The sequence below is a fragment of the Neomonachus schauinslandi genome, chromosome 11, assembly GCF_002201575.2.
Source record: "Neomonachus schauinslandi chromosome 11, ASM220157v2, whole genome shotgun sequence".
Taxonomy (NCBI): domain Eukaryota; kingdom Metazoa; phylum Chordata; class Mammalia; order Carnivora; family Phocidae; genus Neomonachus; species Neomonachus schauinslandi.
The window spans coordinates 91,112,218-91,184,306 of NC_058413.1; the positions used below are offsets into that span (position 1 = coordinate 91,112,218).

The window sequence follows — 72,089 nt, forward strand, 5'->3', positions numbered from 1 at the left end:
CAGAGGTACAGATCTGTGATTCAACAGTCTTGCACAATTCACAGCTCTCACCATAGCACATACCCTCCCCAATGTCTATCACCCAGCCACCCCACCCCCCACTCCAGCAACCCTCAGTTTGTTTCCTGAGATTAAGAATTCCTCATATCAGTGAGGTCATATGATACATGTCTTTCTCTGATTGACTTATTTCGCTCAGCATAACACTCTCCAGTTCCAACCACGTCATTGCAAATGGCAAGATCTCATTCCTTTTGATGAGCCCAATGTTTTAATCCATGTTCATCTCACAAAGAAATGGAAGAGATGAAAGGAGAATTGTGAAGGAATAAGAGAACTTCTGGAGAGTTTTTCCAGAACGAGTTTGAAAGTGGGAATTCCATGGGAATAATGTCCTCAGCCAAGATGCCTGTCCAAGAAGCCTGCCATGCCCAACTAGGAAAATGCACCTGTCCCTGGAGAAGTTTGATTTTAAAGTGGGGGTAAACAGGGTGAGTTACAAAGAGATGTTTCCTCACTACCTTTTTTTGTGTGTGTGTGATCATTTCCTGGAATAGTGAGGCTGAGGAGTTTGGGGAATGCCACACTTTTCAGAATTATGTATACTTTAACAAGCCTGTTAGATATTATGCTATCAGTTGGAAAGAAGCAATGAAAAAGAGTTCTTTATAATTAATACAATGGTAAACAGAGCTCTACAAAATTTTCTTATTCTCTGTGTTACACGGAGTATAAACTGTCTATCATCCATCACTACTTCTAATGATTTTATGGGAAGATGTATCTCAGAGGATATACCCTAGTTAGGGGATGTAGTAGATTATCCCTGTCATTTTTATGTTTACAAAGATATCATGAGTTTTGAAAAGTTCTACAATATTAGTTTGTAAGAACAGCCTTATTAAATAATTATGTCATTTAAGAACTTTACTTAAATCTGATTAAAGTTACTGCCACAAGAACAGATAATCAGGTAATTATATTTAGTAAAATGCCTATCTCACTGTCATAATTTTTTGAAGAAACTTTTATTCCTCAAGCAGAATATGAATGCCTCATATCTGCTTCTGTCCTTGTTTTGTCTATATCCATTAAAGTACCTGGTTAAATAGCTAGCTTAAAACTATTTGGTTTGAATTTGATTCCAAAGCACAGTTTTTAGAAGTTTACATGCTTTAATAAAGACATAGAATAAGATATAAAACTCATGTCAGTAAATCCTTGGTACTTAATGAAAAACTAAAATGTGAATCACAGGCATAGTACATAACTTGTGGTCTGAGTACTACTATATGTAAGCAGTAGCACTTCCTGGTGGAGGAGGAGTCAGCAAATAGATTGGCTCAGTTCTGTGAAGTCAACAGTCTTATTTCACAGGTTGAAATTCTTGTTTTGACCTGGCAAATCTAATTGATTTAACTTTTTAATTAAAACCTCCTTTTATAATATTTATTTATTTATTTATTTTCACAATGCAATCTTGTTTTAATCACTACTTCTCACCTACTTATGAGAAAAATTTTTATAACACTCAAATTAAGATATAGAATCAAGCAATGTATTATAGATACTGTCTTATAGTATGCTAGATAAGATTCTTTTTTTTTTTTAAAGATTTTATTTATTTATTTGAGAGAGAGAATGAGACAGAGAGAGAGCATGAGAGGGGGGAGGATCAGAGGGAGAAGCAGACCCCCCGCCGAGCAGGGAATCCGATGGGGGACTCGATCCCGGGACTCCAGGATCATGACCTGAGCCGAAGGCAGTCGCTTAACCAACTGAGCCACCCAGGCGCCCCTAGATAAGATTCTTTTAAAAGGCTAGAGTTTTAGAACAAATATTGTCATTTGAATGTTTTATTTGGTACAATTATAACAGCACTCCATTCAGTCTTAAGGGTTAACTTAAGTGTTAGCAAATTAACACACTCCTTGCTTACTGAATTAAGTCCCTTGATCTGTAACAGAACTAATTTATTTTCTTGAGATTTGCAGACCACTGGTCTTGGGGGATGAAAGACCAGAACTTTCCCAGGCCTCAGAGGCCAGCAAGTCTATTTGAAGCCACATTGGCTTTCTGATTAGCTTAGCAATCTTTTAGCAAAATGTTTTTCTTTTTTAAAGTCACACAAATGACTTTACCAACCTTCCCTTGTGCATCTGTAGACCTTTGCATCCTTTGCAGAAAGAACAGAATACTCTTGCACAACCATGCCTGGGTACCAAGGAGCCAGCCCTTCTTGCACATTATAATATTTGTAAGTAAAATTGTTTAAAGCCTAATATCTTTAAAATTAATATAGTAAGACAATTCAGTGTAAAATAATTTCAGAATATATTTCATTTGGTAACTTTTTAAAAGATATGGATATTATCATATACTTATTTATTATCCTCCTGTTTTATCATAGTTGCTCCATAAACAATTTAAATTGGAAAATTTTTATTTACTTATGTTCAACCCATATGCTAAAGGCATATCAAATCTTTGTTATATATAAAAACTTAGTTATATTAATTATAATCTGCCTTAATTAGATTAACATTAACCTAAAAGGGTCCCATGGTTTAACTAACAAAAAAAACATGAAGTAAGAAATCTTAGAAACTTACTGTTTTGGTGCTCATGTAAAGGTGCCTGTTCATCAACCAGGTTCTTTCCATCACCTAAAGGAATTGAAATGTTTTCAGGTCCATGATTTGCCCTAGCTCTGAGGTGGACTTACTAATGAAAACGTTTTTAAATTTTTTTTTAAACATTTTATCTATTTATTTTGATGGAGAGAGAGAGAGAGAACACAAGCAGGGGAAGTGGGAGAGGGAGAAGCAGGTCTCCCACTGAGCAAGGAGCCTGATGCAGAGCTCGATCCCAGGACCCTGGGAGCATGACCCAAGCCGAAGGCAGATGCTTAATGACTGAGCCACCCAGGCGCCCCAAGTTTTTAAATTTTTTAAAACAAAAGTTCTCATTCTTTCTCCTTCATGATACAAGTTGGGACAGAACTATCTAAACACTGTATAGTAGACAGTATAGCAAATGGTTAAGGTTAAGGTAGTTAGGACAATCATATTTGTCCTTGAACAGTTGGAGTTTCAGTGTGATTGCTCTGGCATGTTGTAGCCTATAAAGGGGTTTCTGGGAGATCAAGAATAAAAGAAGTCTGATGTGATTGCCCTTCTATGGCTTTGGCAAGCAGTAAGAATGAGACAAAATGGTAGTCACTGCTCCATTTTAAAAGCCCAGCCAAAGAGGTGCTCTACCATCTGGTTGCCAGCTAAAGCAGCTACATATAGGGGAAGACAGTACCCACTGTGGGCAAGAGGCCCATGGAGCTGCTGAAGGAATTTTGTTTTAGGTGCCCAGGAGCACCTATAGGTGCTGTTGTTTGTGGTAGTGGAAGGCCAGGCAGGGAATCCTGAATTTGCTCAAGGAACATGCCCAAGGTGTTCCCCCATTTCAGATACTTCTGATGATTTCCAGCTGATGTATCCTGTTAGTACCATTTAAGCTAGTGTGATTGCTCTAGGAATGTACAAGCCTTCTGAAAATTAGGGCTTCTTTGTTATTTTGAAGCATTTGAAATGAAAACATACAATTGGCTCTAAATTGCTTTAACATTAAATTTCTCTATGAAAGAAAAAAGCTCTTTCATTATTTGAATGATTTTAGTTGTAAACTTTTGAATGGTTTAAAAAATGATTTCAAACTGTGTTACCTTCATATTCAGTAATGTTTGGTATGGTGATTGTAAAAAAATTTATGGCTATAATTATTAAAAATTCTTGATCAGTAATTGCTGTTTAATTCACAAAACATAATAGAAAAATATATGTTCCAATCTGCCCTGCCCCTGCAGTCTCTTGTGAAGCCACCCTGTCCAACACACTCTTGGCAGGAGTCCATCCAAATCAGTGCCATAAGCATGGAAGTATGCAAATAGCCCTAACATGGGACAGTACCTCTCCAAATGACTCCTGCCTTGGTGAGAGGAGAAGATAAACACACACACCAGTTCAGTGGTGGCTCCAGCAGTGGGCTGGGGGCAGTTATGTGATCTGATGGCAGCTGTGCCTACCAATGAAAGCTTCTCAGGGAACAACACCAGGAAAGTGCCTGCAGTTCCATATAACTGCACCACTGGCAAAGGCTGGATCTGACCCAACTCAAGCCCAAGGTGGCCCCCAGACTGGCCCATGAACAACAGGACTAAACCCTGCTCACAACTGGCAAGGAGAGCCATTGCAGACAACTGGACTGAAGGCAAACATGCCTGAGCCACAACAGTAGAGTAAAACACAGAGGAGGTAACACACAGCAGGTTAACACACAACAGGTAAAAACGCAGAGGAGATACTCCTGAAGTGCCAAGTTCTAGTGAACAGGGGACATTGCACTGCAGAGCATTACAGGGCCTCTTCTTCATAAGGTCACTACTTTCCAGAGCAGGAGACATAGCTGAATTTCCCAAAACATAGAAACAGATACAGAGAGTTAGACAAAATGAGTAGACAGAGGAATTTGTCCCAAATGAAAGAACAGGACAAAATTTCAGCAAAAGAGCTAAATGAAGTGGAGATAAGTAATAAGCCTGATAAAGAATTTAAAATAATGATAATGAAAATACTCATTAGACTTGAGAAAAGAATGGAGGATCTCAGTGAGTCCCTCAATAAAACAATAGCAAATCATAAAAAAGAACCAGAGATGAAGAACTCAACTGAAATTAAAAATAGACTAGAGAAAGCAGAAGAATGGATCAGTGATCTGGAAGACAGAATAATGGAAAGCAGTCTAGCTGAACAGGGGAAAGAAAAAAGGATAATAAAAAAATGAGAATAGATTAAGGGAAATCAGCAACATCATCAACCATAATAACATTTGTATTTTAGGGATTCCAGAAGGAGAAAAGAGAGAAAAGGGGGCAAAAATTTATTTGAATAATAACAGCTGAAAAATTCCTGAATCTGGGGAAGGAAACAAATCTAGATCCAAGTGGCACACAGAACCCCTCAAAAAATCAACCCAAGGTGGTCCACACCAAGATACATAGTAATTAAAATGGTAAAAAGGTAATGATAAAGAGAGAATTTTAAAGGCAGGAAAAACAAAACAAAACAAAAGCAAAAACAAGAAAAACCCGCCAAAACCAGTTACATACAAGGAAAACCCTATAAGGATATTAGCTGATTTTTCAGCAGAAACATTGAAGGCTAGAAGGGCATTTCATGACGTATTAAAATACTGAAAGAAAACAACCTGCAGTCAAGAATACTCTATCCAGCAAGACTATCTTTCAGAATAGAAAGAGAGATGAAGAGTTTCTCAGACAACAAAAGTTAAAGGAATTCATGAGCACTAAACCAGCCCTCCAAGAAATATTAAAGGGGACTCATGGATTATAAAGGAAAGACCATAAACAGGAGTAAGAAAAGTGGGAAGCACAAAAGTAGTAAAGTAAATATATCTATAAAAATCAGTGAAGGAATTAATAAGATAAAAGTAGGTCAAGCATGACACCATCTACCTAAAACAGATGGTGGGGGAGAGGAGTAAAAATTTAGTGCTTTGGGGGTGGGGGGATGCGTTAGCCTGGTGATGGGTATTAAAGAGGGCACATACTGAATGGAGCACTGGGTGTTATACGCAAACAATGAATCATGGAACACTACATCAAAAACTAATGATGTAATGTATGGTGATTAACATAACATAATAAAAAAAAACTTAGTGCTTTTAGAATGGGTTCAAACTTAAGCATCCATTAACTTAATACAGACTACTATATGCATAAGATGTTATATACAAACCTGATGGTAACCACAAATCAAAAATCAATAATAGATATGCAAAAAATAAAGAGAAAGGAATCCAACTATATCACTAAAAAAAGCCAGCAAACCATGAGAAAAGAGAGCAAGGGAACAGAAAAGAACTACAAAACAACCATAAAACAAGTAATAAAATAAAACAAATGAAACAAGTAATAAAATGGCAATAAGTACATACCTGTCAATAATTACTTTTAATATAAATGGATTAAATGCTTCAATCAAAAGACATAGGGTCCATTCATCTGATGCAACCATCAAAAGGAATGAAATCTTGCCATTTGCAATGACATGGATGGAACTGGAGGGTATTATGCAGAGCGAAATAAGTCAATCAGAGAAAGACATGTATCATATGATCTCACTGATATGAGAAATTCTTAATCTCAGGAAACAAAATGAGGGTTGCTAGAGTGGTGGGGGGTGGGAGGGATGGGGTGGCTGGGTGATAGACACTGGGGAGGGTATGTGCTATGGTGAGCACTGTGAATTGTGTAAGACTGTTGAATCACAGACCTGTACCTCTGAAACAAATAATACATTATATATTAAAAAAAAAAAAAAAGAAGATAACAGGAAGGGAAAAATGAAGGGGAATCAGAGGGGGAGATGAACCATGAGAGACTATAGACTCTGAGAAACAAACTGAGGGTTCTAGAGGGGAGGGGGTAGGGGGATGGGTTGGCCTGGTGATGGGTATTAAGGAGGGCATGTACTGGATGGAGCACTGTGTGTTATACACAAACAATGAATCATGGAACCCTACATCAAAAACTAATGATGTAATGTATGGTGATTAAGATAACATAATAAAAAAAAACTCTAAAAAAAAAAAAGACATAGGGTGACTGAATGGAAAAAAAGTAAGACCCGTCTATATGCTGCCTACAAGGGACTCACTTCAGACCTAAAGATGCATACAGATTGAAAGTGAAGGGATAGAGAAGCATTTATTATGCAAATGGAAGTGAAAAGAAAGCAAGGGTAGCAATACTTGTATCAGACAAAATAGACTTTAAAACCAAGACTGTAATAAGAGACAAAGAGGGACACTACGTAATAATAAATGGAACAATTCAACAAGAAGGTATAACAATTGTAAATATTTGTGCAACCAACATGGGAGCACCCAAATACGTAAAGCAGCTATTAAGAAATAAAGGGGGGCACCTGGGTGGCTCAGTCGTTAAGCGTCTGCCTTCGGCTCAGGTCATGATCCCGGGGTCCTGGGATCGAGTCCCACATCGGGCTCCCTGCTCCGCGGGAAGCCTGCTTCTCCCTCTCCCACTCCCTCTGCTTGTGTTCCCTCTCTTGCTGTCTCTCTCTCTGTCAAATAAATAAAATCTTTTAAAAAAAAAGAAATAAAGGAAATAATTAATAGTGATACGATAATAGTAAGGGACTTTAACACCCCCACTTATGTCAATGGATAGATCATCCAAACAGAAAATCAATAAGGAAACAGTGGCTTTGAATGACATATTGGACCATATGGATCTAACAGATATATTCAGAACATTCTGTCTGAAAAGAGTGGAATACATATTCTTTTCAAGTGCACATGGAACATTCTCCAGAATAGATCATACATTAGGCCACAGAACAAGTCTCAACAAATTAAAAAAGACTGAAGTCATGCCATGCATCTTTTCTGACCAAAACACTATGAAACTGATCATCAACCAGAAGAAAAAAATCTGGAAAGACCACAAATATATGGAGGTTAAATAACATGCTGCTAAAAAAATGAATGAGTCAACCAAGACCTCAAAGAGGAAATAAAATAAATGGAAACAAATGAAAACAAAAACACGATGGTCCAAAACCTTTGGGCTGCAGCAAAAGCTGTTCTAAGAGTGAAGTTTATAGCAATACAGGCCTACCTCAAGAAGCAAGAAAAATCTCAAATAAACAACCAAATGTCATACCTAAAGGAGCTAGAAAAAGAAGAACAAACAAAACCCCAAACCAGTAAAGAAGTAATAAAGATTACAGCAGAAATAAATGAAATAGAAACTAAAAAACAATAGAACAGATAAATGAAACCATGAGCTGATTCTTTGAAAAGATCAGCAAAATTGATAAACCTTTAGCCAGACTCATTTAAGAGAGAGAGAGAGAGGAAGAGAGAGAGAGAGAGAGGAGTCGGACAAAATCAGAAATAAAAGAGGAGAAAGAACAACCAACACCACAGAAATACAAAGGAATATAAGAGAATATTATGAAAAATTATATGCTAAAAAATTGGAAAAACTAGAAGAAATGGAAAAAATTCCTAGAAGCATATAACCTCCTAAAACTGAAGCAGGAAGAAATCGAAAATTTGAACAGACTGATTACCAGCAATGAAATAGAATCGATGATCAAAAAACTCCCAACAAACAAAAGTCCAGGACCAGATGGCTTCACAGGCAGATTCTACCAGACATTTAAAGAAGAGTTAATACCTATTCTTCCTCAAACTCTTCCAAAAGATAGAAGAAGAAACACTTCCAAATCCATTCTACAAGGCCAGCATTACACTGATATCTAAGCCAGGTAAAGACACTACAAAAAAAAAAAAAGAGAACTACAGGTCAGTATCTGATGAACATAGATGCAGAAATCCTCAACAAAATATTAGCAAAATGAATCCAACAGTACGTTAAAAAAAATCACCACAATCAAGTGGGATTTATTCCTAGGATGCAAGGTGGTTAAATATTCACAAAACAACCAACATGATGCATCACATCAACAAGAGATAGGATAAAAACTGTATCCTCGCTCTAGCTGCCATCTTGCGTCCCCGCGTGTGTGCTCCTAATCTCAGCTGGTCCGCCCGAGACCCCCTGAGCGCCAACCCTATTCCCCCGCGCGGTCCCATTTCCGCTCCAACAAGATGAAAGAAACTATCATGAACCAGGAGAAACTCGCCAAACTGCAAGCACAAGTGCGCATTGGTGGGAAAGGAACTGCTCGCCGAAAGAAGAAGGTGGTTCATAGAACGGCTACAGCAGATGATAAAAAACTTCAGTTCTCCTTAAAGAAGTTAGGGGTAAACAATATCTCTGGTATTGAAGAAGTGAATATGTTCACAAACCAAGGAACAGTGATCCACTTTAACAACCCCAAAGTTCAGGCATCACTGGCAGCGAACACTTTCACCATTACAGGCCATGCTGAGACAAAGCAGCTGACAGAAATGCTACCCAGTATCTTAAACCAACTTGGTGCAGACAGTCTGACTAGTTTAAGAAGACTGGCTGAAGCTCTGTCCAAACAATCTGTGGATGGAAAAGCACCACTTGCTACCGGAGAGGATGATGATGATGAAGTTCCAGATCTTGTGGAGAATTTTGATGAAGCTTCCAAGAATGAAGCAAACTGAATTGAGTCAACTTCTGAAGAACATAAAACTTGAAGAAGTTACTGGGAGCTGCTATTTTATATTATGACTGCTTTTTAAAACTTTGTTCGTGGATCTGATAAAATCTAGATCTCTAATATTTTTAAGCCCAAGCCCCTTGGACACTGCAGCTCTTTTCAGTTTTGGCTTATACACAATTCATTCTTTGCAGCTAGTTAAGCTGAAGAAGCCTGGGAATAAAGTTTGAAACAAGGTTAATAAAAAAAAAAAAAAACTGTATCCTCATTTCAATATGCAGAAAAAGCATTTGACAAAGTACAGCATCCATTCATGATAAACACTCTGAATAAAGTAACAGCTAACATCAGCTAACATTATACATGATGGTGAAAAACTGAGAGCTTTTCCTCTAAAATCAGGAACAAGACAAAGATGTCTACTCTCATCACTTTTATTCTACATAGTACTGGAAGTCCTAGCAATGGCAATCCAACAAGAAAAAGGAATACAGAGCATCCAGATTGGTAAGGAAGAAGTAAAACTTTCACTATTTGTAGATGACATGATATTACATATAGAAAACCCTAAAGATTCCACCAAAAAACTATTAGAACTGATAAATGAATTCAGTATGGTTGCAGGATACAAAATCAACATGCAAAATCCATTTAATTTCTATACACTAATAATAAAGTAGCAGAAAGAGAAGTTAAACAAACCAATCCCATTTATGATTACACCAAAAATAATAAAATACTTAAGAATAAACAACAAAGGAGGTGAAAGACCTGTTCTTTCACTATAAAACATTAATGGAAGAGATTGAAGATGACAAAAACAGTTACAAGACATTCCGTGCTCATGGATTGGGAGAACAAATATTGTTAAAATGTCCATACTACTGAAAGCAATCTGCAGATTTAATGTAATCCCTATCAAAATATCAACAGCATTTTCCACAGAACTAGAACAAATAATCCTAAAATTTGTATGGAACCACAAAGACCTCAAGTATCCAAAACAGTCTTGAAAAAGAAAAACAAAGCTGGAGGTATCACAATTCTAGATTTCAGGTTATACTATAAATCTATAGTAATCAAAACAATATGGTACTAGCATAAAAATAGAAACATAGATCAATAGAACAGAATAGAGACCCCAGAAATAGATTTACAATTATATGATCAATTAATCTATGACAAAGGATGCAAGAATATGCAATGGAAAAACACAGTCTCTTTAACAAATGGGGTTGAGAAAACTGGACAGCTACAGAAAAAAAAGAAAAGAAAAGAAAAAAAGAGAAAGAAACCTTCTTATACCGTACACAAAAATGCACTCAAAATGGATTAGAGACCTAAATATGAGGCCTGAAACCATAAAAATCCTAAAAGAGAGCACAAGGAATAATTTCTCTGACATTGGCCATAAAAACATCTTTCTAGGTATGTTTCTTGAGGCAAGGGAAACAAAAGGAAAAATAAACTATTGGGACTACATCAAAATAAAAAGCTTCTGCACAGCAAAGGAAACAGTCAACAAACAAAAAGACAACCCACTGAATGGAAGAAGATATTTATAAATGATATATCCAAAAAGGGGTAAGTATCCAAAAAAAAGAGTAAGTATCCAAAACATATAAAGAACTTATATAATTCAACACACACAAAAAAATCCAATTTAAAAATGGGCAGAAGACATGAGCAGACATTTCTCCAAATGAAGACAATATAGATGGCCAACAGACACATAAGTTCCTCAACATCACTTATCATTCACTCATGTGAAGTGAGGAATATCACCTCACACCTGTCAGAATGGCTAAAATCAACAACACAGGAAACACCAGGTGTTGGTGAGTTTGTGGAGAAAGGGGAACTCTCATGCACTGTTGGTGGGAATGCAAACTAGTGCAGTCACTGTTGAAAACAGTATGGAGGTCCCTCAAAAAGTTAAAAATAGAATTACCTTATAATCCAGTAATTCCACTACTGGATATTTACCCAAAGAATACAAAAACACTAATTTGAAAAGTTATATGAACCCCTGTTATTTATAATAGCTAAAATATGAAAGCAACCCAAGTGTCCATTGATAGATGAAAGAAATGGTATGTATATACAATGGAATATTAGTCATAAAAAAGGATGAAATCTTGCCATATACAACAACACGGTTGTATCTACAGGGTATAATGCTAAGTGGAATAAATCAGTCAGACAGACAAATACCATATGATTCACTCATATGTGGAATTTAAGAAACAAAATAAAACAAATTGAGAAAAAAAGAGGTGAAATAAAAAAATCAGACTCTTAGCTAGAGAACAAACTGATGGTTACCAGAGGGGAGGTGGATGGGAGGATTGGTGAAATAAATGAAGGTGATTAAGAGTACACTTATTGTGATGAACACTGAGTAATGTATAGAATTGTTGAATCACTATACCTGAAACTAATAAAACTGTACCTCAATTATACTGGAATTAAAAAAATAAAAAATAAAAAATAACTTTAAAAGCGAGAAAGGCATTATCCTTTTGGAGTTAACCCAGGAGAAACAACAATTGAATTGAATTACTGCAATATTTGAAATATTTCAGGTAAAGAAATAAAGAAGCCTGTAGGCAGAATCTATGGAAAATTTTCATTTAAGATATGGGAAGAAAGAGAGAAAGAACCTATGCAATAGATTTTCCGTAAGAGATGAAGATGATAGGAAGATAGGAGTTTATTTTTGCTTCTACCTTGGAGGATGTACAATCCTTAGAGTGAAGTGTAAACTTGATTAGATTTTGAGTCCCTAAGGAACTAAATAGAGATTGTGGTTCTGAGTGTAAACACAATCAATCCCCTATTTCTCTTTTACGCATAGAATCTATTCCTTGGGGAAGAGCCTGAGCAAACTTCTACCCTGTTTTTATAATCAAGTGCACTTTATCATTCAACTCACATTCAGTCTTCTGTGTCTTTTATCAAGTAGCAAATGTGATAATAATAAAGACTATTTTTCTCTGCCACTTGAGACTCAGTTATAATCAGAAGTTATGATTTATAGTCCAGAAATATTTGAAGAGCATATTTGAAATTAAGTCTGGGCTAAATCCTTTTAGAATTAAAGGAACCAAAGTTTAGAGCCTGAAATTGCCTTTCCAAGACCACAGGGGTAAATACCAAGGATAAGGAAGCACCGACGTTTTTTGGCCTAAGGAGGGTGAGTGTCTGAATTCTGTTTATATCAGTGTCCTTGTTTTGAGATGGAGGTCCAAAAATCTAAGATAAGCCCCTTTCTTTCCCATTTATGTAGTCCTGAGACTCAAATGAAACTGGCAGGAGAATATGCTTCAGGGGGATAAGAGAATGTTTGGAGATCAGGGGGTACAGTGGATGCAGTATCTCAGTAGTTCCCTCTCCATGGGTGGAACTCTCAATCTTCTAGATTTATGGCTTTTTCTCTACGACATGTGGCAGTAACTCAACCTTCCCTAGACTCTGGTTCCTTAGTGTTGGATTAGGAATAACATTCATGGTTCCCAACCCACCAAGTCTAATCTGGTTCATTAGAGGCTAGCTTTAGGTTATTAGGATCTCTGCCTCCAATTTTGCTGGTGAGAAGGTTCAAGTGAATGAAGAAATTGTGCAATCAGAGAAGGATGATTCTGTCCTGGGCCATGCTTCTTCTTACTTACCCTTGGTTTTCCAGCAGTCACATTTGCATGTGGCAGCACTGGCCTTTCCTCCACAGGCTAAGTTCGTGATGCCCTTTGCTATATTTACTTCATTAAGACTCTAGTAAGGGAAAGTCCTGTCACGTAGTCTCATGCCAATGGAAAAGGCAGATTCTATGTGTCCAGGTTGGCTAGTCTCAGACATTCCTAGTGTACACGCTCCCTTATAAGATGGGATATTACAGGAAGAGCTGAGTTTTTCTGTAATGCAACCCATTTCTCCTGTGTCCACAGATCCCACTGGAGAAGAATGACTCCTGGAAATGCTTCTTTTGTGACTGAATTCATTCTGATGGGGCTAACAGACCTATCAGACCTCCAGCTCCCCCTGTTCTGCCTGTTTCTAGTCATGTATGTGTTCACTGTGTTGGGAAATTTGGGCCTGATAACTCTAATTGGGCTGAATTCACGCCTCCACACCCCCATGTACTTTTTCCTCTTCAATTTGTCCTTCATAGACCTCTGTTATTCTTCTGTGTTTACACCCAAAATGCTGATTAACTTCACATCAAAGAAGAATATTATCTCCTACAGGGGGTGCATGATCCAGCTTTACTTTTTTTGTTTTTTTGGCATTTCTGAAGCTTATGTGCTGACATCAATGGCCTATGATCGCTATGTGGCCATCTGTAACCCACTTTTGTATAATGTTGTCATGTCCCCTAAAGTGTGTTCCAGCCTTATGCTTGGTTCATATTTGATGGCATTTTCAGGTGCGATGGCCCACACAGGATGCATGCTGAGACTGACCTTCTGTGATGCAAACACCATCAACCATTATTTTTGTGATATTCTCCCTCTGCTCCAGCTCTCCTGCACCAGCACTTATGTCAATGAGCTGGTGGTTTTCATTGTGGCGGGCATCAGTGTGATTGTACCCAGTGTCACCATCTTTGTCTCTTATGGTTTCATCCTCTCCAGCATCCTGAGCATCAGCTCCACCGAGGGCAGGTCCAAAGCCTTCAGCACCTGCAGTTCCCACATAGTTGCTGTTTCTTTCTTCTTTGGATCAGGTGCATTTGTGTATCTTAAACCATCTTCTGTTGGGGGTATGGATGAGGAAAAAATCTCTTCTGTCTTTTATACCAATGTGGTTCCCGTGATGAACCCTTTCATTTATAGCTTGAGGAACAAAGATGTTAAAATTGCTCTGAGTAAAACCCTCATTAGGAGAAAGTTTTGATCACAGTCAGTGTTTCTGTGCAGATAGTCATGGGGCAGGGCGATTCCATGTGTTTATTTACAATATTTTTAGTGGTAGTCTCCTTATCCTATTACTTTCTCACTGTGGTAAAGGAAATTTGAGTCTTCTCTCTATTTGGTTCTAATTTTTTTTAGGGTTGGTCTGCTTCCTTTCAACATCATTTTTGCAACTTTAATTCCTTTCTCTCATTTTTCCTATTTAAGAATAACATCAAGGAATAAATTCATCTTTTTTATTGTAATTAATGGACTTTTTTTCTCCTGGATAAAGGTGAATGATTCTGCAAATGATCAATAAAATAACACCAGTGTGACCTTGTGCATTGTGGGGTTTCTTAACTGCCATCTCTAAGGTTCTATTGGAAGCATGATTCACATAATGTCTGTTTACTCTTTTCTTTCAGTTCTACTGTGGGCAGGAATATGACTCCTTCAAATGCCAGTGTTTCACAATTACAGCAGATTCCATAACAACTATCAATTTTACTCCACTTTGCAGATGTAAACCCTATACATTAAGTTTATTTTAACAGACATTTCATATTTACTTCTCTACATTCAAAGTCACACATAATAGATTGTCAATATATATTGAGGTTACTGAATACTTAAAGTCACGCAGCTTTTCATGAAGAATTCTAGAATAAGCTATTAGCTGCCTAATTTCAAGTCAACTACTCTTTTTTAGTATATTTTCTTTAAAAAAAAAAAAAAGATTTATTTTAGAGAGAGAGCACATGTGTGCATGAGTGGGAGGAGGGGCAGAGTGCAGAGCCCAACATTGGGCTTGATCTCACATTAGATTATGACCTGAGCTGAAACCAAGAGTCTGATTGCTTAACTGACTTTTACCCTGGTGCCCCATTTCTAGTATACTTTCTAATTCATTTTATTTTTATTTTAGTAAACATGAAATATGAGAAAACATTTCCATTTTGAATGCTGACTTTTTTTGTAAGAAAAAAATGTGAAATATCTTTAGGGTCTTGTAATTTAAAAAACAAGACACAGGAGAAAAATTTTCCAGGAACATGCCATTAGTGTATGACCCAAAGAGATACATGGCCAATAAATGAGAGCTCCTTCAGTAGGGAATAGACAATGAGATTTTAAAACTGTATTTCATTCTGAATTTGTAACCTATTCCATAGAGCTGTCATTATCCTTCACTATCCATAAAGTTTTCATTAAAACTTATTATACACAATGACCATATATTAATAGTGGTCTTGGGAATGAAGACCAACGGCTATGGCCTCATTTGTGGGGAACCAGGTAGAGCGAGGACAGCATCTTAAGGAGATAAAATAATGAATGCTAGTCAAAACTCAAGTTGGCAGGCTCAGTCGGTTAAGTGTCTGCCTTTGGCTCAGGTCATGATCCCAGGTCCTGGGATCAAGCTCCACATCGGGCTCCCTGCTCAATGGGGAGCCTGCTTCTCCCTCTGCCTGCTGCTCCCCCTGCTTGTGCTCTCTCTCTCTCTCTGTCAAATAAATAAATAAAATATTAAATAAATAAATAAATAAAACCCCCTCAATTTGGGATGAGGAATAGAAAGTAAAATGAGAAAAGAAATCTTTGGATAACTTTTCTTTCAGGAAGGCTCCAGAATATTATGTGGATGACAGGATTTCTATGGATAGAATAAAAGCTTAAGTTATTTGATATTTAAAAAGTTAAACTCACAGGACTGCTGGGTCCTAGGGACAGTAACATCACTCCTGTTTTTGGTGGCTTCCATATGCTACTCCCATATGGATTTTGAAGTACAAAAACCTCAAATTACAGCTGGGAGAACAATGACAATTTGAAAGAACTATGTAATGAGTAAATTAAATTGTGATGGTGTCCTTTCTGTAATGGGATTTTGGCTTGTTTTTCTTTTGAGAGAATGGGCAAAACAATGATCACTCAAAAATCCTTAATATGACATGTGAAGTGACAATTTAAACGTGTTCTAAGATAACTTTAATAACATTTACTATGTTACTGTTTTCTAATCTCCACTCAATATTTAGGTATTTTGAAAGTTAGCATAGTTAGATTGTTGACTTGTTTGTTTTTGAGGTGTTTGGCATTGCTAAATGGCATTGACTTGTGGTTTTTAAATGGCCACTCATTCCCCCATCTTCTGACTTCAATATTAATAAGCTTGATTTTTACTTAACTATTTATATGAAGTAGCTGATCTTGGGTGGAATTTTCATTTTGCTTTTCTTTTACTAACTGTTTTAATAAAATTGTTTTCCCTATTGGAAAAAAATATTTATAGCTGTGGAATTTAGAATAGTTTGTAGACATTGCAAAGGTGCATTCAGTCTTTATGTATTTTATCACTATTTTGAGGTGGCCCAAAGAGTGGATTTAAAAGTCATTAATCTTTCATTTGACGACACTCAAATACAAATGAAATCTGTTTCAATTTCAGAAAAAAATATTCTTCAAAATTAGGTTCCATTCTTTCAGATTATTTTGGAAACCATCAAAAAAACAGATATAAAGACAGATTGTAAAATTTAAGGGTGGTAAAGTTTTAATAGAGGCAATTTAGTTTTTCTAATTTTTTTTCAGTTAATGCATTTAAGTACTATAAAGCGGTTTGTACTTCTTCCAGGGGGAAGAATATATCAGAGAAAACAAGGCAGGTGTTTTACATACACAGCATAGGGTTATCCTTTGTAGTTTTATATTCTATTTGTTATATGAAATGTGATAAAAGGGGTTTTGAGAAAAAGTATAATTCTATTGAAATTGTCACAGCTGAGAGTCAAATAGGTAAGTTATAGGGTTCACCTGTGCCTGTGTATTAGGAAAGGGATTTTTCTAATTTAGTGTGAAAGCTTGGACTTTCTGAGTTGTAACAAAAAATGGTCCTCTTAGATAAACCATAGAGAAAATTTCCTGATTACATGCTAAATTTGTTTAATGGGAACTTTCTGTAAATGACCTACTATTGTAGGGTTAGGTTTGGAATGGGCATGACCAGTGTGTGCTGTGGTTAAGGATTGATGAAAGCCAGAAATAAAAGGGGTTTTAGTCTATTACCTCTTTAATTCCTGAACCCAAGCTTTGTAGAACTCCACTCTTCTTTATACTGTCTCCCTACACACACACACACACACACACACACACACACACACACGCAGTGTATTCAAGTCTTACAGTTTATGAGATTTCTACCTAACATCTATTGCATGGCATGCAACCCACTTTTAATCTATGCAAGAACATTCAGGTACATGGTTCCTGTTTTCAGCTCCAGTGAGGCAGGGCTGAGTAGGAAATGCTGCTGAATCCTGCAAGAGGAAATGGTTATTGCTTCAATCATTCATTTAATTATGTAAAAACAACAACCACAACAGCAAACATGTTTATACCTGCTAAGTGTTTAGTGATGTGTGCAATGTATGGTATGTCACAAACATAAATAAAGTAGAAGGATAGAACACAGAGAGTTACGTGCTACACACAGATAGAATCTAAAATCAGTCTTATATAGTCAAAACTATTATTAAAAATTAATTATGGTGAATCAGTGTCCATGTTGGGGACTGTCATGGTATTTTTCCATTAGTCTGGTGCAGTTGGTTTTTATCCCTAGCATTGGGACATTTCACTGTACATTCAGCTGAGTTCCAGATGAAGTAGTGGTTTATATGCAGGGCTCTGTGGTAAAAAATATGTATATTTGAACATTAAAATCACTCTGTGTGCAGTGTTACTGTTTTCTCTGTGCTGTTACATCTGTCAGTCCATGTCCTCCTCACGGAAGAACTGGGAGGTCAATAGGGAAGGGGATCCAGTTTCCAGCTCATAGATGATGAAACTGATTCTCACAGATTTTGTGGCTTATTCCCAATCACAATTTATAAATGGTAGAAGTTGAGTTGAGGATCTGGGTGTTTTGATTCTAAACCTATCAGAATTTTACAAATTATACAAAATTTACCATTCTTTTAAAACCAGTAAAACATGAACAGTGGTTTTAGTGAATTAAAATGTCTCAGAACACAAATAACAGCAAAGTATTCAAAGAAGAAAATGTCCAGAAAGTGTCTTTCACATTTCATTGACAGTATGGATTGGTTCACACAGAAGAAATCAGAGGAGGTCAAATAACACTTCCAAAGTAATCCATAACAGTCCAGGGCAGAGACAATCCCTTTACCACACTTGAAGAATTTCCACTGGTATCTGAGGGAAGAGGAAGGTCAATGTACGATCCCATTGTATAGATTTGTAGAAAGTGATATGTCACTATGTTTAGGGTAATGGTAATGAGGATATAGTTCTTATTCCATATAATATGATTTCATTTTCTTCACCATTTCTACTTTTTTCATACAGTCTTTTTATTTTTAAAGACCTTCTTCAGTCATTATTTTTAATAGCTCTGTGATGAAAAGAATTTGGGAATATAGAAATATGAAATATTTAGGCATAGAGAAAATGAAGGAAAGACATTAACAGGCAAGTCATAGAAAAGCAAATTGCAAAGCTTTACAAATTTATGAATGAATGCTCAAGCTCATTAATATTTAGTGGAATACAATTTAGAAATGCTAGGAGAAGAAATATAGTTTCATATATTATCTGTGGGAATATGAATTATAATAGTCTTTGGGAAACCCAATATATAAACTTATATATTAAAATGAAAGACAATAGTCTGGGAACTTATCTCACTGAAATAAAGTTACTGTCATATAAAGATATATGTATAATAGTGATGGCATTGATTTTATGATGAAAAATTGGAAGATAGTGAATTTCCATCACTAGGCAGCAGGTGGATAAGTTTTGATATATCCACAGCATATAACATTGAAATAATTTCAGTGAAATATTTTTAAATGACAAAGCAATAGGTTAACAAAAATGTTTCTTTGTAAATATAGGACATGGCTCCTATGAATGCATTGGAATGTATGAGCAAGTAGGGAACCGTGAGAGGGTGTGTGCTAGGTTTAAACATGAACAAATGTCATTGATGAGGAGAGCTGTACACGGAAAGGGAGTGCTGAGAAAAAGAAAAGAGGAATCTGGGAGAATGGCAAAGTACAATGCACCAGGAATCTGTCTCTCCTCCTGAACAAAAATTGCAGTGCAGACTCTGCCTGATATAACTATTTTGGAACTCTGGAGTCTACTGAAGGCTTGCAATTTCCAGGAAAGTCTTGGGTGGTAAATTGCAGTTAATTTTGGGCAATTTCAGCTCTTAGTATAGTAGAAGCTGCCATCCTTCACTCTTCAGCTTTGTGGCAGGCAGCCATTCATGTCTCCAGAATCAGCTTGCATTCAACTCACAGGAGCTAGAGTGGGTAAATAAGACCCTGTACTCCAAATACTGGGGAACCATGCTCTGATTGATGATTGCTACTTCCCGATTTCTCAGGTGCAGATAAAAATGTGGGCAGTGTTTGTTGTTGCACTCCTCAACTGTGGCAAGCTCCTTCTCTTCTTGTTGAATTGACTTTGAGTAGATTTAAAGAGCGGTGCCCTTTTTCACCTTTTGTTTGTTTGTTTGTTTTCACCCTTTGAGAGCCAGTTATTAAAAATCTAGGACTTTCAAAAGCAGTTGTATACACAGCGAAATTAGAAACTCACTGCACATGTACAGGGAGAGGGGCAGGGTCTGAAAAACCTGAAAAGACCTTAAGTTAACACCTCAGACTGACCCTTGGCACAGATACACTCTACAATAGTTAAAAAACAACAACAACAACAAAAAATAAAACAAACAACAACAAAACAGTAAACCCTGGTGAAGGGAAAGAATCTGATTTCTAGAGTTACCATATTATTAGATTCATATGTTCAGTTTTCAACAAGAAATCACAAAATGTACAAAGAAACAGGTTTGGGCCCTTCAAAGAAATAGCAAATCAACAGAAACTGTCCCTGAAAAAGGCTTCATGGCAGATCTATTAAACAAAGACTTTAAAATAACTGTTTCAGGAGGCTGAAATATGTAAAGGAAGATGGGGAGAGAGTCAATAAAACAATAAAAAACAAAATGGAAATACCAATAAAGACACAGAAAACCTAAAAAGAAGCCAAAAAAGAAATTCTGGACCTGAAAATTGCAATAACTGTAATGAAAAATTCACTAGAGCAATTCAAAGGCATATTTGAACAGGCAAGGAAAGGATCAGTGAACTTAAAAGTAGAACAATGGAGATTATCAAATCTGAGGGACAAAAAGGAAAAAGATTGAAGAAAAGTGTATAGAATCTAAAAGATCTGTGTGATAACATCAAGCTCATCAACATACTCATTGTGAGAGTCCAGGAGAAGAGAAAGTGTCAGAATATCTGAAGAGAAAATGACTTAAAACTTCCCAAGTATGATGAACATCATGAATGTAAACATCTAAGAAACCCATTGAATTTTAAGAAAGATGACCTCAAAGGAACTCACACCTAGACACATGGTAATTAAACTTTTGCAAGACAAAACAAAGGGAGAATCTTGATAGTAGCAAGAGAGAAATGACACATCACATAAAAGAGACCATTAGCAAACTTAGCAGATTTCTCATCAGAAACTTTGGAGGCAAGAAGGCAGTGGATTAATATGTTCAAAGTACTAAGTAAATCTCTCAAAAAACTGTCAACCCAGAATCCTGTACCCAACAAAACTTTTCTTCAAAAATGAGGAAGAAATTAAGACATTTCCAGATACACAAAAGCTTAAAGAGTTCATTGTCTTGTAATAAATGCTTAAGGGAGTCCTGTAGTGTGAAATGAATACTACATAGTAACTTTAAGCCACATAAAGAAATGAAGTTTTCAATTAATGTAAGTACATGGGCAATTTTAAAAAAGGTAGTGTCATTATAAAAATAGTATGTAACTCCACTTTTTTTTCTACATGATTTAAGAGACAAGTACATTAAAAAATAAGTAAAAGTCTAAAAGCTAGTATTATTGTAACTTTGGTTTGTAACTCCACATATTATTTCCTACATAATTTAAGATAGTAATGCATGTAAATTAATTATTAATTTACGTTTTGGGTGTCATATAACAAAGATGTAGTTTTGTGATCTCAATCACTGAAAGGAGGTTGTACGGATATAAAAGCACATAATTCTTACATGTTATTGAAGTTAAATTGGTATAAATTCAAATAAGAGTATTATAATGGTAGGATATTCAATATAATTAATCTCCATGGTAACCACAAAGAAATATTTATAGAGTATTCCCAAAAGAAATGAAAAATATTTAAACCTTTTAGTACAAAAGGTAACTAAACAACAACAAAAGAGTACTGTAGGAAATATGGTACAAAAAGCTATAAGACAAATGGAAAACAAATAGTAAAATGATAGAAGTAAATCCCTCCTTATCAGTAATTATTTCAAATATAAATAGATTAAGACCTCCAAACAAAAAATAGAGATAGGAAGAATGGATTAAAAAAAAAAAGGAATTCAACTATATGCTGTATACAAGAGACTCTCCTTAGGCCCAAAGACCCTAATAGGTTGAAAGTGAAAGGAAGCCAAAGATTTTCTGTGAAAATACTAACCAAAGTAGAGCAGGAGTGGCTATACTGATATAAAACAAATAGACTTTTAATAAAAGAACTTTGCAAGATAACAAACAACACTACAGAAATACAAAGGATTATAAGAGAATACCATGAAAATTTATATGCCAACAAATTGAACAACCTAGAAGAAATAGATAAATTACTAGAAACATAATCTCCCAGAATTGAATCAGGAAGAAATAGAAAATTTGGACAGAGCAATTACCAGTAATGAAATTGAATCAGTAATCAAGTAACTCCCAACAAACAAAAGTCTAGGACCAGACAGCTTCACAGGTTCTACCAAACATTTAAAGAAGAGTTAATACCTATTCTCAAACTATCCCAAAAAAGAGAAGAGAAAGGAAAACTTCCAAATTCAGTCTACAAGGCCTGCATTATCCTGGTACCAAAACAAGATAAAGACACTACAAGAAAAACAAAACAAAACAAAACATAGATGCAAAAGTCCTCAACAAAGTATTAGCAAACTGAATCCAATAATACATTAAAAAAATCATTCACCATGATAAAGTGGGATTTATTCCCAAGAAGCAAGGGTGGTTCAATATTTGTAAATCAATCAGTGTGATACATCACATCAGTAAGAGAAAGGATAAAAACCATATCATTTCCATACATGCAGAAAAAGCATTTGACAAAGTACAACCATTCATGATAAAAACTCCCAAAACAGTAGGTTTGGAAGGAATATTCTTCAATATAATCAATGCCCTATGAGAAACTGCAGCTGACATCAGATTTAATGGCAAAAAACTGAGAACTTTACCCCTAAGATTGGGAAAAAGATAAGGATATCTCACGACTTTTATTTCACATAGTACTGGAAGTCCTAGGGCAACAATTGGACAAGAAAAAGGACTAAAAGGCATCCGCATTGATAAGGAAGAAGTAAAACTTGCACTATTTGTAAATGACATGATACTATATATAGAAAATCCTAAAGACTCCACCAAAAATCTACTAGAACTGATAAATGAATTCAGTCAATTTGCAAGATACAATATCAATGTACAGGAACCTGTTGCATTTCTATACACTAATGATTAAAAATCAGAATAGGAAATTAAGAAGCAATCTTATTTACAATTGCATCAAAAATAATAAAATACCTAGGAATAAACTTAACCAAGAAAGTGAAACACCTGTACTCTGAGAACTATAAAACATTGATGTAAGAAATTGAAGATGACACAAACTAATGGAAAGATATTCTATGCTCCTAGATTGGAAGAAAAATATTGTTAAAATGTCCATACTACTCAAAGCAATCTATAGATTTAATGCAATCCCTATAAAAATACCAACAGCATTTTTCACAGACCTAGAATAAATAATCCTAAAATTTGTATGGAAACACAAAAGACCCTGAATAGCCAAAACAATCTTGAAAAAGAAAAACAAAGCTGGAGGTATCACAATTCTAGATTTCAAGTTATGTTACAACACTGTACTAATCAAAACAGTATGATACTGGCACAAAGATAGACACATAGATCAATGGAACAGAATAGAAAGCCCAGAAACAAACCAATGATTATATTGTCAATCTTTGGCAAAGGAGTCAAGAACATGAGATGGGAAAAAGATAGTCTTCAACAAAGGGTGTTGGGAAAACTGGACAGCTACATGCAAAAGAATGAAACTGGACCACTTTCTTGTAACATACACAAAAATAAACTCAAAATGGGTTAAAGACTTAAATATGAGACCTGAAACCATAAAAATCCTGGAAGGGAACACAGGTAGTAATTTTTGACTTCCACCATAGGAACATTATTCTAAATATGTCTCCTGAGTCAAGAGAAGCAAAACAAAAAATAAGTTGTTGGGACTACATTAAAATAAAAATCTGCACAGTGAAGGAAACAGTCAACAAAACTAAAAGGCACTACTGCATGGAGCACTGGGTGTTATACGCAAACAATGAATCATGGAACACTACATCAAAAACTAATGATGTAATGTATGGTGATTAACATAACATAATTAAAAAAAAACTAAAAGACAACCTATGGAATGGGAGAAGATATTTGCAAATGACATATCTGATAAAGGGCTAATATCCAAAATATATAAAGAACTTATACAACTCAACACCTAAAAAAACAATCTGATTAAAAAATAGGTGAATAGACATTTTCCCAAGGAAGACATACAGATAGCCAGCAAACACATGAAAAGATGCTTAACATCACTGATAATCAGGGAAATGCAAATCAAAACCACAATGAGATATCATTTCACACCTGTCAGAATGGCTAAAATCAACAACACAAGAAACAGCAAGTGTTGGCAAGGATGTGGAGAATAAGGAACCCTCATGCATTATTGGTTAGGAATGCAAACTGGTACAGCCACTGTGAATGATAGTATGGAGTTCCCTCAAAAAGTTAAAAATAGAATTACCCCATGATCCAGTAATTGCATTACTGGATATTTATCAAAAAAATACAAAAACACTAATTTGAAAGAATATATGCACCTCTGTATTTATTGCAGCATTATCTACAATAGCCAAATTATGGAAGCAGCCCAAGCGTCTATCAAAAGATGAATGCATAGGGGTGACTTGGTGGCTCAGTCATTAAGTGTCTGCCTTTGGCTCAGGTCATGATCTCAGGGTCCTGGGATCAAGCCCCACATCAGGCTCCCCACTCTGCTGGAAGCCTGCTTCTCCCTCTCCCACTCCCTCTGGTTGAGTTCCCTCTCTCGCTGTGTCTCTCTCTGTCAAATAAATAAATAAATTTTTTTTTAAAAGATGAATGGATAAAGAAGATGTGGTGTGAATTGATTCAGAAAAAGCATTGGACCAAACTCAACATCCTTTCATGATAAAAATTTTCAACTGACTAAGACTAGAAGGAAAATACCTCAACAGAATAAAAGCTGTGTTTGAAATCTGGGAGCTTTTTCCTCAAAGGTCAGGGTCAAGGGAAGGACGCTCACTCTCACAGCCTCTATTCAACACAGCATTAGAATTTCTAGCCAGGACATTAGGCAAGAAATAGAAATAAATAGTATCCAAATTGGAAAAGAAGAAGGAAAAATATCTCTCTTCTCAAATGTTAAAATCTTATATGTAGAATATTCTAGTTGACAAAAAATTAAAACCACAAAGGAATTTAGGAAAGTAGCAGGATACAAAGTCAACACACAAAGTTCAGATGCCTTTATATACACTAATAACAAACAATCCTTAAGGGAAATTAAGAAAAAAACAGTTTCATTTATAGCAGCATCAAATAGGATCAAATACTTAACCAAGGAGATAAAAGACTTGTAAAATGAAAATGAAAAAACATTGCTGAAAGTAAATACGGAAGACATAAATAAATAGAAACATACTCTATGTTCAGAGGTTGGAAGACTTACTATTGTTAAGATGTTAATGCTGCCCAAAGTGATCTACAGATTCAACATGATTCAAATCAAAATTCCAATGACTTTTTTTTTTTTTTGCAGAAATAGAAAAACCCATCCTAAAATTCATACGGAAACTCAGGGACCCTGAACAGCCAAAACAATCTTGAAAAGGAGTAAAGCAGGAAGACTCATACTTCCTGGTTACAAAACTTACTACAAAGCTACAGTAATCAAAAGAGCGTGGTACTGGCATAAAGTTGAACAGAAAGACCAATGGAATACATGAGAAAACCCTGATTAATTCTTGCATAACATGGAAGATTTTTTTGTATATGACACCATAACAAAGGCAACAGAAGCAAAGGTAGATAAGTGGGATTATATCAAATAAAAAGCTTCTTCAGAGCAAAGGAAACAATCAGCAAAATGAAAGGCCAACCTACAGAATGGGAGGAAATACTTGTAAACCATCTATCTGTTAAAAAGTTATATCCAAAATATGCAACGAACACCTTAAACTCAATAGTAATAATAACACAAAAGAAATAACTCTATTAAAAAGTGGGCAAAGGACCCGAATACACATTTCTCCAAAGAAAGCATGTACATGGCCAACAAGTATATGAAAAGATGCTCAATATCACACTAATCACCGGGGAAATGCAAATGCAAACCCCAATGAGATATCACCTCATGTCTGTTAGAATGGCTATTATCAAAAGGACAATAGATAACAGGCATTGGTGAGTTTATAGGGCAAAAAAGGAAACCTTGTACAGTGTTGGTCAAACTGTACAAAGTTTCCTTTATGTAAGAAGAGTAAGTCCTGGAGATCTAATGTACACTAGTGTCACTATAGTTAACAATACTTTAGTGCATACTTTAAATTTGCTAAGAGGGTAGATCTGAGATGTTCTCACTATAAAATAAAGGTAACTATGTTAGGTGATAGATACTTTAACTTGATTGTGATGATTATTTGACACTGTTTACAAATATAAAATCAAGTCATTCATCTTAAATATATAAAATTATGGGGTGCCTGCGTGGCTCAGTCAGTTAAGCAGCTGCCTTCAGCTCAGGTCATGATCTCAGGCTCCTGAGATCGAGCCCCGAGTCCAGTTCCCTGTGCAGTGGAGAGTCTGCTTCTCTCTCTCCCTCTACTGCTCCCCCTGCTTGTGCTCTCTTGCTCACCCTCTCTCTTCAAATAAATAAATAAAATCTTAAAAAATATATATATATATATAATTATTATTTTAAATTATACCCTGTAAAGATGGAAAAGAATAACTTGGACTCAAATTCTTCTTTAGTTATACAGAGGCTGAATCATAGTTTCAAGATTTGCTTTCATGACAAAATTGTGGTTGCCCCAGATAATGGAGATCTATTGAAAGTTCTTGACGTAGGGAATAACAGATCTGAGCTTTCAGAGCTCATTCTAGCAGCAATTTAAATGGTAAAATAAGAGGGCATTTGTGGAAATCCTGGAAAATAATTAGGAGCCACTATAGTTTGGTAGTAGAGTTAAAATAAAACCTAAAAACTGCCTGAATTTGTGTGGTGGCTCAGGAAAGGGGTGGAGGTCATTGCGGTTATAGACTCTATTGCTTAGCATGTGGGATATATGGAAATATTCTGAAGGTTTGCAACCAGAGAACCACATCATTTTCAGAAATATTTATTGAGTTCCTAGTATGTACACTATATGTACTTAAATAAATTAGACAAAAATGATGGTTATAGAACTTATGATTTATTGGAGCACACAGGAATTAAAGGGAAAAATATCTGATGAGTGTGATGATGGAGGCTCTCTTGGAATTTATGAGAATCTATATAATGACAGCTGACATTAATTGACCATTTACCATGGGACAGGCACTGTTCCAGCCATTTTACTTACCATCATCATAACAATCAAAAGAAAATGGCATTATTTTTACCATTCCTATTTTACAATGAAAAATCAGAGGAAAAAAGAAATTAAGTAATTTACTTGGGGTTTTATTAGTAATAGTGAAGGTAGGATTCATGCACTCTCAAACTCTGTAGGTCCTATTATTTTGTGTGTGTGTGATGAGAAGAAATAGATGACCTCTTACTGAAATATTACAAAAAACTCAGCAGAATGGTCAGGTACACATTTCCAGTAGATGTTTAGAAGTAAAAACTCTAGAAGGAATATACGACATTGCAAGTTATTTTAGAGATATCTCAAGAAAGAGACAATTGACGTGAGATGCTCCCTTTTGAAAAATATCAGATAAAGGAATGAAGAATGCTGGAGGCAGAACCCTTGGAGAAAATTTTCCATTTAGGATATGGGAAGAAAGAGGGAAATAAACAGTGTAGTAGATTTCCCTTCAGAGATGAAGATGACAGGGAGATAGGAGTTCATTTTTGGCTCTGTCATGGAAGATGGACAATCCCTAGAGTGATGAGAAACCTAGAGTAAATTTGGAGTCCCTAAGGACCTAAAGACAGATGTGTGGTCTAGGGTGTAAATACAATCCTCTTCTTTCTCTTTTACATCTAGAATCTAATCCCAAGGGGAAGAGACTGAGCAAGCTTCTACTCTATTTATAAGCAGGTGCATTGTATCATTAAACTCACATTTAATCATCTGTATCTTATCAAGGGGCAAATGAGACAAAAATAGACTGTTTTCCTCTGCTGCTTGAGAGAACTCAAAGTCATAATCAGAAGTTATGACCTGTAGTTTGGAAAGGTTTCTAGGGCATACCTGGAATTAAGTGTATGCAATATCGTTTTAGAATAAAGGGACAAAAGCCTCAGAACCTGAAATTGCCCTTCCAGGACTGCAGGGGTAAAAAACAATGATAAAGAAGCACTGAAATATTTTGGCCTAAGGAGGGTGAGTTCTTGAATTCCCTTTATATGAATGTCCCTCTTGTTGTGAGATGGAAATCCAGAGATCAAAGATATGCAGCTTTCTTTTTCATTTTGTGCAGTTCTGAGATTCAAGTGAGGAGGAATCTCTTCAAGGGGAAAAGAGGGGATGTTCACAGAGTTAAGGAGTGCAAGGGTACAATATCTCTGTCAGTAAGTTCCCCCTCCATGGATGGAAGTCTCACTCTTCAGGATTTATGGCTTTTATTCTGTGACATGGGGCTTGTTCTAGACTCTTAGTTTTTGATTAGAAACAATGTTCTTAGTCCCTACCCCGCCCCAAGTCTAATGTGCATTAGAGACTAGCACCAGGTTAGAGTATCTCTGCCTCCCTTTTTGCTTGATGGGAGGTTGAAGTGAAGGAAGAGAGATGGTGAGTCCAGAGAAGGAAAATTGTGTCTTGGTCCATCCTGCTTCTCCCTTCTCCCTTGGTTTTTCCAGCAATCGTGTTTGTATATGGTAGGACTGGACTTCCCTCTCTAGGCTAAATTGTGGTACTCTTTGCTCTGTTTAGCTTATAAACCTCTAATAAAGGGGGAGTTAGTGTTTCTCAGTATCATTATAGAGACAAAGGAAGGTTTTCTGGGTCCAGATTTGGTTAGTCTCAGACCTCAGATATTCCCAGTGTATATTCCCTTTTGTAGGTCAAGATATTGTGGGATGAGCTGGCTTTTTCTCTAATGTAATCCCGTTTTCCTGTGCTCACAGATCATGCTTGGAGAAGAATGGCTCCTACAAACTCCTCTTTTGTGACTGAATTCATCCTGCTGGGGCTAACAGACCTACCAGATCTCCAGCTCTCCCTCTTCTGTCTGTTTCTAGTCATGTATGTGGTTGCCGTGTTGGGAAATTTGTGCTTGATAACTCTAATCGGGCTGAATTCACACCTCCACACCCCCATGTACTTTTTCCTCTTCAATTTGTCCTTCATAGACCTCTGTTACTCTTCTGTGTTTACACCCAAAATGCTGATTAACTTCACATCAAAGAAGAATATTATCTCCTATAGGAGGTGCATGACCCAGCTTTACTTTTTTTGGTTTTTTTGCTATTTCTGAATGTTATGTGCTGATACCAATGGCCTATGATCGCTATGTGGCCATCTGTAACCCACTTTTGTATAATGTTGCTGTGTCCCCTAAAATGTGTTCCAGCCTTATGCTTAGTTCATATTTGATGGCATTTTGGGTGCTATGGCTAACACTGGATGCATGCTGAGACTGACCTTTTGTGATGCAGCCATTATCAAGCATTATTTGTGTGATATCTTCCCTCTGCTCCAGCTCTCCTACACGAGCACTTATGTCAATGAGCTGGTGGTTTTCACTGTGGTGGACATCGACATCATTGTGCCCAGTGTCACCATCTTTGTCTCCTCTGGTTTCATCCTCCAGCATCCTGCGCATCAGCTCCACTGAGGGCGGGTCCAAAGACTTCAGCACCTGCAGTTCCCACATAGTTGTTGTTTCTCTTTACTTTGGGTCAGGTGCATTTGTGTATCTTAAACCATCTTCTGTTGGGTCTATGGATGAGGGAAAAATCTCCTCTATCTTTTATACCAATGTGGTTCCCTTGATGAACCACTTCATTTACAGCTTGAGAAACAAAGACATTAAACTTGTTCTGAGACAAACCGAGAGTAGGAGGGTGTTTTGATCAGAATCACTGTCTGTGGGCATAATTATAAGACTGGTATATTCTGTTTCTTTTGTCAGAATAGTTTAGGTGGGAGTGTTCATATCCTATATATTTGTTACCATTGTGAAGGAAATTTGATTTTTCTGTCAGTTTGTTTCCAATTTTTTTTGGCTGGATACAGTATACTTTATTGTTGGTACATGACAAGGTAGGGCTCCCCAATTCCCTCCTATACTTCAGGGGTTCTGGGATGGAGACTATAGAGGTGTGGAAATTCTCAGTGTGTTGGGGGATGAGTTGGGGCATGTACTCCCTACCAGCTGAGAGCCTCTTTCTTCTTGTTCTGTCTAGTGCTATTGGTCCAGTGGGCTCTTATTCCTTGGCAGCCATATAGCCCATAAGTTCACCACCAGTTGCTGTAGCCAAATTCATTACCATACTAGAATATGAACTTGACTAAGTGGTCATTGAGGACAGTGACAGCCCCAGCATTGAAGGTAGAAGATTGGGTGTCATTTTTAAAGTTGCAGGAGACTATCTGGTCCTCAGTGGGGCCCAGGATGCTCTTGAGGGGGTCCTCCAATGCCTGCTTCACCAGCTTCTTGATGTCATAGTACTTGGCAGCTTTCCCCAGGCGGCAGCTCAGATCCACAACTGACACTTTGGGGTGGGGAGACATGGAAGGCCATGCCAGTGAGCTTCTTATTTAACTCAGGGATGACCCTGACTACAGCCTTGGTGGCATAAGTAGAAGCAGGAATGATGTTCTGGGAAGCCTCTCAGCCATCATGACACAGTTTCCCAGCCGGGCCTGGCATGGTCTTCTTGGTGGCAGTGATGGCATGGACTGTGGTCATGAGTTCCTCCACAATGCCATTGTTGTAATGGATGACCTTGGCCAGAGAGGACAAGCAGCTGGTGCTGCAGGAGGCATTGCTGACAATCTTGAGAGAGTTGTCATATTTCTCATGGTTCACACCCATCACAAATATGAGGGCATCAGTAGAATGGGCAGAGATGCTGATCCTCTTGGCCCCACCTTCAAGTAAGGCCTTCTCCAGTGGACTCCACAGCATACTCAGCACCAGCATTGCCCCATTTGATGTTGGTGGGATCTCGCTCCTGGAAGATGGAGATGGGATTTACATTGATGACAGGGTTCCTCTTCTCAGCCTTGACGTCAATGAAGGTGTCCTTGATGGTGACAGCATCCACTTTGTCAGAGTTAAAAGCATCCCTGGTGACCCGGTGCCCAATGTGGCCAAATCTACTTACTCCAACCTTCACCATCTTGTGTCTGGGATGGTGCTGTCACTGCACCAGAAGATGTAGCTGTGTGTCAGACAGGGAGGAGCAGAGAGCCCAATTTGTTTCCAATTTTTTAATAATAGATCTTCCTTCCTTATCATTTTCACAGTGTCTTCTCCTTTTACCACTTCAACCATTTATGAATAACATTAACAAATTTATCTCTGTTTTTTACATTATCATTATGGAATTTTTTTTTTCTCCTGGAAAAGGATAAATAGGTCTGTTAATGATCATGTAAAGTAACACTATGGTGATCTTATACCTGTGGGGGTTTCTTATACTATGCTTTTGGAATCAGGAATCAGATAATCTTTACTCCTGTCTATACCCTTCCCTGGCCTGTAATGTGTCTCCTTGAAATGTCACTGTTTCACAGATACAGCAGGTTCCAGAACATCTATAAAATAGAATCCACTTTCCAGCTAAACACTATGTGTTAAGCTTCTTTTGACAGAGATTTCATATTTACCATAGGACACATACATGATCCTCAATATATATTTATTGCATAGACATGATACAGAAGCTGAGAAAAGTTAATGAGTTAAGTCATACAGCTTATTAAGGAAACACCTAGATAAAGTATAGCCTCCTGATTTCAAGTCTACTGCTCTTTCAAATATACTTTTTTCTACTTCATTTTATTATTTTTATTTTATTTCAGTAATCCTGAAATATAAGAACATTTATTATTTTGAAAGTTGACTGTGCTTTGTTGGCTTACACATGAATATCCCTCAGGGTAATGGTTGTTTTAGGAAAATAGTTTGATAGTTCTTCCTCTTGAAAGAGAAATCTTATTAGGCTGGGGTAGTTGAGAGAGAATTGACTGAAACAGGGAGCTTTTCTGCAAATTAATTAAAAAAATATTTTAGAATGTTTGCAAGTACTAATAATTCAGAGACTAGGGCACAGGAGAGAAAGGAACCCAGCAACAAACATTAGGCCAGGACCCAAAAACTGCATGGGCAATGAACAAGAAATCTCTCTGTAAAAAAGGACTATGATGTTTAAAACCACATTTCATCTGACTTTGTATCCTACTCTTTAGAGTACTGCAATTTCCCTCAGTGTCTATACAGCTTTGATAAAACTTATAATGCACAATGATCCTACAATAATAGTGTTTTGGGGAATGAAGGCCAAAGGGCCAAATTGGTCTCCACATTTATGAGGAACCAGGAACATAGAGAACAGGAGATTAAATAGTGTTTGGTATTCAAAACGCAAGATGAAGGAATTTAGAAAGCAAATGATGGGAAGAAAACAGCTCTTTTGTGATTCTTCCTTTCTAGAAAGCTCTAGAAATATTATGGAGACCACAGGATTTCTCTGGGTAGGATAAAAGCACAAGTCATTTGATATTTAAACCAGGAGATGGGCATTAAGGAGGGCACGTGTTGTGGTGAGCACTTGGTGTTAAAGCAACTATTGGAACATTGAACACTACATCAAAAACTAATGATGTGCTATATGATGGCTAGCTGAACATAATAATAAAAAAAAAAAAGCAGGTAAAGTAGCAGGGCTGGAGGACCTGGGAACAGCTAAATCACTCCTGTTTTTGTCGGCTTCCGTGTGCTGCTTCCATATGGATTTTAAGTTACAAACACCCTGAAATAGCAGCTGGGAGAGCAATGACAACTTGAAACATTTGGTGAATAAACCAGATTGTGACAATTTCTTTTCTGAAATAGGATGTTGGATTATTTTTCTTTTGAGAAAACACAAAAAGATGACTACTTTAAAAGTCCTTAATCCAGGGGGAAAGATGGCAGAGGAGTAGGGGACCCTATTTCAACTGGTCCCTGGAATTGAGCTGGATATGTACAGACCACTCTGAGCACCCACGAAACCAGCCTGAGATGTAAGAAGATCTGGATCTCTACAAACAGAATATTGCAGGTGGTTGGTTTCGAGGTACGAAGCGGAGAGCCGCGATTCTTTGGGCAGATATTGGAGGATAAACGGCAGGAGGAGGGTGCCTGGCCATGGGGATCCGCCACCACCGGTGAGTGACAGCCTCCCGCGCTGCAGACAGGGCACAGACTCACAGACCGGTAGCCTCAGAAAAGGACTTTAGGGCAGCCCCCGGGGTGGAAAACCAGACTGGCGGGGTCGCGCGCATGCGAACTGCAGCCCCCCAGACAGAAACCCAGAGCGACCGTCCCGCCCACGCAAACTGCAGCCTCCGAGATGGAAACTGGTGTGCCGGGGTCCCAACGGTGAACTGCAACCCCCGGGGTGGAAACCACACGCACACAAACTGCAGTCCCTGGGACAGGACCCCAAGCGGCTGAGACGTGCGCACGCGCGAACTGGGAGCGGCTGGCGGTTTTAGAAGCACAAAGGGCAGAGACGTGCCCGACCTGGAGGCAGGACTGGGGGCACTGAGGAGGGACACACAGCCTAGGACACTGCAGTTTATAGCAGCACGGACAGAAACGGAGACGGTTTGGCCTGGAGAGCTCACTGAAGACAGACTGCGATCTCTTTGCTCTGAGGCAGAGGGTTGGAAATGGTCTCCTCTGCTCTGACTTGCGGAAGAGACGTGGAAAGCTGCCAGGGAAAGGCACCAGAGAACAAAAGCCCCAAAGACTGATTCCCACTGAGCCCATCCCCCGCCACAGGGGGGCAGGGCAACTCCGCCCAAACAGGGTTCCCTGAGTAACAGCACGGCAGGCCCCTCCCGCAGAAGGCAGGCTGAGAAAACAAGAGGCCAGCAACCCTAAGGTCCCAAGAAAACAGGTGCATCTTGCTTGGGTTCTGGTCAATAATTTGGACTCTATACATTCCCTCAACCACCCATCAACAGAATGACTAGGAGGAGGAGCCCCCAAAACAGAAAAGACTCAGAGATTATGACTTATGCTGCAGATTTACAAATGGATGCAGATATAACCAAGATGTTGGAGATGGAATTCAGGCTAGCAATTGTGAAGACAATGGCTAGAATGGAGAAATCAATTAATGGCAACATAGAGTCTCTAAGGGCTGAAATAAAAGGTGAATTGGCAGAACTTAAAAATGCTATCAGTGAGATCCAATCCAATCTAGATAATCTAACAGCTAGGGTAACTGAGACAGAAGAGAGAATAAGCGATCTGGAAGACAGTATAATAGATAAAAAGGGAAAAGAGGAGGCCAGGGAAAAACAACTCAGAATCCATGAAAATAGAATCAGAGAAATAAGTGACACCATGAGGTGTTCCAATGTCAGAATAATTGGAATCCCGGAGGGAGTGGAGAGAAAGAGAGGGCTAGAAGATGTATTTGAGCAAATCATAGCTGAGAACTTCCCTAATCTGGGGAATGAAACAAACATTCGAGTCCTAGAGGCAGACAGGACCCCTCCTAAGATCAAGGAAAACAGGCCAACACCCCGGCACGTAATAGTAAAACTTGCAAATCTTAGAACCAAGGAAACCATCTTAAGGGCAGTTAGGGGGGAGAGATTCCTTACGTACAGAGGGAGGAACATCAGAATAACGTCAGACCTATCCACAGAGACCTGGCAAGCCAGAAGGGCCTGGCAAGACATATTCAGGGTACTAAATGAGAAGAACATGCAGCCAAGAATACTTTATCCGGCAAGGCTTTCATTTAGAATGGATGGAGAGATGCAGAGCTTCCAAGACTGGAAGAAACTGAAAGAATATGTGACCACTAAGCCGGCCCTGCAAGAAATATTAAGGAGGGTTCTATAAAAGGAGAAAGACCCCAAGAGTGATCTACAACAGAAATTTACAGGGACAATCTATAAAAACAACATCTTCACAGGCAACATGATGACAATTAATTCATATCTTTCAATAATCACTCTCAACGTGAATGGCCTAAATGCTCCCATAAAATGGCACAGGGTTGCAGATTGGATAAAAAGACAGGACCCATCCATATGCTGTCTATAAGAGACTCATTTTGAACCTAAAGATACATCCAGACTGAAAGTGAAGGGATGGAGATCCATCTTCCATGCCAGCGGACCTCAAAAGAAAGCTGGGGTAGCAATTCTTATTTCAGGCAAATTAGATTTTAAACTAAAGTCTGTAATAGACACAGAAGGACACTATATCATTCTTAAAGGGTCTATCCAACAAGAAGATCTAACAATTGTAAATATCTATGCCCCCAACATGGGAGCAGCCATCTACATAAGCCAACTGTTAACCAAAATAAAGAGTCATATTGATAACAATACGTTAATTGTAGAAGACCTCAATACTCCACTCTCAGCAATGGATAGATCATCTAAGCAGAAAATCAACAAGGAAACAAGAGCTTTGAATGACACACTGGACCAGATGGACCTCATAGATATTTACAGAACATTCCACCCTAAAACAATAGAATACTCATTCTTCTCGAGTGCACATGGAACTTTCTCCAGAATAGACCATATACTGGGTCACAAATCAGGTCTCAACTGATACCAAAAGATTGAGATTATTCCCTGCATATTCTCAGACCACAATGCTCTAAAACTGGAACTCAATCACAAGACAAAAATTTGGCAGAAATTCAAACACTTGGAAGCTAAAGACCACTCTGCTCAAGAATGTTTGGGTCAACCAAGAAATCAAAGAAGAACTTAAACAATTCATGGAAATCAGTGAGAACGAAAACACATCGGTCCAAAACCTATGGGATACTGCAAAGGCGGTTCTAAGGGGGAAATACATAGGCATCCAAGCCTCACTCAAAAAAGTAGAAAAATCCCGAATTCACCAACTAACTCCACACCTTAAAGAACTAGAGAAAAAGCAACAAACGACGCCTAAGCCACGCATTAGAAGAAAAATAATTAAAATTAGAGCAGAGATCAATGAATTAGAAACCAGAAACACAGTAGATCAGATCAATGAAACTAGAAGTTGGTTCTTTGAAAGAATTAATAAGATCGATAAACCACTGGCCAGACTTATCCAAAAGAAGAGAGAAAGGACCCAAATTAATAAAATTATGAATGAAAGGGGAGAGATCACCACTAACACCAAAGAAATAGAGACAATTATTAGAAATTATTATCAACAACTATATGCCAATAAACTGAGCAATCTGGATGAAATGGAGGCCTTCCTGGAAACCTATAAGCTGCCAAGACTGAAACATGAAGAAATTGACAACCTGAAAAGGCCAATAACCAGTAACAAGATTGAAGCAGTGATCAAAAACCTCCCAAAAAACAAGAGTCCAGGGCCTGATGGATTCCCTGGGGAATTCTACCAAACATTCTAAGAAGAAATAATACCTATTCTACTGAAGCTGTTTCAAAAAATAGAAACAGAAGGAAAACTTCCAAACTCATTCTATGAGGCCAGCATTACCTTAATCCCCAAACCAGGCAAAGACACCATCAAAAAGGAAAATTTCAGACCAATATCCCTGATGAATATGGATTCCAAAATGCTCAACAAAATCCTAGCTATTGGATCCAACAATACATTAAAAGGATCATCCACCACGACCAAGTGGGATTTATCCCCGGGATGCAAGTGTGGTTCAACATTTGCAAATCAATCAATGTGATAGAACACATTAATAAGAGGAGAGAGAAGAACCATGTGGTCCTCTCAATTGATGCAGAAAAAGCATTTGACAGAATACAACATCCTTTCCTGATTAAAACTCTTCAGAGTATAGAGATAGAGGGAACATTCCTCAAGCTCATAAAATCCATCTATGAAAAACCCACAGCGAATATCATCCTCAATGGGGAAAAACTGAGAACATTTCCCTTAAGATCAAGAACACGTCAAGGGTGCCCACTCTCACCCCTGTTGTTCAACATAGTACTAGAAGTCCTAGCAACAGCAATCAGACAACAAAAAGAAATAAAAGGTATTCAAATTGGCAAAGAAGAAGTCAAACTCTCTCTTTTCACAGACGACATGATACTTTATGTGGAAAACCCAAAAGACTCCACCCCCAAATTACTAGAACTCATCCAGCAATTCAGTAATGTGGCAGGATACAAAATCAATGCACAGAAATCAGTTGCTTTCTTATACACTAACAACGCAACTGTAGAAAGAGAAATTAAAGATTCCATTTACAATAGCACCAAAAACCATAAGATACCTCGGAATAAACCTAACCAAAGAGGTAAAAGATCTATACTCTAGAAACTACAAAACACTCATGAGAGAAATTGAAGAAGACAAAAAGATGGAAAAATATTCCATGCTCATGGATTGGAAGAATAAACATTGTTAAAATGTCTATGCTACCCAGAGCAATCTATACCTTCAATGCCATCCCGATCAAAATTCCAATGATATTTTTCAAAGTGCTGGAACAAACAATACTAAAATTTGTATGGAATCAGAAAAGACCCCAAATTGCCAAGGAGATGTTGAAAAAGAAAAACAAAACTGGGGGCATCACGTTACCCGATTTCAAGCTATATTACAAAGTAGTGATCACCAAGACAGCATGGTACTGGCACAAAAACAGACATACAGACCAATGGAACAGAATAGAGAACCCAGATATGGACCCTCAACTCTATGGTCAAATAATCTTTGACAAAGCAGGAAAAAACATGCAATGGAAAAAAGACAGTCTCTTCAATAAATGGTGCTGGGAAAATTGGACAGCCACATGCAGAAGAATGAAACTCGACCATTCTCTAACACCATTCACAAAGATAAACTCAAAGTGGATGAAAGACCTCAATGTGAGACAGGAATCCATCAAAATCCTAGAGGAGAGCATAGGCAGTAACCTCTTTGACATCAGCCACAGCAACTTCTTTCAAGATACATCTCCAAAAGCTAGTGAAACAAAAGCAAAAATGAATTTTTGGGACTTCATCAAGATAAAAAGCTTCTGCACAGCAAAGGAAACAGTCAACAAAACAAAGAGGCAACCCACAGAATGGGAGAAGGTATTTGCAAATGACACTACAGATAAAGGGCTGGTATCCAAAATCTATAAAGAACTTCTCAAACTCAACACCCAAAAAACAAATAATCAAGTCAAAAAGTGGGCAGAAGTGATAAACAGACACTTCTCTGAAGAAGACATACAAATGGCTAACAGACACATGAAAAAATGTTCATCATCATCAGCCATCAGGGAAATCCAAATCAAAACCACACTGAGATACCACCTTACACCAGTTAGAATGGCAAAAATGGACAGGGCAAGAAACAACAAATGTTGGAGAGGTTGTGGAGAAAGGGGAACCCTCTTACACTGTTGGTGGGAATGCAAGTTGGTACAGCCACTTTGGAAAACAGTGTGGAGGTGCCTCAAAAATTTAAAAATAGAGCTACCCTATGACCCAGCAATTTCACTCCTGGGTATTTACCCCAAAGACACAGATGTAGTGAAAAGAAGGGCCATATGCACCCCAATGTTCATAGCAGCAATGTCCACAATAGCCAAACTGTGGAAAGAGCCGAGATGCCCTTCAACAGATGAATGGATAAAGAAGATGTGGTCCATATATACAATGGAATATTACTCAGCCATCAGAAAAGATGAATACCCAACTTTTACATCAACATGGATGGGACTGGAGGAGATTATGCTAAGTGAAATAAGTCAAGCAGAGAAAGTCAATTATCATATGGTTTTACTTATTTGTGGAACATAAGGAGTAACATGGAGGACATTAGGAGAAGGAAGGGAAAAATGGGGAGGGGGAATTGGAGGGAGAGATGAACCATGAGAGACTATGGACCTGAGAAACAAACAGGGTTTTAGAGGGGAGGGGGGAGGGGGGATTGGTTAGCCTGGTGATGGGTATTAAGGAGGGTGCGTACTGCATGGAGCACTAGGTGTTATACGAAAACAATGGATCGTGGATCACCACATCAAAAACTAATGATGTATTGTATGGTGACTAACATAACATAATAAAATTTAAAAAAATGTTAATTTTCAGGTTTCAAAAAAAAAGTGAATGCTTTAATAAACATGCTTGCACATAAATTGTAAAAAAAAAAAAAGTCCTTAATCCTAAATTATATTCCTGAAACCAATATTATCCATATATTAACTAACTAGAATTTAAATAAAAACTTGAAAAAACCAAAAACCCTTAATCCTTAATTAAATTATAATTTAAATATTTCTAAGACAATATTAATAATATTTAATATTCTACCAGTTTTCAAATTTTCACTCAAGATTTAGGTATTGTGAAATTTAGTGCAACTGGTTTGTTGGCTTGTTTGTGTTTTAGATGTTTGGCATCACTAAACCTTGACTATGGCTTATTTATTTATTTTTAAAAATTTATTTTTAATTTAAGTATAGTTGATATACAATACTCTATTAATTTCACATGTACAACATAGTGATCTGACATTTATATGCCCTACCAAATGCTCACCATAAGTGTAGTTACGAACTCTCATCATAGAGTTATTGACTTAAACACACCACATCCCCTGACCTCCATATCAACATGCTTGATTTTCATTTAACAAGTTCTATTTATACAAAATAGTTGATTTTTGTTGTATTTTTTTAATTTTGCTTTTCTTTTACTTAGTGTCTGTTTTGATGAAATTGTATTCCTTATTGAAAAAGGTGTGTCAGTATGTAAATAATGTCTGTGCTATTCAGGAACCCTTATAGACATTGCAAATGTGCATCCACTTTGTTAAATATTTTATCAGTATTTGAGGTAGCTAAAAGTATATGTTAACCCTGGTCACTAGTCTTTCATTTGAGAAGCCTCAAAATACAAATGCTATCTGCTTCAATTTCAGAAAAAGACTTTCAGAAATGATAATTTTTTTATTGCAGAAAGAATAAACTTTCAAACTAAATTCCATTTTTCAGGTTATTTGGGGAAAGTCCATTAAAATTGTTACAAAAGTTATAAAGACAGTTTATAAAGGTAAGAATTACAAAGTATTCATAAAAGCAACTCAGCTGACTGCTTTCCGGTTAGTAATTTAAACACTATATATGTTTGGGACTTTTTTCAAAAGGAGGAGAACCAAGTCAGTTGCCTTACATGCACAACATAGTTATCACTTATGGTTTTTGCTTTTTTGTGTTATGTGAATGGCCATAAAAGAAGTTACGAGAGGAAGTATGAGTATTGAAATTGTCGCAGCTAGGAGTCAAGCAGAGAAGTCATGGGATTTGTCTGTACCTGTGTCTTAGGACAGAGCTCTCTGAATCAGTATGAAAGCTTGGACTTTCTGGGCAATGACAGAAGATAATCCTCCTGCTTCTGGTCCTGAATTCTGGACACACATTCTGGATGTGTGTAATATAAACTTTCTGTAAGTGAGCTGCTATTGTTGCTCAGCCCAGGTTTGGAATGAGCATGATCAGGATACACTGTGGTTCAGGTATCATGAAAAGCAGAAGTACAAGCGGTTCTGAGTTCCATGTCCTTTTAATTCCTGAACCCCTAAATTTATTGGACCTCATTCTCCACTCCTCTTTCTACACCTCCTTAAACACACACACACACACACACACACACACAAATGCACCTACACACACGCACACAATCTTCAAGTCTTAGATTTTATGAGATTATTGCCTAACATTGATTGCATGGTATGAAACGCACTTTCAGGTAGATTGGCTCCTGGTTTCAACTCCTGAGAAGAAGCGCTGACCAGGATGTACTTGCTGAATTGAGGAAAAGGAAATGGTTATTGCTTTAATCATTTGCTTGTTCATGTAAACACACATATACATGCACACACATATCTACTAACACACACACATGCACATTCACTTGCATGCACATGCACACACACACACACACACACAGCATTTTGGACCTCTGAGCACCTAGCAGTGTGTGGCATTGGGGTGTATGTCACAAATATAAATAAAAGAATGATATAAATGTAGGTTTTCATAATACAACAGAGTAGATTCAATATCAGTTCTATATGATCAAAATTACTTCTTAAAATTGATTTTGTTGAATTGATGCCCATGTTGGGAGACACACATGGTATTTTTCCCTGAGTCTAGCATAAATTGGTTTTTCTTTTGTGTGTTGGGACATGTCATTGTATTATCAGCTGACCATCAGGTGAAGTAGTTGGTTTATTTGCAGGGATCTGCTGTATAAAATATGCACCTTTAAATATTAAAATATTTAAATGTTTAAATAATACCCAGTGTGAAGTTTTACTTTCTGAGGGAGAGAGTCTCATCTTCCTCAGTGAGTAGAATGGCTGGGGGCATCAAAGGGGCTGCTGAACCTCTGTCTCTGAAATAAAGTTAAATCAACCCACTTCAAATATTAATATAGAGATGTGCAAGGTGTTTCAATTGTTCTTAATGTGTTTTAGTGTTTTCTGCTCTGTCACTTCTGTCAGTTCTTATATTTTCAGGGGAAATAATGTGAGATAAAGAGGAGAGGGAAGCTTAGTTTTCATTTCATAGTTGATGAAACTGATGCTGAGATGTCATCATGGTTTGTCTCAAATTACAACATGTAAGTGGTAGAGCTGAGACTAGGACTTGGTGTTTTGATTCTAAATATATCAGCATATTATTATGATGATGATGATTAATGTACTGTACTTTTAAATATCCGTGAAACATGAAAATGGTTTCTGTGAAAAAAAGTATCATAACACAAATAAAAGCAACGTGCTAATCTAAGCAAAATGTCAAGAAAGTATCTTTCCCACTTTATATTTGAAAGCTCTATTGCCTAATTTAGAATGTGTGAATATATTCTTGTTTTATACTGGCCTACACAATATGTGGAAACACATAAGGGTAGACTACAATAATCATTTCCATGTTCTCGTCATCCTTCTTCTGGCTGGATGTGGAACACCATGAGGGCCCACTTAAGTGATGAAGCTAGAACAAAAGCTGGAGCATGATTGCATCAGTGTTAAGGTGGAGAATGGGAGGACACAGAGGCCCACAGAGGGGCACACAGAGGGCTCTGGGACCTGGAATAGTCTATTTGTAGGTCTGCTGTAAGCTGTTCAGTTTATAGTAATGGTTGAAGTATATATTTTGTAGACTTTGATATATGTACGTATGCTAACTTTGACAATAAATTATGGCTGAAGAACTTGGATTATAACTGTATTTAAATTAAATATTAAAGTAATCAATAAGCCAAGACTCAGAATAAAGGCTCAGTGAAGGGAACAGCCTTCCAAGTACAGAATAGAATGGCTCACACAGAAGAAACCAGAAGTAGAGTAGTGTGGAGTAATGTAAACCAGTCTGGGGCAGAGATGGTGCTTTTACTATACTCCATGAAGAATTTCCACCAGGTTCTGCAGGAGGAGCAAAGTCCATAGAGAACCCCATTGTATAGGTCTGTTATAGGTTATATGTCATTATGTTTACGTTATTGTAAAGAGGAGATGGTTCTTATAACATATTATATAATTTCATTTTCTTAACCCCTTCTACATTCTTGATAAAGTCTTAAAGACCTTCTTTAGGCATTATTTTAACAATTGTGTGAGTATAATTTGGGAATATATAAAAAAATTGGATATATTTAGGAATAGAGAAAGGACTGCTTCAATCACCAGAGTTATTATAAAGCATAATGATTGAAACAGACGCAGATATCACACTCAGAATTCAAGTTTAGAGGTGATTCAGCAGTAAGTAAATTTGTGTTGAGTCCAGAATATTGGGTTAGAGCATTTTATATCTCACTTTCCTAGATAAGCACTGTTCCTGGAAATTGGTATAGACCTAAGTTTGAAGGTGGAAGTCAGGTTGGCTCAGTTAAGTAAACTGGAGAGTGGATAAGTAGGTGACCCTTGGTCCATGTATGTGTGTATACACACACACACACACACACACACTCATTATGCAATTTTTCTGGGTTTTATCTTTGTATAAATTGGTCACAGTATTGGGAAGTTGCCATGATTTGGGAATTTTTCAGCCTTTTTTTCTTTGAATATGTTTTCTGGTTCTTTTTCACTCTCTTCTCCTATTGGAGTTTCAAAGTGCATATATTGATCCACTTGGTAGCATCCAATAAGTCCCTCAGGCTTTCTTCAGTATTTTTTGTTCTTTTTTTCATTTGCCCTTCTGACTGAATAATTTACATTGACCTTTAATCAAATTCATGATCCTCTCTTTTGTTCAATCTCGTTTGTTCTTGAAACTCTCTGCTATTTTTAGTTCAGATATTGTATTCTTCAGCTTCATACTTTTAAGTTTTACTTTTATAATTTTTTACTTCATACTTTTAAGTTTTCTATCTCTGTGTTGAAATTTTCTCTTGGTTTGTGTATTGTTCTCTGACTTCAGTGAGCATCTTTATGACGTTATTTTGAATTCTCTGTCAGGTAAATCACATATTTTCATTTCATTAGTGTCAGTTTGTGGAGATTTCTCTTATTCTTTTTTGGAAAGAATTTCAACTTGCCTTTATTTTCATTGACTCTCCACATTGGTGTCTGCACATTAGACAAAACACCCATCCATCCTAATATTCATGGACTGGCCTTGGACTAGAGAAGGTACCACCAATAAGCCTGGTCAGAGACTTTGGAGGCCTTTCAATCTTGTGCAGTCTAAACCTCTTTGTTCTTAATTGCAGCACCCCCTGCTTCTCCCCATGTTCCCCTCCCCACACCTCATCCATTGTGTGCTGGGTTGTGTCTGTGTTCAAAAACAAAGAAAACTGAAGCCAATTCCTCAGGCAGCTCACAGATAAGTTGTATTGCTGGATGCATATTTTCCCCTCACCAGAGAGAAGCTGTAAGAAAGGGCTTTTCGATCATTTGCTCTATGCTGAGCCAGGGGAAGGAGCTCTGGTGACTTCCAGCCCACACTACCAACTTTTTTGTCTCTCTCCCTGGGCAGCTAAAGTATGCTGTGTCCTGTATCCCCTCTGCTTTCTGACACAGACTATCTAGAAGACAGTCTTCTAGGCACACATAATAAAGGTTGGGGCATTGGACAGATGGTGCAGTTCTTTCCCTCCCCAGGGAGAATCTAGAAACTGGGCTTTTGTCCCAATTTGATGGTGCTGCGCAAGGAAAAGTGACTTTCTGAATTCCATTTATATTCATGTCTTCCTTTTGTGATGGAAGTCCAGAGATCTAAGATATGCCAATTTCTTTCTAGTTTTTGCAGTCCTCAGACTCACATGAAATTGGTAGAAGGACCTGTTTAGGGGAGAGTGATGAAGCAAGGAAGGTTCAGAGACATTATTAGTTTCAAAGGATGCAATTTACTGGTCAGTTCCATTGATGGAACTCTCACTCTTCTACATTCATTGTTTTTACTCTGTACATGGAGCAGGAACTCATACTCTCCTAGACTCTGGTCCTTTATTTTTGGATTAGAAGAACAACGTTCTTCATTCCCACCACACGAAGTCCAATCCCCCTGAAATCCAGGTTGGTGGGGTTGCTGCCTCTATTTTACTGGTTAGGGGAGGGTTCATGTGGTCAAAGAAATGAAATGAGAGAAGGGGATTCTCTCCTGGTGCAGTCTTCTCCCTAACTTTTGGTTTTCACAGCAGTCCTGTTGGCATATGGAAGCACTGGCCTTCATTATTTTTATTATAATTTTTTTTATTATATTAGTCACCATACAGTACATCATTAGTTTTTGATGTAGTGTTCCATGATTCATTGTTTGCATATAACACCCAGTGCTCCATGCATATGTGTCCTCCTTAATACCCATCACCGGGCTCACCCATCCCCCGTACCCCTCTAAAACCCTCAGTTTGATTCCCAGAGTCCATAGTCTCTCATGGTTCATCTCCCCCTCTGGTTTCCCCCCCCCTTCATTTTCCCCTTCCTTCTCCTAATGTCCTCCATGCTATTCCTTATGTTCCTCAAATAAGTTAAACGATACGATAATTGTCTTTCTCTGTTTGACTTATTTCACTTAGCATAATCTACTCCAGTCCCATCCAAGTTGATGCAAATGTTGGGTATTTCTGATGGCTAAGTAATATTCCATTGTATATATGGACCACATCTTCTTTATCCATTCATCTGTTGAAGGGCATCTGTGTTCCTTCCACAGTTCGGCTATTATGGACAGCTTATGTGCTGACATCAATGGCCTATGATGGCTATGTGGCCATCTGTAACCCACTTTTATATATATTATATATATTATATATAATATATATAATATATATTATATTATATAATATATATAATATATATTATATATAATATATATAATGTTGTCATGTCCCCTAAAGTGTGTTCCATCCTTATGCTTGGCTCATAGTTGGTGTCATTTTTGGATGCCACAGCTCACACCAGATGCATGCTGAGACTGACCTTCTGTGATGCAAACACCATCAGCCATTATGTTTGTGATATCCTCCCTCTGCTCCAGCTCTCCTGCATGAGCACTTATGTCAATGAGCTGGTGGTTTTCATTGTGGTGGGCATCAATGTGATTGTGCCCAGTGTCACCATCTTTGTCTCCTTTGATTTCATCCTCTCCAGCATCCTGCACATTAGCTCCACTGAGGGCAGGTCCAAAGCCTTTAGCACCTGCAGTTCCAGCAACAACACATAATTGCTGTTTCTTTCTTCTTTGGATCATGTGCACTTATGTATCTTAAACCATCTTCTGCTGGGTCTATGGATGAGGTAAAAATCTCCTCTGTCTTTTATACCAACGTAGTTCCCATGATGAACCCCTTCATTTACAGCTTGAGAAACAAGGACATTAAACTTGCTGTGAGAAAAACTATGGGTAGGAGAATGAATAGATCAGAAACAGTTTCTATCTGTGTAGTTAGTTACACCCAGTGGGATTCTGTATGTTTAAATAAAATACCTTTAGTGGCAATATTCCTAACATTTTTTCCTAATACGGTAAAGGAAGTTCGAGTGGCACAATCTATTTTTAGTCTTTATAAAGTAGGTCTTCCTCTTTTCCTCACCAATACCATACTATCTTCTACACCTTTTTGTTCTGTTTAGTGATAGCATTAAGTAATAAACGTGTTGTTGTTTTTTTCCCCCTATTTTCATTATCAACTTGTTTTTTCCTCTGGAACATGAAATGATCTTTAAAGTATTGAATGAGAAGGGTGACATTGTATTATTGTGAGTGGTTTTATCTGCCACTTGGTATTAGAATATGTATCAAGGGCACTTGGGTGGCTCAGTTAAGCATCTGCCTTTGGCTCAGGTCATGATCTTGGGGTCCTGGGATTGAGTCCTGCATCAGGTTCCCTGCCTAGTGGGGAGCCTGCTTCTCCATCTCCCTCTGCCACAACCCCTTCTTTTGTCTCTCGTCCTCTCTCTCTCAAATAAATAAAAAACATTAAAAAAGAATATGTATTAGATAATCTATTTGTAATCCCATTTTCATCCTGCAATTGGAAAGAATATGTTTCCTTTCAATGCCAGAGGTTGAAGATTCCATAATGACAATCAAGGTTAATCCATTTTGCATATGTAGACATCACATATGAAGAGTCTTTTTTTTTCTTCTTGCAAATTATTTATTTATTTTTTTGATGTAGTGATCCACGGTTCATTGGTTTTGTATAACACCCAGTGCTCCATGCAGTACATGCCCTCCTTAATATCCATCACTGGGCTAACCCATCCCCCCCACCCCCTCCCCTCTAAAACCCTCAGATTGTTTCTCAGAGTCCATAGTCTCTCGTGGTTCATTTCTCCCTCCGATTTCCCCCCTTCATTTTTCCCTTCCTTCTAATGTCCTCCATGCTATTCCTTATGTTCCACAAATAAGTGAAACCATATGATAATTGACATTCTCTGCTTGACTTATTTCACTTAGCATAATCACCTCCACTTCCATCCATGCTGATGTAAAAGTTGGGTATTCATCCTTTCTGATGGCTGAGTAATATTTCATTGTATATATGGACCACATCTTCTTTATTCATTCATCTATTTTTTTTTAAAGATTTTATTTATTTATTTGAGACAGAGAGAATGACAGAGAGAGAGAGAGCACATGAGAGGGGGGAGGGTCAGAGGGAGAAGCGGGCTCCCTGATGTGGGACTCGATCCAGGGACTCCAGGATCATGACCTGAGCCGAAGGCAGTCGCTTAACCAACTGAGCCACCCAGGCACCCCTATTCATTCATCTATTGAAGAACATTTTGGCTCTTTCCACAGTTGGGCTATTGCAGACATTGCTGCTATGAACATTGGGGTGCATATGGCCCTTCTTTTCATTACATCTGTGTCTTTGGGGTAAATACCCAGGGGTGCAGTTGCTGGGTCATAGGGTAGCTCTATTTTTAATTTTTTGAGGCATCTCCACACTGTTTTCCAAAGTGGCTGTACCAACTTGCATTCCTACCAACAGTGTAAGAGGGTTCCCCTTTCTCCACAACCTCTCCAACATTTCTTGTTTCTTGCCTTGTCAATTTTTGCCATTTTAACTGGTGTAAGGTAGTATCTCAATGTGGTTTTGATTTGAATTTCCCTGATGGTTAATGATGATGAACATTTTTTCATGTGTCTATTAGCCATTTGTATGTCTTCTTCAGAGAAGTGTCTGTTCATGTCTTCTGCCCATTTTTTGACTTAATTATTTGTTTTTGGGGTGTTGAGTTTGAGAAGTTCCTTATAGATCTTGGATACCAGCCCTTTATCTGTAAACCAGTTTTCACTGAGCCCATCCCTCGCCACAGGGAGCAGGGCAAGTCTGCCCAAACAGGGTTGCCTGGGTATCAGCATGGCAGGCCCCTCCCCCAGAAGACAGTCTGGGAAAACAAGGGGCCAGCAACCCTACGGTCCCTAGAAAACAGGTGCATCATGCTTGGGTTCTGGTCAATAATTTGGACTCTATACATTCCCTCAACCACCCATCAACAGAATGACTAGGAAGAGGAACCCCCAAAATAAGAAAGACTCAGAGATTATGACTTATGCCACAGATTTACAAATGGATGCAGATATAACCAAGATGTTGGAGATGGAATTCAGGCTAGCAATTGTGAAGACTAGATAGCTAGAATGGAGAAATCGATTAATGGCAACATAGAGTCTCTAAGGGAAGAAATGAAAGCTGAATTGGCAGAACTTAAAAATGCTATCAGTGAGATCCAATCTAATCTAGATAATCTAACAGCTAGGGTAAGTGAGGCAGAAGAACGAATTAGTAACCTGGAAGACCATTTAATAGATAAAAAGGGAAAAGAGGAGGCCAGGGAAAAACAACTCAGAATCCATGAAAATAGAATCAGAGAAATAAGTGACACCATGAAATGTTCCAGTGTCAGAATTATTGGAATCCCTGTGGGAGTGGAGAGAGAGAGAGGGCTAGAAGATATCTTTGAGCAAATCATAGCTGAGAACTTCCCTAATCTGGGGAATGAAACAAACATTCATGTCCTAGAGGCAGAGAGGACCCCTCCCAAGATCAAGGAAAACAGACCAACACCCCAGCATGTAATAGTAAAACTCACAAATCTTAGAACCAAGGAAACCATCTTAAGGGCAGTTAGGGGGAAGAGATTCATTACATACAGAGGTAGGAACATCAGAATAATGTCAGACCTATCCACAGAGACCTGGCAAGCCAGAAAGGCCTGGCAAGACATATTCAGGGTACTAAATGAGAAGAACATGTAGCCAAGAATACTTTATCCAGCAAGGCTTTCATTTAGAATGGATGGAGAGATGCAGAGCTTCCAAGACTGGCAGAAACTGAAAGAATATGTGACCACTAAGCCGGCCCTGCAAGATATATTAAGGGGGTTCTATAAAAGGAGAAAGACCCCAAGAGTGATCTACAACAGAAATTTACAGGGACAATCTATAAAAACAACATCTTCACAGGCAACATGATGACAATTCATATCTTTCAATAATCACTCTCAACGTGAATGGCCTAAACGCTCCCATAAAATGGCACAGGGTTGCAGGTTGGATAAAAAGACAGGACCCATCCATATGCTGCCTACAAGAGACTCATTTTGAACCTAAAGATACATCCAGACTGAAAGTGAAGGGATGGAGATCCATCTTCCATGCCAGTGGACCTCAAAAGGAAGCTGGGGTAGCAATTCTTATATCAGACAAATTAGATTTTAAACTAAAGTCTGTAATTAGAGACACAGAAGGACACTATATCATTCTTAAAGGTTCTATCCAACAAGAAGATCTAACAATTGTAAATATCTATGCCCCCAACATGGGAGCAGCCATCTACATAAGCCAACTGTTAACCAAAATAAAGAGTCATATTGATAACAATACGTTAATTGTAGGTGACCTCAATACTCCACTCTCAGCAACAGACAGATCATCTAAGCTGAAGATCAACGAAGAAACAAGAGCTTTGAATAACACACTGGACCAGATGGACCACATAGATACATACAGAACATTCCACCCTAAAACAATAGAATACTCATTCTTCTTGAGCGCACATAGAACTTTCTCCAGAATAAACCACATACTGGGTCACAAATCACACCAAAAGATTGAGATTATTCCCTGCATTTTCTAGACCATAATGCTTTAAAACTGGAACTCAATCACAAGAAAAAATTTGGCAGAAATTCAAACACTTGGAAGCTAAAGACCACTCTACTCAAGAATGTTTGGGTCAACCAGGAAATCAAAGAAGAACTTAAGCAATTCATGGAAACCAATGAGAATGAAAACACATCAGTCCAAAACCTATGGGATACTGCAAAGGTGGTCCTAAGGGGAAAATACATAGGCATCCAAGCCTCACTCAAAAATATAGAAAAATCCCAAATTCACCAACTAACTCTACACCTTAAAGAACTGGAGAAAAGGCAACAAATGATGCCTAAGCCACACATTAGGAGAGAAATAATTAAGATTAGAGCAGAGATCAATGAATTAGAAACCAGAAACACAGTAGATCAGATCAATGAAACTAGAAGCTGGTTCTTTGAAAGAATTAATAAGATCGATAAACCACTGGCCAGACTTATCCAAAAGAAAAAAGAAAAGACCCAAATTAATAAAATTATGAATGAAAGGGGAGAGATCACGAGTAACACCAAGGAAATGGAAATAATTATTAGAAATTATTATCAACAACTATATGCTAATAAGCTGAGTAATCTGGATGAAATGGATGCCTTCCTGGAAACCTATAAGCTGCCAAGACTGAAACAGGAAGAAACTGACAACCTGAATAGGCCAATAATCAGTAATGAGATTGAAGCAGTGATCAAAAACCTCCCAAAAAACAAGAGTCCAGGGCCTGATGGATTCCCTGGGGAATTCTACCAAACATTCAAAGAAGAAATAATACCTATTTTTCAACTTTGAAATGAATACACTTAAAAATAATAAATTTTCCTTACATATTCCTAAAAAAAAAAAAAAAAGAAAGAATACCTATTCTACTGAAGCTGTTTCAAAAAATAGAAACAGAAGGAAAGCTTCCAGACTCATTCTGTGAGGCCAGCATTACCTTAATCTCCAAACCAGGCAAAGACCCCATCAAAAAGGAAAATTTCAGACTGATATCCCTGATGAATATGGATTCCAAAATCCTCAACAAAATCCTAGCTAATAGGATCCAACAATACATTAAAAGGATCATCCACCATGACCAAGTGGGATTTATCCCCGGGATGCAAGGGTGGTTCAACATTCGCAAATCAATCAATGTGATAGAACACATTAATAAGAGGAGAGAGAAGAACCATATGGTCCTCTCAATTGATGCAGAAAAAGCATTTGACAAAATACAGCATTCTTTCCTGATTAAAACTCTTCAGAGTGTAGGGATAGAGGAAACATTCCTCAAGTGCATAAAATCCATCTATGAAAAACCCACATATGAAGAGTCTTTTTGCAGACTTTTCTCTTTTACCTTTTTACAGTCAAACCAACACATAACTGATCATCAAAATATATTTATTGTATGGCTGGGAAAGTGAAGCTCAGAGTAGTTAGATTTACCTTAAGTCACACAGGTTTATAAAGTAAGAGTTTAGACTAAAATCTTAGCCTTTTGATTTTATGTCTGCTACTCTTTGTAGTCTATTTTGCTCTATTTTATTTTATTTTTTTTAGTTTCAAGTGTTTATTTAAATTCCAATCAACATATGGTGTAATATTATTTTCAGGGCTAAAATTTCATGATTTATCACTTACATCCAACACTCAGTGCTCATCACAGTCAGTTCCCTCCTTAATCGCCATCTCCTATTTAACCTATCTCCCTGCCCACCTCCCCTCCAGCACCCTGTTTGTTGTATTTAGTCAAGAATCTGTTTTATGGCTTGCCCTCTTTTTTCCCCCTATGTTTATTTGTCTTGTTTTTTAAATTTCACATATGAGTGAAATCATACGGTATTTGTCTTATTCTGACTGACTTATGTCACTTAGTATAATACTCTCTAGCTCTATGCACATCTTTGTAAATGGCAATATTTCATTCTTTTTTATGGCTAACATTCCATCGTGTGTGTGTGTGTGTGTGTGTGTGTATGCCACATCTTCTTTATCATTTCATCATTCAGTGGATATCTGGGCTCTTTCAATAATTTGGCTCTTGTTGATAATGCTGCTGTAAATCGGGGTGCATGTGTACCTCGAATCATTATTTTTGTATCCTTTGGATAAATACCTACTTTTGCAATTGCTGGATCATAGATGCGTTCTATTTTTATCCTTTTGAGGACCCTCCATACTGTTTTCAAGAGTGGCTGCACCAGTTTCCTCATCCTCATCAACATCTGTTGTTTCCTGTGCTATTGATTTTATCCATTCTGACAAGTGTGAGATGATATCTCATTGTAGTTTTCATTTGTATTTCCCCGATGATGTGTGATATTCAGCATCTTTTCATGTGTCCATTGGCCATCTGTATGTCTTGTTTGGAAAAATGTGTCTATTCATGTCTTCTGCCCATTTTTAACTGGGTTATTGTTTTTGGGTGTTGAGTTTGATAAGTTCTTTATATATTTTGGATACTAACCCTTTATCAGATAATGTCATTTGCAAATATCTTCTCCCATTCTGAAGGTTGCCTTTTAGGTTTGTTGATTGTTTCCTTCACTGTGCAGAAGCTTTTTATCTTGATGAAGTCCCAAATGTTCATTTTTGCTTTTGTATCCCTTGCCTCCGGAGACAATATATAGTAAGTTGTTATGGCTGATGTCAAAGAGATTACTACCTGTGTTCTCCTCTAGGATGTTGATGGTTTCCTGTCTTACATTTAGATCTTTCATCCATTTTGAATTTATTTTTTTTGTATGGTACAAGAAAGTGATCCAGTTTCATTCTTTTGCATGTTGCTGTCTTGTTTTCTGAACACCATTTGTTGAAGAGACTGTCTTTTTTCCATTTGATATTCTTTCCTGCTTTGTCGAAGATTAGTTGACCATATAGTTGTGGGTCCATATCTGGGTTTTCTATTCTGTACCATTGATCTATGTGTCTGTTTTTGTGCCACAACCATACTGTCTTGATCATTACAGCTTTGTAATGTATCTTGAAGTACAGAATTGTGATGCCTTGCACTTTACTTTCCTTTTTCAAGATTGCTTTGTCTATTCAGGGTCTTTGTGGTTCAATACAAATTTTAGGATTGTTTGTTCTAGCTCTGTGTAAGACGCTGGTGGTATTTTGAGAGAGATTACATTAAATGTATAGCTTGCGGGGCGCCTGGATGGCTCAGTCATTAAGCGTCTGCCTTTGGCTCAGGTCATGATCCCGGGGTCCTGGGATCGAGCCCCATATCGGACTCCCTGCTTCTCCCTCTCCCACTCCCCCTGCTTGTGTTCCCTCTCTCGCTGTGTCTCTCTCTGTCAAATAAATAAATAAAATCTTTAAAAAAATAAAAAATAAATGTATAGATTGCTTTGGGTAGTACAGACATTTTAACATATTTATTCTTCCAATCCATGAGCATGGAATGTCTTTCCATTTGTTTTTGTCATCTTGTATTTCTTTCATCAGTGTTTCATAGTTTTCAGAGTGCAGATCTTTTACCTCTTTGTGTGGTTTATTCCTAGGTATCTTACGGTTTATGGTGCAATTGTAAGTGGGATTGATTCCTTGATTTCTTTTTCTACTGCTTCATTATTGGCATATAGAAATGCAATAGATTTCTCTATATTGATTTTGTATCCTTCATCTTTAACTGAATTTGTGTGTCAGTTCCTGCAACTTTTTGGTGGATTCTTTGGGTTTTCTATGTAGAGTACTATGTTGTCTGCAAATAGTGAAAGTTTGACTCCTTTCTTCCAGATTTGGATGCCTTTTATTTCTTTTTGTTGTCTGATTGCTGATGCTAGGACTTCTAGTACTGTATTAAATATTAATGGTGAGAATGGGCATCCTGGTCGTGTTCCCGACTATAAAGGAAATTCTGTCCCCGCCCTCCCCAGGATGATATTATCTGTGGAGTTTTATATGTGGCTTTTACTATGTTGAGGTATGTTCTCTCTACCCTAATTGGTTGAGGGTTTTTATCACGAATGGATGTTGTACTCTGTCAGATGCTTTTTCTGCCTCTATTGAGAAGATCATATGGTTCTTATCCTTCCTTTTATAAATGTGGTGTATTATATTGGTTGTTTTGCAAATATTGAACTACCCCTGCAGCCCAGGAATACCTCTCACTTGATCATGACGAATGATTATTGTAATGTACTGCTAGATTCTATTTACTAGTATTTTGTTGAGATTTTTTGCGTCCATGTTCATCAGGGATATTGGCCTGTAGTTCTCTTTTTTAGTGGAGTCTTTGTCTGGTTTTGGATTCAGGGTAATGCTAGCCTCATAGATGAGTTTGTAAGTTTCCCTTGCATTTGTATTTTTTTGGAATAGTTTGTGAAAAATAGGTATTAACTCTTCTTTAAATGTTTGGTAGAATTTCCCTGTGTAGCCACCTGACCCTGGCCTTTTGTTTTTTGGGAGATTTTAAATTACTAATTCAGTTTCTCTGCTGGTTATTCATCTGTTCTACTTTTCTATTTCATCCTGTTTCAGTTTTCTTAGCTTTTATGTTTCTAGGAATTTATCTATTTCTTCCAGATTGCCCAGTTTGTTGGCATATACTTTTTAATATTATTCTCTTGTAATTCTTTGTTCTGTGGTGTGGCATTGTATGATCTCAGTCTTTTTGTACTTGTTGAGGTCTGATCTGTGTGTGATCTCTTCTGGGGAATGACCCACATGCACTTGAAAAGAATGTATATTCTGCTGCTTTAGGATGAAATGTTCTGAATATATCAGTAAAATCCATCTGGTTTAGTGTGTCATTGAAAGCAATTGTTTCCTTATTGATTTTCTGCTTAGATGATGTGTCCATTGATGTAAGTTGGGTGTTAAAATCACCTACTATTTAGTATTATTATCAATGAGTTCCTTTATGTTTGTTATTAATTGTTTGATATATTTGGGTGCTCCCATGTTGGGGGTATAAATATTTACAATTGCTTTATCTTCTTGTTGGGTAGTCCCCCTAATTATTATATCGTACCCATCTTCATCTCATGTTACAGTCTTTGATTTAAAATCTAGTTTGTCTGATATAAGTATTGCTACTCTGGCTTTCTTTTGACATCCTTGCATGGTAAATATTTCTCTATTCCCTCACTTTCAATCTACAGGTGTCTTTAGGTCTAAAATGAGTTTCTTTTAGGCAGCATATAGATGGGTCTTGTTTTTTTATCCATTCTGATACTCTATGTCTTTTGATTGGAGCATTCACTCCATTTACATTCTGAGTAATTATTGATAGATATTAATTTAGTGCTATTTTATTACTTGTTTTGTGTTGTTTCTGGAGATTTTCTCTTTTCCTTTCTAGTCTCTGTTGCTTTTGGTCTTACTTTCCCAGTCAGAGTCTACTTTAATATTTCTTGCAGGGCTGATTTAGTGGTCACAAATTCCTTTAGTTTTTGTTTGGGAAACTCTTTATCTCTCCTTCTATTCTGAATGATAGCCTTGTTGGATAGAGTATTCTTGCCTGTAATTTTTCCCTTTCAGGACAATGAATATATCATGCCACTTTCTTCTGGCTTGCCAAGATTCTCTTGACAGATCTGCTGCTAATCTTATTGTCTTCCCTTGTAAGTTAGGGACTTCTTTTGTCTTGCTGCTTTTACAATTTTCTTTTTTTGTTTGATAAAATATTTTCTTATAAGAACTTCTTTGGGCATTATTTTTGACAACTGTGTGATGATAATTATTTGGGAATATTGAAAAATCGATATACTTAGGCATAGAGGAAAGACTGCTTAAAAGACCAGAGGTATCATAAAGCATAATGATTAAATAGGAACCAGATATCACAGTCGTAATTCAAGTTTACAGGTGATTCAGCAGCCAATAAATTTGTGTTAAGTCCCCAAATATAGGGTTAGAGCATTTTATATCTCACCTGCTTATATAAGCATTGTTCCTGGAAATTGGTATAGACCTGAGTCTGAAGCGGAAGTCAGGTTAGTTAGGTTAAGTAAAGTGGAGAGTGGATAAGTAGTTGACCCTTGGACTTGTGTGTGTATGTGTGTGTATTTATTATGCAATTTTTCTTGATTTTACCTTACTATAAGTAAGTCACAGTATTGGAACGTTGCCATAATTTGTGATTTTTTCAGTTAAATTTGAATATGCTTCCTGGTTCTTTCTCACTCTCCTACTGGGGTTTCTTAAATGCATACATTGATCCACTTGGTAGTATCCAATAAGTACCTCAGGCTTTCTTCACTATTTTTCATTCTTTTTTCATTTGCCCTTCTGATTGAATAATTTACAGTGACCTTTAATCAAATTCAGTGATCTTTTCTTTTGTTCGATCTCATTTGCTCTTGAACCCCTGCTGAATATTTCAGGTCAGTTATTGTATTTTTCAGCTCAATGATTTTGGTTTAATACTTTTAAGTTTTCTGGCTCTGTGTTGAAATTTTCTCTTGGTTGTGTATTATTCTCTGACTCCAGTGAACATCTTTATGACAGTTATTTTGAATTCTCTGTCAGGTATATCACATCTTTTTATTTCATAGAGGCAGTTTGTGGAGATTTCTCTTATTCCTTTTTGGAAAGTATTTCAACCTGTCTTCATTTTCATTTACTCTCTGCATTGGTGTCTGCACATTAGACAAAATGCCCATCTATCCTAATATTCATGGTCTTGCCTTGGACTCAAGAAGGTATCACCAATATGCCTGATCAGAGACTTTGGAAGCCTCTCAAATTTGTGCAGTCTAATTCTCTTTCTTTGTTCTTAGTTGCTACCTACCCCCACCACCACCCCGCCCCAGGCTTCCATTGTGGGCTGAGTTGCATCTGTGATCTAAAACAAGCAAGACTGAAGCCAATTCCTCAGGTAGCTCACAGATAAGTTGGGTTATTAGCGTGTGGTGCACATTTTCCCCTCACCCTAGAGAAGTTGTAGGAAAGGGGTTTTTAATTGCTTTCTCTATACTGAGCCTGGGTGAGGAACTCTGATGACTTCCAGCACAAAACACCATCTTTTTTGTCTCTCTCCCTGGGCAGCTAAAGTATGCTGTGTCTTGTGTCCCCTCTGCTTTCTGACACAGACTATCTAGAAGCCAGTCTTCTGGGCACACCTAATAAAGGTTGGGGCATTGGACACATGATGTATTTCTTTTCCTCCCCAGGAAAAGCCAGAAACTGGGGGGGTTGTGTCCCAATTTGAAGGTGCTGTGCAAGGAAAAGTGTTAGAACAAGAGGATATCTAGAATTTCCCTAACATTTCCAATATGACTAGATTCATTGTTTAACTGGGAATAGGACTACCTTAACTACTGACTGGATTTCTTATAAAGGAATATGTATGTGAGACTTTTTGAATCAGGGTGTTCATGGAGGGTAGAAGGTTCTAGAGCTTCCCCTTCTGCCATGTTGCTGACCTGGAAATGGGAATTTATTTTTGGCTCCTCTCAGGGGATGTCCAATCCCTACAGTGGAGCATAATCTTGAGTAAAATTTTGAGTCCCTAAGGAATTAGAGACACATTCTGGTCCTTTGTGTAAATACATCCCTTCAAGACCCCATTACCCCAGAAACCATTCCCTGCGGAAGAGACCGAGCAAGCTTCTGCCCTGTTTATAACTGAGGACATTATATCATTACACTCACTTTAAGTCTTCTGTGATTTACCAAGTGGCAAAAATGGTAATAATAAAAGGTGTTTATTTTGGTCTGCTGCTTGAGAGGACACATAAACAGAAATTGTTATCTGTGGTTCAAAAGGATTTCCAGAGCTGCTCAGAAATTAAGTGTGGGCTGCATCCTCATAGAATCAAGGGCAGAAAAGGTACAGAGACCAAATCTTCCCTTTCAGGACCACAGGGGTAATACTGGTAAGGAAGGACCAAGGTGTTCCTTCTTGCCTAAGGAAGGTGAGTTTCTGAATTCCATTTATATTCATGTCTTCCTTTTGTGATGGAAGTCCAGAGATCTAAGATATGCCATTTTCCCCCAGTTTTTGCAGTCCTCAGACTCACATGAAATTGATAGAAGGACCTGTTTGAGGGGAGGGTGGTGGTGCAGGGAAGGTTCAGAGACATTATTAGGTTTCAAGGATGAAATATATTGGTCAGTTCCATGGACAGAACTCTCACTTTTGTACATTTATGGTTTCTACTCTGTGACGTGGGGCAGGAACTTAAACTCCCCTAGACTCTGGTCCTTTATTTTTGGATTAGAACAATGTTCTTCATTCCCACAACACCAAATCCAATCCCCATTAAGGCCAGCACCAGGTTGGTGGGGTTGCTGCCTCTATTTTACTGGTTAGGGGAGGGGTCACGTGGTCATAGAAATGAAATGAGAGAAGGTGATTCTCTCCTGGTCCAATCTTCTCCCTTAACCTTTGGTTTTCACAGCAGTCCTGTTGGCATATAGAAGCACTGGCCTTCATACTGTAGGCCAGTTTTTGAATGTTTTTGCTTATAAAGCTTATTAAGTCTCTAATGAGGGAATGTCCAAGTAACTAGGGTCATGATAATAGTTAAGCATTTTCTGTTGGTCCAGGGTGGGCTAGTCTCCAACATTCCCAGTACAAACCCAACTCCCGTGAGAAGAGATATGGTGGGAGAAGTTGAATTGTTCTCTGTGTAACTTTTCCTCCTGTGTTCACAGATTCCCTTGGAGAAGAATGACTGCTGGAAATGCTTCTTTTATGACTGAATTCATTCTGGTAGGGCTAACAGACTTACCATATCTCCAGCTCCCCCTCTTCTGCCTGTTTCTACTCATGTATGTGGTCACTGTGTTGGGAAATTTGTGCTTGATAACTCTAACTGGGCTGAATTCACACCTCCACACCCCCATGTACTTTTTCCTCTTCAATTTGTCCTTCATAGACCTCTGTTATTCTTCTGTGTTTACACCCAAAATGCTGACTAACTTTATATCAAAGAACATAATCTCTTACGGTGGATGCATGACCCAGCTTTACTTTCTCTGTTTTTTTGGCATTTCTGAAGCTTATGTGCTGACGTCAATGGCCTATGATTGCTATGTGGCCATCTGTAACCCACTTTTGTATAATGTTGTCATGTCCCCTAAAGTGTGTTCCAGCCTTATGCTTGGCTCATATTTGATGGCATTTTCAGATGCCACGGCTCACACAGGATGCATGCTGAGACTGACCTTCTGTGATGCAAACACCATCAACCATTATGTTTGTGATATCCTCCCTCTGCTCCAGCTCTCCTGCACCAGCACTTATGTCAATGAGCTGGTGGTTTTCATTGTGGCGGGCATCAGTGTGATTGTATCCAGTGTCACCATCTTTGTCTCTTATGGTTTCATCCTCTCCAGCATCCTGCGCATCAGCTCCCCCGAGGGTAAGTCCAAAGCCTTCAGCACCTGCAGTTCGCACATAGTTGCTGTTTCTCTCTTCTTTGGATCAGGTGCATTTATGTATCTTAAGCCATCTTCTGCTGGGTCTATGGATGAGGGAAAAATCTCCTCTGTCTTTTATACCAATATGGTTCCCTTGATGAACCCCTTCATTTACAGCTTGAGAAACAAAGACATTAAATGTGCTGTGAGAAAAACTTTGGGTAAGAAACAGTTTAGATCAGAAACAGTGTCGTCTGTGTAGTTTGTTACACAGAAGCAGATTCTGTGTGTTTAAATAAAATACATTGACTTGCAACCTTGTTTGCCTATTTTTTTCCTTAACATGGTAAAGGAAGTTTGAGTCTTCTATTTTTAGTCTCTATGAAGTAGGTCTTCTTTTTTTCCTCACCTATACCACAATATTTTCTCCACCTCTTTGTTCTGTTTAGTAATTACATTAACTAAAACATGTTGTCTTTTTTTTCCCCCCGTTGTCATTCTGAACTCCCCCCCCCCTCCCCACCTTGGAACATGATGAGTAGTCTTCAAAGTTGAATTAGGTACCAGTAGCATGACATTTTATTATTTGGCTGTTCTTACCTGCCACTTGGTATTAGAAGCATGTTTCAGATACTCTGTTTGTACTCCCATTTTCCATCCTCCAATTATCTAGAATATGTCTCCTTTAAATGACAGAGATTGAAGATTGTATAAAGACAATCAAGGTTGATCCATTTTGCCTATGTAGACATTATGTATCAAATGTCTTTTAGCAGACTTTTATTTTTTACCTTTATACAGCCAAACCAACACATAACTGATCATCAAAATATATTTATTGTATGGATGGGAAAGTGAAGCTTGGAGTAGTTAGATTTATCTAAAGTCACACAGCTACATAAAGTAACAGTTGCCCTAAATTCTTGGCCTTCTCATTTCAGTTCTACTCCTTTTTATAGTCTGTTTTGCTCTACTTTATTCTGTTTGTTTGTTTGTTTGTTTCTAGTTTTTATTTAAATTCCACTTAGTTAACATACAGTGTAATATTAGTTGCAGGTATAGAATATCATGATTATCACTTATATACAACACCCAGTGCTCATCACAACCAGTTCCCTCCTTAATCCCCATCACCCATTTAACCCATCTCCCCACCCACCACCCCTCCAGTAATCCTCAGTTTGTTCTCTATAGTTAAGAGTCTGTTTTATGGTTTGTCTCTCTTTTAACCTCCTATTCATTTGTTTTGTTTCTTCAATTCCATATATAAGTGAAATTTATATGGTATTTGTCTTTCTCTGACTAACTTATTTCACTTAGCATAATAATCTCTATCTCCATCCAGGACATTGCAAATGGCAAGATATCATTCTTTTTCATGGCTGAATAATATTCCATTTTTTATCTTTATCCATTCATCAGTCAATGGACATTTTGGCCCTTTCCATAATTTGGGTATTGTTGATAATGCTGCTATAAACATTGGGGTGCATGTATCCCTTTGAATCATTATTTTTTTTATCCTTTGGGTAAATACCTAATAATATAATGATGGATCATAGGTTAGTTCTATTTTTAATTTTCTGAGGAACTTCCATACCATTTTCCAGAGTGGCTGCACCAGTTTGCATTCCCACCAACAGTGTAAGAGTGTTCCCCTTTCTCTGCATCCTCTCCAACACCTGTTGTTTCCTCACTTGTTAATTTTAGCCATTCTGATAGGTGTAAGATGATATCTCATTGTAGTTTTGATTTGTATTTCCCTGATAATCATGATGTTGAGCATCTTTTCATTTGCCTCTTGGACATCTGTATGTTTTTGGAGAAATGTCTATTCGTGTCTTCTGCCCATTTTTAACTGGGTTATTTTTTGGGTGTTGAGTTTGGTAAGTTCTTTATATTTTGGATTCTAATCCTTTATTAGATGTGTCATTTGTAAATATCTTTTCCCATTCAGAAATTGCCTTTTAGGTCTTTTTTTATTTTTTACTTTGCTGTAAGAAGCTTTTTATCTTGATGAAGTTGCAATAATTTATTTTTGCTTCTGTATCCCTTGCCTCAGGAGACGTATCTAGTAAGAAGTTGTTATGGCTGATGTCAAAGAGGTTTCTACCTGTGTTCTCCTCTAGGATTCTGATGGTTTCCTGTCTCACATTTAGATCTTTCATCCATTTTGAATTTATTTTTGTGTATCGTGTAAGCAAGTGGTCCTGTTTCATTGTTCAGTTTTCCCAACACTATTTTTTGAAGAGACTGTCTTTTTTTCACTTGATATTCTTTCCTGCTTTGTTAAAGATTAGTTGACCATACAATTGAGGGTCCATTTCTGGATTTTCTATCTTATTCCATTGATCTATGTGTCTCTTTCTGTGCACACCATACTGTCGTGATCACTACAGCTTTGTAATATAATCTGAAGTATGGAATTGTGTTGCCTCCATCTTTGGTTTTCTTTTTCAAGGTTGCTTTGACTATTCAGGGTCTTTTATGGGTCCATACAGATTTTAGGATTGTTTTTTCTAGCTCTGTGAAAAATGCGGTTGGAATTTTGATAGGGATTGCATTAAACGTATAGATTGCTTTGGGTAGTATACACATTTTAACAGTATTTGCTCTTTCAATCCATGAACATGGGATGTTTTTCCATTTCCTCATATGAAAAACTCACAGCTATTGTCATCCTCAACTGGGAAAAACTGGGAACTTTTCCTCTTTGGTCAGGAATAAGACAGAGATGTCCACTCTCACCACTGTTATTTAATATTGTAGTGGAAGTCCTAGCCTTTCAGCAATCAGACAACAATAAGAAATAAAAGACATCCATATTAGCAAGGAAGAAGTCAAACTTTCACTATTTGCAGATGCAATGATACTCTAGTAGAAAACCTGAAAGACCACCAAAAAATTGCTAGAACTGATATACGAATTCAGTAAAGTCACAAGATCAAAGTCAATGTACAGTAATCTGTTGCATTTCTATACACCAATAATTAAGCAGCACAAAGAGAAATCAAGGTATTGATCCCATTTACAATTGCACCCAAAACCATAAGATACCTAGGAATAAGCCTAATCAAAGAGGTAAATGATCTTTACTTTGAAAACTTTAAAACACTTATGAAAGAAATTGAAGATGACACAAAGAAATCTTTTAATATTATCTTTTATTTTATTATTTTAATAATATCTTGCTTAGAGGAAACATTTTTAATTTTGATAATGTCCAATTTAACTGTTTTACTTTATGAAGTTTTTTTTATCATGACTTAGAAAAATTTCCCTAAGCCTAGGTCAGAAACCTTTTTCTTTTTTTTCTTCTCTTATAAAAGTCTCAAGGTTTTATGTTTTACATTTATAAATTATGTTTATTATCTATCATGTCTGAAGTAAGTTGCAGATTTTTGTGTAGCTGCCTGTTTTCAGGTTTAGAAAGTTCCCTTTTACTTAGGTATTTTATACAAAATAGTAAACTCACATTGTAATTTATCAAATATTTTTCTGTATTTATTCAGATGATCTTATAGTTTTCCTAATTACTCTTTTTTTGATATGATGAGTTACTCTGATTGATATTCAGATATTAAGCCAGGCTTGTATTCCCATGGTTAAACATTAGTTTTTGTGATATATTTTTACTTTTATATATTTGGATTCAATGTGCAAAAACTAAAAAGTTACATCTATGATTATGAAGAGCATTGGTCTACAGTTTTCTTGTAATGATTTTGGTTTTGGTATCAGTGTATTACATGTTGTATAGAATGAATTTTCATGTTTATCCTTTTTAATTTTTACAAGAGATTGTGTAGAATTGTATTATTTCTCCTAGAAATGTTTGGAAGGATTTAACAATGAAATTATCTAGATATACCTAGTGCTTTTTTCATGGGAAAGTTTTTAACTGAAATTTCAAGTTCTTTAATAGATATAAAGCCACTGTAGATATCTACTTCTTAAGTAAGCTTTGGAAGCTTGTGTGTTTCAGCAAACTTATCCATTTAATTGGTTGTCAAATTTATTAGCATAAATTTGTTCATAATATTCCCTTACTGTCCTTTTAAGTCCATAGGATCTGTGGTAATAACCTCTTATGTTTCTGTGGTATCAGTAATGTTTGCCTTTCTCTTTTTGCTTATTCAGTCTGGCTAGAGGATTATCATCTTAACTGATCTCAATAACAGAGGTTTTAGATTAATTGATTTTATATATTGTCCTTTGTTTCCTATTTTATTGCTTTTCGCCCTTACATTTATCATTTAATCTTTCTGCATATTTGGGGTTTATTTTTTTAAAAGATTTATTTATTAATTTGAGAAAAAGAGAGCAAGAGCATGGGGGGAAGGGCAGAGGGAGAGAATCTTCAAGCAGCCTCCCTACTGAGCATGAAGTCCATCGTGGGGCTCAATCTCACCAACCATGAGATCATGACCTGACCCAAAACCAATAGTCTGTTGCTTAACCAACTGAGCTACCCAGGCATCCCTAGGGTTTATATTTATTGTGTGTGTGTGTGTGGTTTCATGAGACAGAGATATAAACCTTTGGCTTGAAATATCTCTTCTTGTCCAGTAGAGGTACTTAGGTGCCTAAATTGCATGTAAATACTATATTTAACTATATTACATATGTTTTGACAAGTTTTGTTTTTATTTTTATTCACTTCAAAATGTTTTCTGATTATTTCTTTTCATTTCATCTTTATTTTTTTAGAGTTTAGTGTTATTTTTCTAGTAAAAGCTTTACTGATATGATTCAATATTTAAATTAAATGGTTTACACTTTACTCACAGAGTTGTGTAACCATTGCCACAGTATATTTTGGGATCTTTTCACCATTCCCAAAGGAAGTTCCATATCCATCAGTCTCCTATTCCTCATCCCAACCTAATCAACCACCAATCTCATTTCTGTCTCTATAGGTTTGAATGCCCTGGATATTTTATGCAAATGGAATAATAAAAATGTGATCTTTTGTGACTGGCTTTTCTTACTTGGCTTACTCTTTTCAAAATTCCTCCATGTTGTAAAGTGTAAAGGCACTTGGTTTCTTTTTTTGCGAGTACTACTCCATTAGATGGATACACTGCATTTTGTGGTGTAAATTTTGTTGAATTCCAATTTATCTATTTTTTCTTTTGTCATTTGTGCTGTAGGTGTCATATTTAAGAAGTCATTGCTGAACCCAAGGTCACAATGTCTTGCTCAGATATCTTCTTCTATAAGTTTTATGGTACTACTTATATATGTATCTATGATTTATTTGGAGTTAATTTTGTTTCTTGTGTGAGATAAGGGTCCAATTTCATTTCTTTAAATTTGAACATCCACTTGTTCCAGCATTTGTAGAAGAGATTATTGGCTCTCTATAGAACATCTTGGCACCCATGTTGAAAATCAAGTGACTATTAATGTGAGAGTTATTTTTGCATTCTCCTCATTGAAATAAATGAGTCATATATATGCACCTGTCATGAATTTAAATGCAGTCAATTTATCTCTATACTCTAGCTCTTTGTTTTCCTTTCACATGTCACTTGTATGAGTTCTTTACCACATTTGCATTTGAGCCTTTCTATTCCACTTGGTTAGCACTTAGAAACAAAGGGGTAGTGGTGGTATTAAAATGTTTTCAAGCTACGATATTGATGAATTTTGATTACACAGAGGCATAAGATTGTTGGTGGGAAGGAATAAGGAACAGCCTTAAAATTTTTCTCTCCCTGAATTAACTAGTCTTTGAACAGTGCTGTGTGTATTAGATGTCCAGAACACATTCATCTTCTAATGGGAAGTTTGTACTATCTGATGAACATCATCCCAATTCCACCTCTCCTCAGCACCTGGTAACCACCTTTCTATTCTCTGTTTCTTTGAGTCTGGCTTTTTTAGGTTCCACATACAAGTGATAGCATACAGTATTTATCTTTCTCTGCCTAGTTTATTTCACTAGGCAAGTCCTCTAGGACCATCTATGGTGTTGCAAATGGCAGAATTTCATTATTTCTCATGGCTGAATAATACTCCATTGTATATGTATACCACATACTTGGAATTTACTAAGAGAGTAGGTCTTAAAAGTTCTCACCACAAAAAAGAAATGGTAATTATGTAACTAATGGTAATTATGTAACCACTAATACTGCTGTGGTAACCATATGGCCATATATGTTTATCAAATAAACATGTTGTACACTTAAAGCTACACAGTGTTATATGTCAATTATATCTAAATAAATCTGGAAGAAAAAGAATTCAAATGCTTCTCACATTGACATAAGGGTAAGTGAAAGGAGAATGCAAAATAATTACCAAATTTTTCTTCAAGCATATTAAAATGTATAGTATTTTTTTGCATTTTTAAAAGTGAGACAAATTTATATATATATATATATCTGTCAAGGATCTTAATTTGACTTTAAAAAAAATATTCACTCATATGTGGAATTTAAGAAACAAAACAAACGGATGGCAGGGGAGGGGAAAAAGAACAGAAAACCAAGAAACAGACTCTTAACTATAGAGAACAAATTGATGGTTATCAGAGGGGAGGTGGGTGGGGAAATGGGTTAAATAGGTGATGGGGATTAAGGAATGCACTTGTTGCAGTGAGCAGCAGGTGTCCTATGGAAGTGTTGAATCGCTAAATTCTACACCTGAAACTAAATTTACACTGTATGTTAACCTACTGGAAATTAAATAAAAACTTAGAAAGAAAAAAGAAAATAAATATTCCTAAAGCCTTGGGATATTCCTTACAACATTTTTTTGTCCTTTTAAATTGATTCAAATGTTGTCTAAGACAAAAGTCCCCATCAGAGGGAGCTATTTACTTAGATTATCACTGAAACATTAATTTCCAATTGATAGGGACCTCCTTGGACCACATAACTCTATACCTTAATTCATAGGGAGAAGTAAAACATTAAATTTCACACTGTTACAGTTTTGATACAGAAGAAAATTCTTATTTTTAGGACAGTTGTAACTGTAAGAAGGCTTTCCCCTGAAGACCCAAGTGTTCCTTCTCTTTTTTACTATGAGTTATATTCTAAATTGTGTAGAAAATTTATGAATTAGAAAATCTCAGAGGCAACACATTTTTCCTAGAAGTGAATTGATAGGACAGTTGATACCCAAAACGGCAAATCTCATATTGCTGCACTTCTCTTTGAATAATACATGTACTCTCACATTGTGGGATTTGTTAGGACACATTCCTGAGTTTTACTGTTGTCCAGAAATGCAACAGTTTATTTGCTTTACACCCAGGATTTTTATATTTTTGACCTCAGAGATTCATTTTATTTATTTATTTATTTTATTTTTTTTAAAGATTTTATTTATTTATTTGACAGAGAGAGAGACAGCGAGAGAGGGAACACAACCGGGGGGGGGGGGGGGGGGGGGGAGAAGCCAGCTCCCTGCTGAGCAGGGAGCCCGATGTGGGACTCGATCCCAGGACTCTGGGATCCTGACCTGAGCCGAAGGCAGACGCCTAACAATTGAGCCACTCAGGTGCCCAGAAATTTCATTTTATGACAAGATTTGAGTACAGGAAAGAGTAGCTCTTAATCATGACCACTTATTTTTGAGCAGGGGATGGGAATTAAATGTACTGGTCACACAAGTCATGGATTGGCAGATCCTTTTTCTCCTTCTTCATTTTTACTGATTCCAAGAGAAAAATAAAGTCAGGGTAGCCAGCTCTTAATCGTAACTTCCATTTGCAGTTTTATAGTTATACTTTCTTCAAGATGGGGAGCTTTGGTTTTTATAAGGATGCCCATGAAGGGAGCCTAGTGTCTCTTTTTAAATACCACACGCAGTAGTGGAGTTTTCTAGCAGGATTTCTAACCTCATTTCATATAGTTAATAATCTACTCTTTACCCTGGATCCCTTTCCAAAATGTTGCATCTTGAATCCCCCCCCCCCCCCCCCCCGCCTTTTAACCTAATTTTGTGAGTATAGAAGTTTCAAAATCATATGTGGTATGTTGGAAAGATCCTAAACACGGATCTTAGATATAAATCTTAGATATTAAATATAAAGAATGAAGAAAGACCTTTAAAGTCTGCTATCTTCTATCGACTGAATGTTTGTGCCTTCCCCAAATTCCTATGTTGAAACTTAGTCCTTCCTGTGATGGTATTAGGAGGTGAGAACTCTGCTGGTTGATTAGGTCATGAGGGTGGAGCCTTCATGAATGGGATCAATGCCCTTATAAAAGAGATATCAGAGAGTTCCCTTTTTTTCTTGTTCATGTGAGAAGAAGTCAAGCAGTCTATGAACCAGGAAGAGAGACCTCACCAGAGATGAAATCTCCTGGTGCCTTGATCTTGGACTTCCCAGACTCCAGAACTGTGAGAAATAAATTTCTCTATAAGCCATCATCCATGGATTTGTTATAGCAGCCCAAAGAGACCAATACATGCCTAAGTGTTTTTTTCCATCTTTCTCCCTTTAGAGTTGACATTAAGGAAGGCACTTGATGTAATGAGCACTGGGTGTATATGCAACTGATGAATCACTAAATTCTACCCCTGAAACTAATAATACAGTATATGTTAACTAAGTTTAATTTAAATAAAAAATTTAAATACAAATCCATAATTGTTGTAGGCACAAATCATTGTTTTGTGTTTGGAGCCATATTTTATTTTGAGCAGTTTACACATTGGGAGAAATTCAGAGTCTGATTGCTTTTTTACTACTACTAGAATCCCCTCTATATAAGTAAAGAATGATGCCCTTCTGCCCTTCTCCCCTACTAAATATAAGTGTGTATGTAAATATATGCTTATGTATTCTTCAGATGAATAAGAGTTCAGAATTCATCAGGGATACTAGCTTCTAATTTACTTTCCTTTTAGTGTTTTTGTCTGGATTTTTTATCAGGGTAATGCTGGCCTCATACAATGGATTTGAAAATCTACCCTGTTCTTTAGTTTTATGGGAGAGTTGAGAAGGACTGGTGTTAATTCTTCTTTAAATATTTGGTAGAATTTATGCTTGAAGCTTGGATTTTCTTTGTTGGGAGGTTTTAGATTATTGATTTAATCACAATACCAGTTATGGTTCTTTTCAGAATTTTTATGTATTCATGATTCATTTTTGGCAGGTTGTATGTTTTTAGGAGTTTATTAATTTCATCTAGATTATCCACTTTTTGGTGTATAAATGTTCATATAATTTTATGATCATTTTCTTTTTATTTCTGTGGCATCAGTTGTATTGTCTTCTCTTCCATTTCTGATTTTACTTATTTGAGTCTTTTCTCTTTTTTCTTATTTAGACTTGCTAAGGGCTTACCAGTTTTATCTTTTAAAACAGCCATTATTTTCAGTGATTTTACTATTATTTTCTATTTTCTATTTGGTGTATTTCTGCTTAATTTGTTCTTTTCTTTCTAGTTACTTGAGGTATAAAGGTAGGTTGATTTGAGTCTCTCTTCTTTTTTAATGTAGGTGTTCATCATAATAGATTTCCTTCTTAGTATAGATAACTTTGTAGTATACGTGTGTAAGCCTAGAACAGACCCTACATATTTCCCTACTTGGTCCTATACTCAAATACATTATTCTTTTTCTTCCAGATTTATTGATTTAAAGAAATATTTCTGACATCTTGCTTTTGTCATTTAAAAAGGCTTTATTGAATGCATACATGCATTTTGTGTCTACCAAGATTTTTAGTTATAGCTACGTTTTAATACTTTTGTCTTTTAACTTTTGTATCAAAATTGAAAGAAATGTACCTACCACTTTTATAAGACAATATTCTGTACCGTTCTATGTGTTTACCTTTATCAATTTGCTTTAGACTTTCTTAAGCTAACGTGATGTTATTTAGTATCATTTCTTTTCAACATTTCTTATGAGGCAGGTTTAGTGGTGATGAACTTTTTCAGCTTTAGTTCATGTGAGAAAAAATGTTCGCTTTCCTCCTTTTGGAAAGATACTTTTGCTATTTATAGTATTCTTGGTTGACCCTTTTTTTCTTTCAGTACATTGAATAGATCATCCCACTGCCTTCTGACCTACAAGATTTCTGCTAAATTCCATTGAATTCTGCTGAAAAATCCATTGATATTCTTATGGGGGTTTCATTGTATGGGATAAGTTGCATTTCTCTTGCTGCTTTCAAAATTCTCTTTATCTTTGACTTTTCAGTAATTTGATTATAGTGTGTCCTATTGTGGATTTCTTTGAAGTCATTTTTTTGGTGGGGGGGGGAAGATTGTTTTTGTTTCCTGGATCTGGATGTTCATTTTCTTCCACAGATTTGGGGATTCTTTTTTTTTTTTAATTTTTTTATTGTTATGTTAATCACCATACATTACATCATTAGTTTTAGATGTAGTGTTCCATGATTCATTGTTTGTGCATAACACCCAGTGCTCCATGCAGAACGTGCCCTCCTCAATACCCATCACCAGACTAACCCATCCTCCCACCCCCCTCCACTCTAGAACCCTCAGTTTGTTTTTCAGAGTCCATCATCTCTCATGGTTCGTCTACCCCTCCGATTTCCCCCCCTTCATTCTTCCCCTCCTGCTACATTCTTCTTCTTTTTTTTTTTCTTTCTTAACATATATTGCATTATTTGTTTCAGAGGTACAGATCTGAGATTCAACAGTCTTGCACAATTCACAGCACTTACCAGAGCACATACCCTCCCCAGTGTCCATCACCCAGTCACCCCATCCCTCCCCCACACCCCCCACTCCAGCAACCCTCAGTTTGTTTCCTGAGATTAAGAATTCCTCATATCAGTGAGGTCATATGATACATGTCTTTCTCTGTTTGACTTATTTCGCTCAACATAATACCCTCCAGTTCCAACCACGTCGTTGCAAATGGCAAGATCTCATTCCTTTTGATGGCTGCATAATATTCCATTGTATATATATACCACTTCTTCTTTATCCATTCATCTGTTGATGGACATCTTGGCTCTTTCCACAGTTTGGCTATTGTGGACATTGCTGCTATAAACATTGGGGTGCACGTACCCTTTCGGATCCCTACATTTGTATCTTTGGGGTAAATACCCAGTAGTGCAATTGCTGGATCATATGGAAGCTCTATTTTCAACTTTTTGAGGAACCTCCATACTGTTTTCCAGAGTGGCTGCACCAGCTTGCATTCCCACCAACAGTGTAGGAGGGTTCCCCTTTCTCTGCATAGATTTGGTGATTCTTAAGCCATTTTTCCTTTGAGAAATCTTTCAGGTCATTTCCCACCTCTTCTTTTGGGATCCCTATAATGCATATATGGGTCCATCTGTAATTGTCCAATAATTCTCTTAATTTCTTTTACTATTTTTCATTCTTTTTTGTTTTTGCTACTTTGATGAATTTCAAATGACTTTTAAAAAATTCTATGATCCTTTATTTTGTGTGATCTAGTCTGCTGTTTTAACCCTCCAGTAATTTTTCCAGCTTGGTTATTCTGTTCTTCAGCTACATGATTTCTGCTTGGCATTCTTTAGAGGTTTCTGTCTTTTGTTTGGTATTCTCACTTTTTTCATCTATTGTTCTCTGACTGCAGTGAGCATTATTATGACAGCTATTTTGAATTCTATGTCAGATAAATGATATATTTCCATTTCATTAGGGACAGTTTGTAGAGATTTATGTTGTTCTTTTTAGAAAATATTTAGACTCTCTGGGCTTGTGTCTGGACATTAGACAAAATGTCCACTTGTCCTAATCTTCATGGATTAGTCTCGTACTAGAGAAGACCCACACAATAAGCCCAGTCAGATGGTGGGAGCCTCTTACTTTTCTTGTCATTCCATCCTACTTCCTTTATTCTTTTTGCTCCATGGCTTCTGGAGTATGTCAGGTCCCATCAGCACCCCAAAACAAGCAAGACTGAAGCCAATTCCTCAGGCAGCTCTGTAATAAGTTGGGTCATCAGATACAGGATTGGAGAAAAGAGTTTGCTACTGCTAGCTCTGTGCTGAGTCAATGGGGTGTGTGTGTGGTGGGTAGGTGGCTACTGTGAGTTCCAACCCAAACTGCTGTCTCTGTTCTCTCTCACCTTGTGCAGCTAAATTATGCCATGTTCCATGTCCCCTCACCTTTCTGAGACATACTGTACAAAAACTAGTCTTATGGATACCTCCTAAAAAGCTTGAGGCTTTAGGGGTGTCTGGGTGGCTCAGTCGTTCAGGGTCCTGGGATCGAGCCCCGCATTGGGCTCCCTGCTTGGCAGGAAGCCTGCTTCTCCCTCTCCCTCTGTCTGCCACTCCCCCTGCTCATGATCTCTCTCTCTGTCTGTCAAATAAATAAATAAAAATCTTTTTAAAAAACCTTGAGGTTTTAGATGTATGCTACACCACTTTCCTTTTCCAGGAAGTAGCTAGGAACTGGGGGAATTTTGTCCCAATCACATGTGCTATGCCAAGATAGGTATGATGACAAGAGGGTATCTTGAATTTCCCTAACAGCTTCAATATGTCTGGTTTCATGCATGAACTGGGTGCAGGACCTTCTTAGATAGTTTCTAGATTTCTTACAAAGGGAATCTGTACACAAATTGTTTTTGAATCAATGTGTAATGTAGAAAAGTAGAGATTAAGCCTTCCTCTTCCATCATCTTGCAGAATGGGAAATGGGAGTTTATTTTTGGCTCTTCCTTAAAGGGAGGTATGATCCCTACGGTGAAGGGAAAACTTGAGCAAATTATTGGGCCCCTTAAGGACTAAAGACAGATTATGGTCCAGGGTGTTTATAGAATACCCATAGTTTCTGATTACACTTAGAAATTTTCCTTGGGGAAGACACTGAGCAAGCTTCTGCCTTGTTTACAACTGAGTCCATTATATAATTATACCCACATTAAATCTTCTGTGACTTACCAAGTGGCAAAAATGATAATAATAAAGACTTTCTGTCTGCTGTTTGAAGGAACTAAAAGCCATAATCAGAAATTATGATCCATAGTTCTGAAAGATTTCCAGGGCATATCAGCAATTTAGTGTGGGCTGCATTCTCTTTGAGTTAAAGAAACCAAATCCTTAGAGTCTGATATTGCCCTTCCATGACAGTGGGGGTAATAACAATGATAAGGAAGTACCAGTGTTTTCTGGCTTAAGGTGGGTGAATTTCTTTTTTTTTTTTTAAGATTTTATTTATTTATTTGACAGAGAGAGAGAGTGACACCAAGAGAGGGAACACAAGCAGGGGGAGTGGGAGAGGGAGAAGCAGATTTCTTGCTGAGCAGGGAGCCTGATCTGGGCTCAATCTCAGGACCCTGGGATCATGACCTGAGCAGAAGGCAGACATTTAACGACTGAGACACCTAGGTGCCCCTGAACTTCTGAATTTCGTTTTTATTCATGTCCTTTTATGAGATGGAAGTCTGAAGATCTAAGATATGCCACTTTCCCTCCCAGTTTTGCAGTTCTGAGGCTCAAGTGAAATTGGCAGAAAAATCTGTCAAGAGCAGGGAATGTTTAGAGATG

The 72,089-nt window shown here is 37.2% G+C and overlaps 3 protein-coding genes and 3 pseudogenes across 4 annotated transcripts; 5 read left to right on the forward strand and 1 right to left on the reverse strand.

The window, feature by feature from the left end:
- Positions 1-8,600: 8,600 nt before the first annotated feature.
- On the forward strand, positions 8,601-9,433 carry LOC110586194 (transcription factor BTF3-like). 2 transcript variants are annotated; one of them, XM_044919436.1, is made up of 2 exons: positions 8,601-9,094; positions 9,152-9,198. In XM_044919436.1, exons 1-2 carry the CDS (start codon positions 8,710-8,712, stop codon positions 9,196-9,198), a joined length of 432 nt encoding a protein of 143 aa, XP_044775371.1. In that variant the 5' UTR covers positions 8,601-8,709. The 2 variants fall into 2 exon arrangements, with proteins under 2 accessions (XP_044775371.1, XP_044775370.1); XM_044919435.1 differs by having other exon boundaries at positions 8,601-9,433.
- Positions 9,434-13,148: 3,715 nt separating this feature from the next.
- On the forward strand, positions 13,149-14,087 carry LOC110586170 (olfactory receptor 8B3-like). The gene has a single exon (XM_021696347.1). The coding sequence runs from the start codon at positions 13,155-13,157 to the stop codon at positions 14,085-14,087; it is 933 nt and encodes a 310-aa protein (XP_021552022.1). The 5' UTR covers positions 13,149-13,154.
- Positions 14,088-28,671: 14,584 nt separating this feature from the next.
- LOC110586183 lies at positions 28,672-29,602 on the forward strand (annotated as a pseudogene).
- A 385-nt stretch (positions 29,603-29,987) lies between these two features.
- LOC110586184 lies at positions 29,988-30,874 on the reverse strand (annotated as a pseudogene).
- Positions 30,875-32,126: 1,252 nt separating this feature from the next.
- LOC110586437 lies at positions 32,127-45,792 on the forward strand (annotated as a pseudogene).
- Positions 45,793-57,926: 12,134 nt separating this feature from the next.
- On the forward strand, positions 57,927-58,880 carry LOC110586070 (olfactory receptor 8B3-like). Its single transcript, XM_021696221.2, has one exon. It carries the CDS (start codon positions 57,927-57,929, stop codon positions 58,878-58,880), a length of 954 nt encoding a protein of 317 aa, XP_021551896.2.
- The last annotated feature ends 13,209 nt before the right edge of the window (positions 58,881-72,089 follow it).

Excerpts from the sequence above, each read along its gene's own strand:
- LOC110586194 (XM_044919435.1), top strand. The coding sequence starts at position 8,710 with ATGAAAGAAACTATCATGAACCAGGAGAAACTCGCCAAACTGCAAGCA.
- LOC110586070 (XM_021696221.2), top strand. The coding sequence starts at position 57,927 with ATGACTGCTGGAAATGCTTCTTTTATGACTGAATTCATTCTGGTAGGG.
- LOC110586170 (XM_021696347.1), top strand. The coding sequence starts at position 13,155 with ATGACTCCTGGAAATGCTTCTTTTGTGACTGAATTCATTCTGATGGGG.